The following is a 60,948-nucleotide window of genomic DNA, read 5'->3' on the forward strand; positions in this document are numbered from 1 at the left end:
CCTCCCCCCTCCAAGACACACACATAACCCCAAAGACCCACTTAAGAAAATCCCTCTCAACTCCTGAACTTCCGACATGACTTGGGTCAGCGCTCCTGCCCTGAACTCATTAGGAAACACACCACAGCTATGTTATCAGAGTCGGGGAGACAAAGCACACAGTTACAGTAAAGTGAGTGCACACAGGCACACACACTTACACACACACACACTCACGCACACACACAGGCAGACATACATTATGTTCCAGCCCTCCTCCCTCCAAGGGGTGGTTGCTCAGGCTGTATCTGTCACTATCCTTGTGTCAAAGGTGTGGTTTCTAAATGACTGTAGAGAACCTGCTGTATTTAAACAAAAACACTGTCTGGCTTATTAGCTCAGTCACTCTTCAAATTTCCTTTTAATAGAGACGCTTTATGTGATGCTGTTGGGAAGTGACCTCATATCTGGATGAAGTAACTGGCATGAGCTGCGCCTTGTTAAACTGGGCAGAGCAAGGCTGAGGTCAGGTCTGGGCAAAGCCCCTACCTCAAGTAGCCTGACGACTCACACTAAATTCTTCTGCTGCTCTGTCATTCACTACATACTTTTGTCTGATGAGACTGCCATCATTTAAGTAGTTTATGGTGACGAGGGGTCATTGCTAGAAGGGATTCAGTTTTTGTCAGAATTGACTTCTCGAAACAGGCTTAGGAGAATGTATCAAATCAAATCAAATCCAATTGTATTTGTCACATGCGCTGAATACAACAGAATACAACCTTAGAGTGAAATTCTTACAGTGAAATGCTTACATACAAGCCCTTAACCAACAATGCAGTTTTAAGAAAAATAAGTGTTAAGTAAAAAATATAAGTAAAACATGTAAAATAAAAGTAACAAATAATTAAAGAGCAGCAATAAAATAACAATAGCGAGGCTTTATACAGGGGGTACCGGTACAGAGTCAATGTCCGGGGGCACTGGTTAGTCAAGGTAATTGAGGTAATATGTACATGTAGGTAGAGTTAAAGTGATTTACGCAGCAGGTTTAAACTTATGCAGCAGGTCAGGAGAATAAACGTGGCAGATTTATATAATTAGGTTAGGAAAAGGGTTAGGGTTAGCTAAAATGCACAAAAACAAAACAAAAAAAAATCTACTTTTGACGTAAATTTGACATCAGCTAGATCACATCTAGACATGACCGTGACCACCGTGTCGAGGGGCTGTTGTACAAAAGTACAAAGTCATCAGTGATTGGATCTTCTCTAACCAATCAAAGGCTTTGACGAATTTTCAAACTGTCACTTTACCCACGTATGTTCTGACAACTGCAAAATTATCAGTTTCTCTGATTTTACTATTTATAGGTACGTGTTTGGGTAAAATTCAAATTGTTGTTTTATTCTATAAACTACTGACAACATTTCTCCCAAATTCCAAATAAAAATATTGTCATTTGGAGCATTTATTTGCAGAAATTGACTGGTCAAAATAACAAAAAAGATCTAGTGTTGTCAGACCTCGAATAAACAACACAATACTTTTAACTTAGGAAGAGTTCAGGAATCAATATTTTATAGAATAACCCTGATTTTCAATCACAGCTTTCATGCGTCTTGGCATGCTCTCCACCAGTCTTTCACATTGATGTTGTGTGACTTTCAAGCAGCTCGGCTTTGTTTGATGGCTTGTGACCGTCCATCTTCCTCTTGATCACATTCCAGAGGTTTTCAATGGGGTTCAGGTCTGGAGATTGGGCTGGCCATGACAGGGTCTTGATCTGGTGGTCCTCCATCCACACAAGACGAGAAGTAGGCCAATGTCATAGGCCTATCTTTAACCAATCATATTTCTCAAATCATTTCGGCTAAATTTCCAATAGTGTGCAAATGCAGCCCGCAATTCGGGGATGCTTCTGATGAAGAGCTACAAAAGTAAGTATATAGCCTCATTAAACTGAAATAAATAAGGTAATTTCATCAAACTTGTAAGGCTCTCCATGCCCATCAGTTGCTCATTCAACAGTTTCTGCTACTTCACCCAATCCCATTAAGTGTTTTACATTCCCTGAGACCAATCAGAAATGCTTCCTTGGCCAAATATTCCCAGATTTTCCTGGAACAGTCACACATGTGATCTTTAATTTCTGCATCACCAAATTTTGAGTCAGGCAAAAGAGTAGGCTAGGTGCTTCAATTGCTCATTCGGTGCAGCTGAATGCAGGGGATGTAGTGCTGCCAGAACACACCTCAGCGTCGCTCCGCCACTTCTCACAATGGTGCTCGTTTAGGGACAGATCCAAATTTACTCAACATTAAAAATATTTTCACATGACCTTCCCCTTGTACTGTAAAAGAAATTGAACACCCTCCCCCTTCATAGAATTAACTCTAAATAATTGTACACCCACAAATAACTGTAGTGACCCTGTGTTTATGAATGGGGATATCAACTTTGCCACTTCAGCATGCTTTTGTGGCACAGTTGATGCCAAGCAGGGCTATGGGCCAGAAGGTTGAGGGTTCACCAACCACCTCGAGCTCACTCTCCCTGCCTGTTTCATTCTTCATGAGCTGAGCTGGTTGCAGACAATGATCAGTTAGGGTGAATCAGATTTTTCCATATGCACAAAAAGCTTATAACACTAAAATGTTGTGCACAAATTTGTTTACATCCCTGTTAGTAAGCATATCTCCTTTGCCAAGATAATCCATCCACCTGACAGGTGTGGCATATCAAGAAGCTGACGAAACCTCATGATCATTACATAGGGACAATAAAAGGCTATGTCATGCAGTTTTGTCACAACACAATGCCACAGAGGTCTCAAGTTTTGAGGCAGTGTGCAATTACATGCTAACTGCAGGAATGTCCACCAGAGCTGTTGCCAGAGAATTAAATGTTAATTTCTCTAACATAAGCCGCCTCCAATATCATTTTACAGAATTCTGCAGTACGTCCAACCGGCCTCACAACCGCATGGCGTTGTGTCGGCGAATGGTTTGCTGATGTCAACGTTGTGAACGGAGTGACCCATGGTGGAGGTCGGGTTATGATATGGCCAGGCATAAGCTACAGACAACGAACACAATTACACTTTAGCGATGGCAATTTGAATGCACTGAGATACCGTGATGAGATCCTGAGGCCCATGTTTCATCCTCATAATGCATGGCCCCATGTCGCAAGGATCTGTACACAATTCCTGGAAGCTAAAAATGTACCAGTTCTTCCATGGCCTGCATACTCACCAGACATGTCAACAATTGAGCATGTTTGGGATGCTCTGGATCGATGTGTACAACAGCGTGTTCCAGTTACCGCCAATATCCAGCAACATCGCACAGCCATTGAAAAGGAGTGGGACAACATTCCACAGACCACAACATACAGCCTGATTAACTCTATGTGAACGAGATATGTCACGCTGCATGAGGCAAATGGTGGTCACACCAGATACTGACTGGTTTTCTGATCCACGATCCTACCTTTTTTTAAGGTATCTGTGTCCAACAGAGCCATAGATTAGGGCCTAATTTATTTATTTCAATTGACTGATTTCCTTATATGAACTGTAACTCGGTAAAATCTTTGAAATTGTTGCGTTTATATTTTTGCTCAGTATACATAACATATATTTTCCAACTGTCCTGTTATCTGGTTTTAATCTCCATTCTAGATTTCCCTTCCAGCCAATCAGAAACGAGTATTCAACAATGCTGTGGTATGAAGTTTGTTAACACCATCTGTTCTAATTTGCTCACAAAATAGTAATTCAAGAAGATCTAAATGTATACTCCCAAGAAACTGATTGAGATCAAATGATTGGCATGTAAACACTGTTTGGACATTTCACTAGTCAAACGTGAAGAATTATCATTCAGGATTGACAGTGATGATGCCATAGCCTATTCTGAAATTAGGTGTGCCTAACTGGTTGTTTGAGGGTATAAAAATGTATGTGTGGGCATAGGCAGACGTTTCAATTGGAAGATGCATGTTATGTGTATTCTATAATGATATTCAGTAGGCTACATCTGCCGATACAAACTTTGAGTGGGTGGAGGGTGCGGCAAAATGTTTTTATGTAGGCTGCACTTTCCCGTAAAATCCTCCTGTTTTCACGCATTTGGGTATTTTAAATGTGGTCACCCTAAACCCATTGGTTTCTGGACCAATCAGACGGCCCTGAATGTGTTCACATTTGGTGAAGGTTTGGGAGGTACTCAGATCCAGACTCTTGTGGAGAAGAAACTAACGTCTGTGGGCGTGGAGTAGCGTTTGGCCGGAGCAAGGAGGCTGGATAGCCAGGCAATACGTCAAGCACCACAAAGTGTTTATTTTTTATCTCTCTGTATATGTTTCTCTCTCCCTTCATCTTTCCCTCTCAGGGGCCATTCAAAATGGGATTAAATGCACACATGTTAGGTGGAAGTGGGCCCATTTATTTCAACAGGTTTTTGTCATCACTATCCCATATCAATATGAAAACATTGAATGTATTTGACAGCAGTTCTCTATCCTGCCACTTATCTTTTAATCAAATGTACTTCGGTCTGATTTTATCTTACATTATCTATGAATTATTCTCATGTCATGATGGTATGTCTATAGCCCATACAGTGTGTTGAATCCATGTGAAACGTGTGACTGATGTATTGTATGTACTGTTTGAGGAGGTTGACTGCTAGTGTAACAGGCTCAGACGGTCTTGAAGAGTCCAGACATGATGTAATCTGTGTGGTTTCCATCGATGAGGCCGTTGCCGTTGCTATGGATGAACCAGCAGGGGACGTTCTCTCCATTCTTCACATCCCAGCGGAAGTCCCTTTGCCAGCCCCTGCAGAAAAAAGCAGGGAAGAGAGACATTGATGAGATAAGTGTGTGTGTGTGTGTGTGTGTGTGTGTGTGTATATATATGTGTGTGTGAGAAGATATCACAGTACCTTGTCACTGTAAGCTCCTGCCCCTTCACTAGCATGGTGGCATCTGGTTTCTCTGGCTCCTCCCCTGGGCGCATGTCTCTCACCTCAAACTGCACCCCATGGTAAAACTGACCTGTATGGGGATAATACAATAATACATTTTTCCAAATATACTGCAGTAAAACTCCAGCCAGCAACGCAGATTTCATCTGGCCCTGCCAATGACAGGTTATCCTTTGGAGCCCCCTGGTGATACCTAGCAGGCCGTGGACGCTGGGGAAGAGGAGGTGGCTTTCCTACCTAGCAGGCAGTGGACGCTGGGGAAGAGGAGGTGGCTTTCCTACCTAGCAGGCCTTGGAGGATGGGGGAGAGGAGGTGGCTTTCCTACCTAGCAGGCCTTGGAAGCTGGGGGAGAGGAGGTGGCTTTCCTACCTAGCAGGCCTTGGAGGCTGGGGGAGAGGAGGTGGCTTTCCTACCTAGCAGGCCGTGGACGCTGGGGGAGAGGAGGTGGCTTTCCTACCTAGTAGGCCGTGGACGCTGGGGAAGAGGAGGTGGCTTTCCTACCTAGCAGGCCTTGGAGGCTGGGGGAGAGGAGGTGGCTTTCCTACCTAGCAGGCCATGGACGCTGGGGAAGAGGAGGTGGCTTTCCTACCTAGCAGGCAGTGGACGCTGGGGAAGAGGAGGTGGCTTTCCTACCTAGCAGGCCTTGGAGGCTGGGGGAGAGGAGGTGGCTTTCCTACCTAGCAGGCCGTGGACGCTGGGGGAGAGGAGGTGGCTTTCCTACCTAGCAGGCCGTGGACGCTGGGGAAGAGGAGGTGGCTTTCCTACCTAGCAGGCCTTGGAGGCTGGGGGAGAGGAGGTGGCTTTCCTACCTAGCAGGCCATGGACGCTGGGGAAGAGGAGGTGGCTTTCCTACCTAGCAGGCAGTGGATGCTGGGGAAGAGGAGGTGGCTTTCCTACCTAGCAGGCCTTGGAGGCTGGGGGAGAGGAGGTGGCTTTCCTACCTAGCAGGCCGTGGACGCTGGGGGAGAGGAGGTGGCTTTCCTACCTAGCAGGCCGTGGACGCTGGGGAAGAGGAGGTGGCTTTCCTACCTAGCAGGCCATGGACGCTGGGGGAGAGGAGGTGGCTTTCCTACCTAGCAGGCCATGGACGCTGGGGGAGAGGAGGTGGCTTTCCTACCTAGCAGGCCATGGACGCTGGGGGAGAGGAGGTGGCTTTCCTACCTAGCAGGCCGTGGACGCTGGGGGAGAGGAGGTGGCTTTCCTACCTAGCAGGCCATGGACGCTGGGGGAGAGGAGGTGGCTTTCCTACCTAGCAGGCCATGGACGCTGGGGGAGAGGAGGTGGCTTTCCTACCTAGCAGGCCATGGACGCTGGGGGAGAGGAGGTGGCTTTCCTACCTAGCAGGCCATGGACGCTGGGGGAAAGGAGGTGGCTTTCCTACCTAGCAGGCCGTGGACGCTGGGGGAGAGGAGGTGGCTGTCCAGGGTATAGAAGCCCAGATAGTCCTGGTGGTAGGGGTGCTGTTTCCACACTTTGTGTAGGATGACCACAAACCGGACCGAGTCCCTGAGGGTGACAGTCAAGCTGCGGTCTTTGGTCACCTGCAGGTCTAAACTGTAGGAGGGGAGAGAGATGGAGGTAGTTTAACCAGGAGGACAGGGAGATGGGATGAAACATCAGATTCCCTTACAACCTTCTGTGGTAGTAGGAGTAGCAAGGGAGGTTGCATTAAATCCAGAAACTCTGGTCTCTCTATATACAGTGTATAAATAGGAGTTATATAGAAGCCAGAACAGTAAAATGGGAATAGGTGGGTCGTTCCAAAAATTTGCACATGTTCAACTTCATAAAACAACACTTTTTCCCATGTCAAGAGGGAATAAAAAATGACTATACTACCAAATAAAGTAACAGGGTTGACAAATTCTTAAATCAGCCATAAATCAACTTGTGAAGGGGGAATGGAAGCTTGTTGCATGCAACGGGGAGTGGCAATTGAATGCAAGCTTCACAATTTATTTTATTGTTAAAACATTTGTAGCCTGTCTATCTATGGGTAGCAGGGTTGATGGGTTATGCTCGACCTGCTCAGTTTTCCACCACAAAATGGCCAAAAAGAGTACAACCAGATCACCTGACTTTGCACTATGATTTGACTGTTAGATGTTAAATATTTATTTGGAAAAAAATATTTATAAAGGAATAGTTTCACCATATTAAACTGAGAGTTCAGTTCACATAACAGGGTTGACCTTAAAATGAGGGACAGATGTAAATGAATCACTAAACACATGAAATAAATGATCATATTCAGAAATGACTTTGTCAATGCAACAAAATAACTAGGCCTTTGCAATGATGAAATGTTGGGGTTACGTGGGTTAAAATCTTCCCTAGAAGTAGTGGGGGCACGGAGGGACATGTCATAATGCAGAATTTTACCACTTTAGCAAGTCTTTCTTCATATTAAAAACAGATTTATTGAATTCTCTATGTCGTCTATATTCAAGGCCAATTAATTTAATATAACAGGCTTTTCAAATTCAATATTGGTGCAGAATTTATACTTTCTACTCAAATGGACGCAAAAGGCACTCTTCTTGGAACGACCCAGGTAAGTGTGGACTTACTTGGCTCCCTTGAGAGAGGCGGTGTCGGACCAGAGGAGTTTGGCCTGCTTGCCATCCTGGGACACAGTGATGTCATGAGTGGTCACCTCTAGTCTCACCCCCAGCCCCTGGTGAACAATGCCAAAGCGACCAAAGTAGGCGTTCACTTTGCCATCAGGGGCCACCTTCTTGTCCCCAATGGTCTGGCCGTTGACCAAAATACCTGCAAGACAAATTGAGGCAAGCTGTTGGTGTTATGTTTGAATGGTTCATAGTGTAGTTTTGATATTTGTTATCTATTTTATGAAACAAGTGTCATGGTTTGGTTTCATGCCTTGTAACATTCAAAGACACATTACTGTCAAAGGTTGGTCAATTTCAAATAATGAATCATTTCTACAGCTATAACTACTTTAATAAAGTGTAATTTCTGTAGTCATTGAGTGGTTAATATTTACCTGCCAGCTGGTCTCTCACTAGGTTGAAGATGGTACCAGGCCTATCGTCTATGTTGAAGCACAGTGCATCCTCCTGCTCTGGCAACTCAATCATGAAATGAGGGTCTCCATCCACTGCAGAGTCAACAACAGATTGTTCCAGTTGTAAAATTCGATTTGGTTGAGGCGAAGCCCATTCAAACTTTTGGATCCCTCTCTGTAGTCCTAATGTGGCATGACAGCATGGTGGACATTGCAAATACTAAATACGGATCAGTTAGTCTTGAAGACACTGTTGTTTTTTTCCTTTATTTTGGCAGTTAACTATATATCCATTTGTTTTAAATAGTATGTTTACTGTTTTGTTTTTTGGTTAAAAGAAGCACAGAAAAGAATACTAAATATAAATATGCAAGTACTGCAGCCTGTGAAAGCAACTTATTTTTGAGACAGTGGCACCAGATAGAAAATCCCGAAGTAACCCAGGTCTGACACAAGGTCACTCTGAATGAAGGGGGACTCACCAAAGTATGTGGGACTGCTCGGCATCCTATAGGAGTTGCTCACCATCTGGGGTACAAAAGGACCTGAAAATCACACCAAACATGTCAGATGGCAAGTAAAGTTCACATACAAAGTGGTCAAATGTATTTTGTAGATTTCCTCTGAACATAACAAGGTGTATATTACCATCCAATACTGTTAGTTTCTAACCACAAATAATTTGGTATCAGCTTGCCATGTCATAAATTCAGGTGATCCAGTATAATGACTTAGAAATCCATTCAGATGAAAAATCCAGTCCTGTCCATTCATGGCATATTCTTACCCAATCTCTGGGCTTTCTGCCTTTCATCTGTCAAACAGCAGGAGGAAAAAACTGTCAGAAACACACCTTTGACAATCCATACATGGATTTCTATAACCACTAAGATAAACATGTCAGATAAGACACGCTAGATGTACTGGTTGTCTCCCCCTCTCCCCTCCCATCCCACTTGGTCTCATACCCTCGGTCAGCTTGTCGGCAATGAGGGGTTCCTCTTGCTCCTCTTCAGTCTTAGGTTTGGTGACCACCATGGAGGTAAGAGGGGTGACGAAGCTGTACTGCAGGGACATCTCCAGAGCCTGGGCAGTGGCATTCCCCTTCTCCTCCGCAGTTCCAGTCTCTCTGACAGAAAACCATAGGATGAATGTTGTTCTTGCATTAGGTTTGGGTTAGAGGTTAGGTTTGGTTTAACTTGGGTTAGGTTTGGTTTAACTTACACTGTTGGGCAGAAAATAATGGAATATTTACAAATGTAGTTACTTTAATATAACCATCTCCATTCATTAGATCCCAACTCTAAGATCTCAACCACCAATGTGTCTTAGGCATTTGGATTATTCTAAGCCACCATTTTGTTCAGGAGTTTTCACCAGACATCAGTAATAGCAGTTAACTGATCACACTGACTTCAGGCTCAACAGTTGTTGGATGGTGAGGTAGGCCCAAAGACGCTCAGTGAAGTCCCCAAAGATGTACTCCTGCTCAGGGTACAGTATGTCCCACTCCTGGGCACTAGCCTGGCCTTTGACAATAAAGTCCTCCTCAGGCTAAAAAGAGTGTGAGGGAGTGAGAAAGAGAAAGATGGTATTAGATACATAGAGGATTGAGAGACAAGCATTAGTTGGGTTAAGCATTGTACTGTACTGAACATCATAATGAGTGCACAATGCCCTTCAGGTGCAAAGACTGATGAAGATCTGTCTTTCTAAGCTCAGTATCAGGGTGGCATGTTGTGTTGTGCCTGTCTGTTCCTCACCCCCTTTGCAAACACCTCCACCAGGAAGTTATCCAAGCTATTATCAGTGAGCCGGCCAGCTACCACGATCTCTGAGCCGTTAAACAGCTGCTTGTAGTGGCTGTTGGTCAGAGAGTTCACCAGGTTGTCAGGGTAATGCAGGTCCACCTCGGAGAGGAGGGGGCTGGCTACTTCCTTATAGAAACCCTAGGACACAAAGACACACATTACCTAATCATTTATCTTAAATTATTTTCTACAGTGCATTATCACTAATGCCAATATGCAGTATCTATGTATGACCTACCAATGACCTGTATAGTTTCACCCATCCTGTGATGCTCCCTATCAGTGATATAGTCAAACCAGAAAACCACTGAAAAGTGACTATTGTGAGATTTGGGACACAGCCCTGGTCCAAACCTGAAGCTGGACAGTGGCGTCAGAGCCCTCGTAGATCCTCCGGGCCAGTCCCTGGTTCTGTCTAGACATCACATCCAGAAAGGAGTAGTCCACATCATTCCCAAAGCCCAGACAGAACAGAGACATGTTCCCACCCATAGCATCATGGACATTCTTCTGAATCTGTGGTGTAGAAGACACTCCTGTACACAAACACACATGGCTGGACCAGTAAACAAATGTCCTTACTGGCTTGATCTAATATAAAATAATACATCAGATGGCTACTTCAATGTTAAAATGGCAACCCAACCAAATAAGGGAGATCAGAAAGGAAGGAAACCTGATAGCACCTGAGTTTGGCATTCCATCTGTCAGTAAGATAATCATAGACACACTCCTCTCGGTGGACTTCTTGGCTTGTTTGTCTTTCATCATTATGTCCACAGCTTTCATCAGAGCACCATTTATATCAGTGTCTAAAGGAGAACAGGACAGAAAATCCATCCAGGTGTTTAAAAAATAAACATTAGATATAATAATTTTGTAAGTTCCCTCATAAATGCACCTCACTCAGTTTTAGCATACAGCTTGCCCAAGTGTTGTACTGCCATAGTTTCACTACTATACTCAGGGCGTCAAAGACGTGGATTTCGATAAAGGCAGCCCCCCGCACCTCTCTGATTCAGAGGGGTTGGGTTAAATGCGGAAGACACATTTCAGTTGAATGCATTCAGTTGTACAACTGACTGGCTGAAAAAAATGAATGATGACACAAACCTCATAAATGATTTCTCCCATTATGTGTCACTACATTCCCATTAGATACATATGACTCACATCCACTCTGCTGTATTGTTTGGACAAATCCTTTGGCTTCAGACACATTTTCCGTGGTGGCCTTGGTCAAAGATCCCTTCCATGTTGAGATAACGTGGTCAAATGTGACAATTCCAAAGTAGTCGTCCTCATGCAGGTCATTCAGGATAGTCAGCATAGCTTCCCTTGTCTATGAGAGATCACAGGCTCTCAGGTCAATCTGAACATCAACTACTATTACAGCTCTCTCTCTCTCAACCTCTTGCTCAACCTCTCGCTCTCATATTTTCTCTCTCCCCAGCTCTTTCTTTCAGACACACTATTACCCTCCGTTCTTACCTGATGCATTTTGTTTCCAGCCATTGACCCACTCCTGTCAATGACGAACACTACATTCTTTGGAACTCTGGGTAAGTCCGGAGGAGCAAAGAAGTGCACAAAGTACCCATTCACTATCTGAAAAAGACATGCTGAACATCATTAAGACATGAACACCGTGAATTGATGGAATTGACCCCAATACTGATCCTGTATCATATTCAACACAGCTGACCTGGATGTCACCAAGGGTCTCAGCTCGGTTCACGTCATATTTGATCAAGAAATCCCCGTCAATCAGGGTGCCGTCACAACCTGGGCACTTTCTCTGCTGGTCCATTGTTGGGCAGAATGAGATGTGTGCCTGAGGGAGGGAAACACAATTTAATACAATTAAACACAAAACAACACATTTCAACACAGCATAATTGTATTTATCTCTTTGGGAGATATGCTCCATATGCATTTGTTCCATAGAACAGAACTGCATTATACCTTTTTGTCAGTGACTGTTTTCTCCACCAGAGGGAGAAGCTCGTTGGAGATGAAGGTTCCATAGGCATCCAGGAAGGCAATGCCCTGGGGTTCATAGATATCTGCCACAATCTGTCAGAGACATGGACTGGATTGATGAGACACAGGACTGAGGAGTCAAGATGATGACAAAAGTGCTGTTTTGGGGTATAGGGTGTAAACATCTATAGACCTCAAAGTGCTGGACCAGCTGCTTGGGTTTGACCCGGGTCATGATCTCATACTGGCCCAGTTTACGCTGAAGCAACTCCTCGTATGTCAGAATGAAGGTGACGTTACTATTGGCTGCGATGTTCACAGACACTGAAAACTTCTCCATCTTCCTCCCTGATGCCCTAGAGTACACAGAGAAACACAGGTACAGTATGAGGACAATCACATTTTAAACAAACACAGGCTGTGGTAAAAGAGTATAGAAGTGCTTGGTGTAATGGAAACATCATGTTTGTTCCCTCCTCATTGCCCTGGTCCACTCACTTGACCAGTCCTGCAGTCTGCCCTGTGGAAACAGCTTTCTCATACTGCTTCTTGGCTTTCTCCTTCTCCTTCACCTCACCCGTATACGTCTGACCCTGTATCTCCCTGAGATACAAAAACAGTTATTCAAACAAACACACATATGCATTCACACACACACACACACTTATACATATGCCATGATTGCTGACTGACATGCTGAAGTTGGTGATGAAAGCGGTCTTGGGCAGATCCACCTCAAAGAACACTTCCTGAGAGGAGTTGGCCTTGTTCAGAGCACTGGAGGTTATGACCGTGTGAGCGAAACGAGACGCCACCTTACAGGCCACCTTTACACTGTACACCTCCACCTGAGAGAGGGAGAGATGGAGGAAAAGAGAGAGGCAGAGAGGAAGGAAGAGAAAGCGGGATAGAGATACATGTACATACATAGGAAAAAAGAGAGAGAAACAGCAACAGAAGTGTTTTGAAATGTGTGTTTGTGTGAGTAATGATTGTCCAATATACCTGCAAAAAGCTCACACATTTTCTCAAAACATATTTTCCGGATACAGCTCAATAGTGTGGAGTAGGCTGCATTGACTACAGGATTACTTCAAAAACAAATGATTACAGCTGTACTCTTGTGAAAGAGTACATCTGGTTCAGTGGTTCCATTTAAAAAGTCCATGAAGGCATGGATTCCTAATGATGGAGATGGCGATAGCTTGTCATTATCCTCACAAAGATAATATAAATATAGTGTATTTCCTTACCTCCATATTATCTGTACTTCTTTTCTGTAAAAAATGTATAGATTCAAACACAGTATTATTAATTACATTTTTTACAGAGTACGGTATTTAGTACTTGAACATGTTTTACTTTTCAAGTGGCGGAAATCAATACTGTTATCTATACTCAAAAGGTTAGAGTGTTTTTTCTCTGGGGAAAATGCAAATTCACCACAGGGAGGGTGTTCAAGAGAAGAAGTCTGACGGATTCTGTGACAGACTCCTGTTTTCATTTGTGTCTGACAGTACAGTTTGTATCAATGCTGAACTACCACAGTACCTTTAGTAGCCTTGTAGCACCATCAGAGCCCTGCGATACAAATCACAGGAGACGTTTAATTTTAGTATCGGAATGTCATCCAAACTAATTTAAAATTCACAGTCAAATTCATTGTAATCCATATACATAGATATTAGCATGACTATAAATCAATTAATGTACACACACACACACACACACACACACACACACACACACACACAGAGCAAAAGTAGAACAGAGACGATTCAAAGTAGATACGGTGGATATATATAGAAAATCTAGAGTAACACTAGATTATAGCAGGAGTGGCCAGATGTGGTCACAGGAGAGTAGATACTATAGTAACCATGGAGAGTCACCTGTGGTGTGGAGTCTTCTCGTGAGATGACCAGAGCTCCATGCGACAGAGCCGGGACAAAGACAACGCCCCAGAGCAGCAGCACAGTCCACACTCCAGACATGACCAAGATGCAGCTAAACACTGACTTCACTGCTTAGAAAACGACAACCCTTTCCTACCCTACTGCTCAACTCACAGGAGTGACAGACTACGCGTCTGCTTTATACTGGATTAACAACCAGCAGACCCAACCCATTTTTTACTTTTCAAGTGGCGGAAATCGATATTGTTGTCAATACTCAAACACAGAGTTGGGTAACAGTGGCCGAACAAATTTCTCAAATATTTACTCAATCATGTCCTCAAAGGTTAGACAGCTATTCTGGGAAAAAAGTTAATTTCAAAATATTAATCAGATATCAAATCAGATTCACCACAGGGAGGGTGTTCAAGAGAAGAAGTCTGACAGATTCTGTCACAGATTCCTGTTATGATTTGTGTCTGACAACACAGTTTGGGTCAATGCTGAACTTCCACAGAACCTTTAGTAGCCTTGGAGCACCATCAGAGCACTGCGATACGAAGCACAGGAGATAAGTTACATTTTAGGATCAGAATGTCATCTAAACTAATTTAAAATTCCCAGTCAAATTCATTGTAATGCATATACAGTTGAAGTCAGAAGTTTATATACACCTTAGCCAAATACATTTAAACTCAGTTTTTCACAATTCCTGACATTTAATCTGAGTAAATATTTCCTGTTTTAGGTCAGTTAGGATCACCACTTTATTTTAAGAATGTGAAATATCAGAATAATAGTAGAGAGAATTATTTATTTCAGCATTTATTTCTTTCATCACATTCCCAGTGGGTCAGAAGTTTACATACACTCAATTAGTATTTCGTAGCATTGCCTTTAAATTGTTTAACTTGGCTCAAACGTTTCAGGTAGCCTTCCACAAGCTTCCCACAATAAGTTAGGTGAATTTGGGCCCATTCCTCCTGACAGAGCAGGTGTAACTGAGTCAGGTTTGTAGGCCTCCTTGCTCGCACATGCTTTTTCAGTTCTGCCCACAAATGCTCTATAGGATTGAAGTCAGGGCTTTGTGATGGCCACTCCAATGCCTTGACTTTGTTGTCCTTAAGCCATTTTGCCACAACTTTGAAAGTATGCTTGGGGTCATTGTCCACTTGGAAGACCCATTTGCAACCAAGCTTTAACTACCTGACTGATGTCTTGAGATGTTGCTTCAATTTATCCACATAATTGTTCTTCCTCATGATGCCATCTATTTTGTGAAGTGCACCAGTCCCTCCTGCAGCAAAGCACCCCCAAAAATGATGCTGCCACCCCTGTGCTTCACAGTTCGGATGGTGTTCTTCGGCTTGCAAGCCTCCCCCTTTTTCCTCCAAACATAACGATGGTCATTACGGCCAAACAGTTCTATTTTTGTTTCATCAGACCAGAGGACATTTCTCCAAAAAGTACAATCTTTGTCCCCATGTGCAGTTGCAAACTGTAGTCTGGCTTTTTTCTGGCTGTTTTGGAGAAATGGCATCTTCCTTGCTGAGCGGTCTTTCAGGTTATGTCGATATAGGACTCGTTTTACTGTGGATATAGATAATTGTGTACCTGTTTCCTCCAGCATCTTCACAAGGTCCTTTGCTGTTGTTCTGGGATTGATTTGCACTTTTCGCACCAAATTACGTTCATCTCTAAGAGACAGAACACGTCTCCGACCTGAGTGGTATGACGGCTACGTGGTCCCATGGTGTTTATACTTGCGTACTATTGTTTATACCGATGAATGTGGTACCTTCATGCGTTTGGAAATTGCTCCCAAGGATGAACCAGACCTGTGGAGGTCTACAATTGTTTTTCTGAGGTCTTGGCTGATTTCTTTTGATTTTCCCATGATGTCAAGCAAAGAGGCACTGAGTTTGAAGGTAAGCCTTGAAATACATCCACAGGTACACCTCCAATTGACTCAAATGATGTCAATTAACCCATCAGAAGCTTCTAAAGCCATGACATCATTTTCTGGAATTTTCCAAGCTGTTTAAAAGCACAGTCAACTTAGTGTAAACTTCTGACCCACTGGAATTCTGATACAGTGAGTTACAAGTGAAATAATCTGTCTAAACAATTGTTGGAAAAAATGGCATGTCATGCACAAAGTAGATGTCCTAATTGACTTGCCAAAACTATAGTTTGTTAACAAGAAATTTGTGGAGGGGTTGAAAAACTAGTTTTAATGACTCCAACCTAAGTGTATGTAAACTTCCAACTTCAACTGTAAGTAAATATCAGAGTTAGATATATTACCTCAAATAACTGGTGCCCCCGCACCAGTACCCCCCTGTATATAGTCTCGCTATTGTTATTTTACTGCTGCTCTTAAATTACATACATACATACATACATACATACATACATCTTTTTTGAAATATACATTAGAGTGTCTGGTTTGAGTAACAGACGCCTCACAAGTCCTCAACTGGCAGCTTCATTAAAATGTCCCTGCAAAACACCAGTCTCAACGTCAACAGTGAAGAGGCAACTCCGGGATGCTGGCCTTCTAGGCAGAGTTCCTCTGTCCAGTGTCTGTGTTCTTTTGCCAATCTTAATCTTTTTCTTTTTTTGGCCAGTCTGAGATATAGCTTTTCTTTGCAACTCTGCCTAGAAGGCCAGCATCCCGGAGTCGCTTCTTCACTGTTGACGTTGAGACTGGTGTTTTGCGGGGACTATATAATCTATTTCTCAAACTAGACACTCTAATGTACTTGTCCACTTGCTCAGTTGTGCACAGTTGTCCCACTCCTCTGTCCCACTCCGCTGTTCTGTGAAGGGAGTAGAACACAGTGTTGTATGAGATCTTCAGTTTCTTGGCAATTTCTCGCATGGAATAGCCTTCATTTCTCAGATCAAGAATAGACTGACGAGTTTCAGAAGAAAGTTATTTATTTCTGGCCATTTTGAGCCTGTAATCGAACCCGCAAATGCTGATGCTCCAGATACTCAACTAGTCCAAAGGCCAGTTTTGTTGCTTCTTTAATCAGAACAACAGTTTTCAACTGTGCTAACAATTTCAAAAGAGTTTTCTAATGATCAATTAGCCTTTGAAAATTATAAACTTGGATTAGCTAACAAAACATGCCATTGGAACACAGGAGTGATGGTTGCTGATAATGGGCCTCTGTACGCTTATGTAGATATTCCATTAACAAAATCTGCAGTTTCCAGCTACAATAGTCATTGATGGACAAAAATGTGCATTTCTTTAAAAAGCAAGGACATTTCAAAGTGACCCCAAACTTTTGAACGGTAGTGTACATGTAGGTAGAATTATTAAAGTGACTATGCATAGATAATACGCAGCAGCAGCGTAAGGGGGGGGGGGGGGGGGCAATGCAAATAGTCTGGGTAGCCATTTGATTAGATGTTCAGGAGTCTTATGGCTTAGGGGTAGAAGCTGTTTAGAAGCCTCTTGAACCTAGACTTCATCTGCCTCACCTAAAGCCCATTCTTGTGGGAAGCTGCTATAGACCACCAAGTGCTAACAGTAGGTATCTGGATAATATGTGTGAAATGCTTGATAATGTATGTGATATCAACAGAGAAGTATATTTTCTGGGTGATTTAAATATTGACTGGATCTCATCAAGCTGCCCACTCAAGAAAAATCATCAAACTGTAACCAGTGCCTGCAACCTGGTTCAGGTTGTCAGTCAACCTACCAGGGTAGTTACAAACAGCACAGGAATGAAATCATCAACATGTATTGATCACATCTTTACAAATGCTGCAGAAATTTGCTTTAAAGCAGTATCCAAATCCATAGGACGTAGTGATCACAATATAATAGCCATATCTAGGAAAACCAAAGTTCCAAAGGCTGGGCTTAATGTAGTGTATAAGAGGTCATACAAGAAGTTTTGTTGTGATTCATATGTTGATGATATAAATAATATTTGCTGGTCTGTGGTGTGTAATGAGGAGCAACCAGACACTGTACTTAACACATTTATGAAATTGATTGTTCCAGTTACAAATAAGCATGCACCCATTAAGTATTCGTAGATCGTCAATGAAAATAAGAATGTGTTCTTAGTAAAATAAAATAAAAATGGCAGGGTTTGCCGGTCCTAGACCGTGCAAACAAAACACCGGCTTCTCGAGCAGTATCACTTAAATATAGCCCAGTAATAGAATAAGGGGCTTGTGAGAATCTCTAGTAATTTAACAAATTTTTTAAGTTATTTTTGCGCATTTGATATTACCTATATTCGGACAGAAAGCGAGCAGGTACAGTATGAAAAGCTGCTGGTGCATGCAGGAGCGGGAGGAAGAAATCTGTCCGGCGTACCATGCTCAGAATCCTAATGATGTCTCAGATTTAATTCTTTTTTAACAGGTACAGTTTCGTTGCAAACAAGACACACTGATTTGGCATTGGAGAAATATGACAAGATAAACACATATCTCTACATTCTTAGCCTGTAATTTCGTAATTTGTGTGGTATTAAAAAAATATTCCGCTAATACGTAAAATTACGTAGAATTGCATGACATTTTTATTAAAGGCTATATTTTTGTTGGACCTGCAAATACAATGATAGACTCATGCAATGCTTTTAGTATAAAGATGATCTTTCCACCACAACCTTCTGGCCCAGAGCCATGTGCGCTATCAAAATTGCCAAATAGTGCTCATAAGACAAAGAACAGTTTCTGCACTGAACAAAAACTATAAACACTGAAATAAAAGATCCCAGAAATGTTCCATATGCACAAAAGAATTCTCACAATTTTTGTACACATGTTTAAATTCCTGTTAGTGAGCATTTCTCCTTTGCCAAGATAATCCATCCACCTGACAGCTGATTAAATAGCATGATCATTACACAGATGCACCTTGTGCTGGGGCCAATAAAAGGCCGCTCTAAAATGTGCGGTTTTGTCACACAACACAATGCCATATGTCTCAAGTTGAGGGAGTGTGCAATTGGCATGCTGACTGCAGGAATGTCCACCAAAGCTGTTGCCAGATAATTGAATGTTAATTTCTCTACCATTAGCCACCTCAAACGTCATTGGAGCTGATGTCAACATTGTGAACAGAGTGCCCCGTGGGGTATGGGCAGGCAAAAGCTATGGACAGCTAACACAATTGCATTTTATCGATAGCAATTTAAATGCACAGAGACACTGACAGATCCTGAGGCCCATTGTCGTACCATTCATCCGCCACCATCACCTCATGTTTCAGCATGATAATGCACATCCCCATGTCGCAAGGATCTGTACACAATTACTGGAAGCTGAAAATGTCCCAGTTCTTCATTGGCCTGCATACTCACCAGACATGTCACCCATTGAGTATGTTTGGGATGCTCTGGATCGACGTGTACGACAGTGTTCTGATAGCTGTACTTCTGTACAAAGTATCATATTGGCCTGTTGTCATCTAGTGTCCGATGAAGCTAAGCTGATTGCGCCAACTTTCGCTCATTCACTTAACATTGTGTGTTAGCATGCTAGCTATCGTTTCGTGACGGAATTTAGCTTCTTTGGTTTCTGGATGTATTTAGTTATTTTAAGTGTTCAGATATCTCTTGTGAGAGAGCTAAAGCATAGTTAAGCTATATGGACACAGATTGTGTGAATGTATATACCGTAATTTCCGGACTATTGAGCGCACCTGAATATAAGCCGCACCCACTAAATTTTTTAAAAATGATTATTTTTAACATAAGCTGCACATGTCTATAAGCCGCAGGTGCCTACCGGTACATTGAAACAAATGAACTTTACACAGGCTTTAACGAAACACGGCTTGTAACAAAAAATAAAAAATTAGCAGTAAGCTTTAGTTGTCTTTTTGCACTGAGTCAATTCCTCACGCTGCTGTTTCCAACGTCTTATCATTGACTCATTAAGACCAAGCTCCCGTGCAGCAGCTCTATTTCCTTTTCCAACAGCCAGATCAATCGCCTTCAACTTGAAAGCTGCATCATATGCATTTCTCCGTGTCTTTGCCATGATGAGGGTGACAAAATGACTACCGTAATCAGAATGATGGGAAGTTTGAGAGCGCTCGATTTAATCTAAACAGTAAACAAAAAAGTTGTTTGACCTTAACCCGTTCGGCAATTTCATTGGTCTAATGAAAGCTTCATGCATTGGTCTAATGAAAGCGGGAAAAATCCATATATTAGCCGCGTCATTGTTTAAGCCGCGAGGGAAAGCGTGGGAAAAAAGTTGCGGTTTATAGTCCAGAAATTACGGTAGTGACTTTTTCTCATGCATTTTCTCCTTTCTGTATCTGTTACAGTTTTACAAACAAAATATATTCTACTAAAGACTCTTAATGGTACCAATGCCTCCTGATTCTTTATTTGAAGAGTGAAAACTGTCTTGAGGGCAGAACAGACAGCAAGTCCCAGTTCCCGCAATTTTGCACATTCATTGAAGAGGAGTGGGACAACATTCCACAGGACACAATCAACAGCCGGAACAACTCTATGCTAAGGAGAGGTGTCCTGCTGCATGAGGCAAATGGTGGTCACACCAGTAACTGACTGGTTTTCTGATCCACGTCCCTACCTTCTTTTAAGGTATCTGTGACCAGCAGATGCATATCTGTATTCCAAGTCATGTGAAATCCATAGATTTGGGCCAAATTGATTTATTTTAATTGACTGATGTCCTTATATGAACTGTAACTCAGTAAACTCTTTGAAATTGTTTCATGTTGCGTTTATATTTTTGTTCAGTATAAAACGGCATATCTAAGGCTTTGGTTTGTTCAAGAAGTGAGGGTAAACAGTCAACATGTTATCTGCTATCCACTTTTAATTATTATTTTGGATATAGGGGAGAGTCCCTTTTTTTCAAGCGTTCAGGGAGGGTCAAATATATTTTGCTGAAGGGAGGGCAATTTCATTTCAGAGGTCATTTCATAACCCTTATTATAAATAACATTCACTCCCTTATTTTAACTTATAGACTGACAGATATGTGATATCTGCATATGTTTTGCAGCCCAGCTTACCTTCTTTACAATCTATCCATGTATATACCTCCTGTTTTTTCCTCCACATAATGTTTGTCCATACATCAGCACAAGGTAGCAGGCCTATTGGTGCCATAGTGGTGGTACCAGCTGCGGGGAGAGGTGCTGTCCTGTCATCTGAGGGAACCGAGGTAGCTGAGAACATGTTGGGATCGTTAGCTGGGGTGTTGGCATCGATAGCTGAGGTGGTGTGATCGGTAGTTGGCAGTGTTGCAGAGATCGGCCCTGGACCCGGGGACTGGGAGGGACCCGTCAAGGTCGTGGTGGGGGCTTTCAGGCCAGGCAGCCAGGCAGGCAGGCCAGGCAGCAGGCTGTTAGCCATCCTGCCAGCTTAGTGGAGTCTGCCATTAGCACAGTCAGCGTAGTCAGCTCAGCTTTTCCCATTGAGACCGTGTCTGTGCCTCGATCTAGGTTGGGCAAAATTAAAAATGGCGGTGTTCGCTTTAGTAATCTCACTAGTATAAAGACCTCCTCCATTCCTGCCATTATTGAAAGAGATTGTGATACTTCACATCTCAAAATTGGGTTACTTAATGTTAGATCCCTCACTTCCAAGGCAGTTATAGTCAATGAACTAATCACTGATCATAATCTTGATGTGATTGGCCTGACTGAAACATGGCTTAAGCCTGATGAATTTACTGTGTTAAATGAGGCCTCACCCCCTAGTTACACTAGTGACCATACCCCCCGTGCATCCGGCAAAGGCGGAGGTGTTGCTAACATCTACGATAGCAAATTTCAATTTACAAAAAAAAAAACAATGACGTTTTCGTCTTTTGAGCTTCTAGTCATGAAATCTATGCAGCCTACTCACTCACTTTTTATAGCTACTGTTTACAGGCCTCCTGGGCCATATGCAGTGTTCCTCACTGAGTTCCTATCGGATCTTGTAGTCATAGCAGATAATATTCAAATTTTTGGTGACTTTAACATTCACATGGAAAAGTCCACAGACCCACTCCCAAAGGCTTTCGGAGCCATCATCGACTCAGTGGGTTTTGTCCAACATGTCTCTGGACCTACTCACTGCCACAGTCATACTCTGGACCTAGTTTTGTCCCATGGAATAAATGTTGTGGACCTAAATGTTTTTCCTCATAATCCTGGATTATCGGACCACCATTTTATCGCGTTTACAATTGCAACAAATAATCTGCTCAGACCCCAACCAAGGAGCATTAAAAGTCGTGCTATAAATTCTCAGACAACCCAAAGATTCCTTGATGCCCTTCCAGACTCCCTCTGCCTACCCAAGGACGTCAGAGGACAAAAATCAGTTAACCACCTAACCGAGGAACTCAATTTAACCTTGCGCAATACCCTAGATGCAGTTGCACCCCTAAAAATTAAAAACATCTGTCATAAGAAACTAGCTCCCTGGTATACAGAAAATACACGAGCTCTGAAGCAAGCTTCCAGAAAATTGGAACGGAAATATCGCCACACCAAACTGGAAGTTTTCCGACTAGCTTGGAAAGACAGTACCGTGCAGTATCGAAGAGCCCTCACTGCTGCTCGATCATCCTATTTTTCCAACTTAATTGAGGAAAATAAGAACAATCCGAAATTTCTTTTTGATACTGTCGCAAAGCTAACTAAAAAGCAGCATTCGCAAATGGAGGACGGCTTTCACTTCAGCAGTAATTCATTTATGAACTTCTTTGAGGAAAAGATCATGATCATTAGAAAGCAAATTACGGACTCCTCTTTAAATCTGGGTATTCCTCCAAAGCTCCATTGTCCTGAGTCCGCACAACTCTGCCAGGACCCTGGCTCAAGGGAGATACTAAAGTGTTTTAGTACTATATCTCTTGACACAATGATGAAAATAATCATGGCCTCCAAACCCTCAAGCTGCATACTGGACCCTATTCCAACTAAACTACTGAAAGAGCTGCTTCCTGTGCTTGGCCCTCCTATGTTGAACATAATAAACGGCTCTCTATCCACCGGATGTGTACCAAGCTCACTAAAAGTGGCAGTAATAAAGCATCTCTTGAAAAAGCCGAATCTTGACCCAGAAATTATAAAAAAACTAATCGGCCTATATCGAATCTTCCATTCCTCTCAAAATTTTTTGAAAAAGCTGTTGCACAGCAACTCACTGCCTTCCTGAAGACAAACAATGTATACGAAACGCTTCAGTCTGGTTTTAGACCCCATCATAGCACTGAGACTGCACTTGTGAAGGTGGTAAATGACCTTTTAATGACGTCAGACCGAGGCTCTGCATCTGTCCTCGTGCTCCTAGATCTTAGTGCCGCTTTTGATACCATCGATCACCACATTCTTTTGGAGAGATTGGAAACCCAAATTGGTCTACATGGACAAGTTCTGGCCTGGTTTAGATCTTATCTGTCGGAAAGATATCAGTTTGTCTCTGTGAATGGTTTGTCCTCTGACAAATCAATTGTAAATTTCAGTGTTCCTCAAGGTTCCGTTTTAGGACCACTATTGTTTTCACTATATATTTTACCTCTTGGGGATGTCATTCGAAAACATAATGTTAAATTTCACTGCTATGCGGACGACACACAGCTGTACATTTCAATGAAACATGGTGAAGCTCCAAAATTGCCCTCGCTAGAAGCCTGTGTTTCAGACATAAGGAAGTGGATGGCTGCAAACTTTCTACTTTTAAACTCGGACAAAACAGAGATGCTTGTTCTAGGTCCCAAGAAACAAAGAGATCTTCTGTTCAATCTGACAATTAATCTGGATGGTTGTACAGTCGTCTCAAATAAAACTGTGAAGGACCTCGGTGTTACTCTGGACCCTGATCTCTCTTTTGAAGAACATATCAAGACTGTTTCAAGGACAGCTTTTTTCCATCTACGTAACATTGCAAAAATCAGAAACTTTCTGTCCAAAAATGACGCAGAAAAATTAATCCATGCTTTTGTTACTTCTAGGCTGGACTACTGCAATGCTCTACTTTCCGGCTACCCGGATAAAGCACTAAACAAACTTCAGTTAGTGCTAAATACGGCTGCTAGAATCCTGACTAGAACCAAAAAATTTGATCATATTACTCCAGTGCTAGCCTCCCTACACTGGCTTCCTGTTAAGGCAAGGGCTGATTTCAAGGTTTTACTGCTAACCTACAAAGCATTACATGGGCTTGCTCCTACCTATCTTTCCCATTTGGTCCTGCCGTACATACCTATACGTACGCTACGGTCACAAGACGCAGGCCTCCTAATTGTCCCTAGAATTTCTAAGCAAACGGCTGGAGGTAGGGCTTTCTCCTATAGAGCTCCATTTTTATGGAATAGTCTGCCTACCCATGTGAGAGACGCAGACTCAGTCTCAACCTTTAAGTCTTTACTGAAGACTTATCTCTTCAGTAGGTCCTATGATTAAGTGTAGTCTGGCCCAGGAGTGTGAAGGTGAACGGAAAGGCTGGAGCAACGAACCGCCCTTGCTGTCTCTGCCTTGCCGGTTCCCCTCTTTCCACTGGGATTCTCTGCCTCTAACCCTATTACAGGGGCTGAGTCACTGACTTACTGGTGTTCTTCCATGCCGTCCATGGGAGGGGTGCGTCACTTGAGTGGGTTGAGTCACTGACGTGGTCTTCCTGTCTGGGTTGGCGCCCCCCCTTGGGTTATGCCATGGCGGAGATTTTTGTGGGCTATACTCGGCCTTGTCTTCGGACGGTAAGTTGGTGGTTGTAGACATCCCTCTAGTGGTGTGGGGGCTGTGCTTTGGCAAAGTGGGTGGGGTTATATCCTTCCTGTTTGGCCCTGTCCGGGGGTATCATCGGATGGGGCCACAGTGTCTTCTGATCCCTCCTGTCTCAGCCTCCAGTATTTATGCTGCAGTAGTTTATGTGCCGGGGGGCTAGGGTCAGTCTGTTTCATCTGGAGTATTCTCTTGTCTTATCCGGTGTCCTATGTGAATTTAAATATGCTCTCTCTAATTCTCTCTTTCTTTCTTTCTCTCGGAGGACCTGAGCCCTAGGACCATGCCTCGGGACTACCTGGCATGATGACTCCTTGCTGTCCCCAGTCCACCTGGCCATGCTGCTGCTCCAGTTTCAACTGTTCTGCCTGCGGCTACGGAACCCTGACCTGTTCACCGGACGTGCTTGTTGCACCCTCGACAACTACAATGATTATTATTATTTGACCATGCTGGTCATTTATGAACATTTTAACATCTTGACCATGTTCTGTTATAATATCCACCCGGCACAGCCAGAAGAGGACTGGCCACCCCTCATAGCCTGGTTCCTCTCTAGGTTTCTTCCTAGGTTTTTGGCCTTTCTAGGGAGTTTTTCCTAGGGAGTTTTTCCTAGCCACCGTGCCTCTTTCACATGCATTGCTTGCTGTTTGGGGTATTAGGCTGGGTTTCTGTACAGCACTTTGAGATTTCAGCTGATATACGAAGGGCTATATAAATAAATTTGATTTGATTTGATTTAGAAGCCAGAAAGAGACCAGAGAGAGAAAGAGACCAGAGTTCCCGAATGGAATTCCGCGTTGGATGACCGTTCAAATAGAGTTCCCAGTTGTTTTGAACACGGCATATGTCAACAATGGACTAATGAAACAAATACCAAAATATAGTTTTTGGGTGGTTTTCCTTTAAGTTCATACCACGATGTACCAGACAAATAAATGTCCTTCTATAAAGATGAGGCGGCGATGATGATTGTAGAAGCTGTAGATGGCGAAGTAGTTTGTAGAAGATGGCAGGTGGCACTGGTGCCGTCGAATCAAATGGGGTTTTACAATACCAGTCTGCACAGAACGTACATAATAATCAATTATATAGTCTTACTTTTATCAAAAGTTTCAGTAACTGTTCTGTAATAACTATTTTTTACATATGTGGTCTCAAAAGGATTTGCAGATTTTTCAAAGCCCACGTTCTTCTCCAATGCGACATAAAACTACAGGCAGGCGCCATTACTGTTCAATCACTCTCATACAAAAAAATGCACATGTAACTATAGCAAATGCAAAATGTTCTAAAATCTAAATGATCTTCACTCTTGAAAGCATATACGCTTACGTCAATATCCTGACTGGTTTCAGATATCCTGTACACGTTAGTTATTCATCAGTTGGTGGCAGCCAGTGGGGAGGTGTGCTGCCACTGACCAAAGAGCTAGGATAGGTTTATAGTACAGACAGTGGCTTCATGAGGTCAGCTGGAATTAGTCAGCTGGAATTATCAGGTGCTCCTTGTAAAAAGTTAATTTGTGATATTTCTTTCCTTCTTAATGTGTTTGAGCCAATGAGTTGTGTTTTGACAAGGTAGGGGTGGTGTACAGATGATAGCCCTATTTGGTAAAAGACCCAAGTCCATATTATGGCAAGAACAGCTCAAACAAGCAGAGAAACAACAGTCCATCATTACTTTAAGATATTAAGTTCAGTCAATCCGGAACATTTCAAGAGCTTTGAAAGTTTCTTCAAGTGCAGTCACAAAAACCATCACGCGCTATGATGAAAATGGCTCTCATGAGGACCGCCACAGGAAAGGAAGACCCAGAGTTACCTCTGCTGCAGAGAATAAGTTCATTAGAGTTTCCAGCCCAAATAAATGCTTCAGAGTTCAAGTAACAGACACATCTCAACATCCACTGTTCAGAGGAGACTGTGTGAATCAGGCCTTCCTGATCGAATTTCTGCAAAGAAACCACTACTAAAGGACACCAATAATAAGAAGAGACTTGCTTGGTCCAAGAAACACGAGCAATGGACATTAGACTGGTGGAAATCTGTCCTTTGGTCTGATGAGTCCAAATGTGAGATTTTTGGTTCCAACCGCTGTGTCTTTGTGAGACGTAGCGTAGGTGAACGGATGATCTCCGCATGTGTGGTTCCCACCGTGAAGCATGGTGACACTATCTGTGATTTATTTAGAATTCAAGGCACACTTAACCAGCATGGCTACCACAGCATTCTACAGCGATATGACATCCCATCTGGTTTGAGCTTAGTGGGAGTATCATTTGTTTTTCAACAGAACAATGACCCAGCACACCTCCATGCTGTGTAGGGGCTATTTGACCAAGAAGGAGAGTGATGGAGTGCTGCATCAGATGACCTGGCCTTCACAATCACCTGACCTCAACCCAATTGAGATGGTTTGTGATGAGTTGGACTGCAGAGTGAAGGAAAAGAAGCCAACAAGTGCTCAGCATATGTGGGAACTCCTTCAAGACTGTTGGAAAAGCATTCCAGGTGAAGCTGGTTGAGAGAATGCCAAGAGTGTGGCAATCAAGGCAAAGGGTGGCTACTTTGAAAAATCTCAAATCTCAAATATATTTTGATTTGTTTAACCCTTTTTTGGTTACTACATGATTCCATATGGGGCTCCCGAGTGGTGCAGCGGTCAAAGGCATTGCATCTCAGTGCTAGAGGCATCCCTACAGACCCTGGTTCAATTCCAAGCTGTATCCCAGGGAGTCCCATAGGGCCACGTGCAATTGGTTCAGCGTCGTCCGGGTTAGGCCGGTGTAGACCGTCATTGTAAATTTGAATTTGTTCTTAACTGACTTACCTAGTTAAATTAAGGTTAAAAAAAATCATAGTTTTGATGTCTTCACTATTGTTCTACAATGTAGAAAATAGTAAAAATGAAGAACCCTTGAATGAGTAGGTGTCCAAACTTTTGACAGGTACTGTATATAATGTATTTATTAAAAAAATTGCCTGTTATTTTGGCATTTATGTGTCATGAATCAGTTTGCAAACAATAAAGCTGCATACAAACTTGGTCTCTTTTTTGCTTTAAGTAAAGCAGCTCCAAAATGCAGGTGTTTCAGCCTATCTCAGTGCTTTCTGTGATGGTGGGGTAGCCAGAGGAAAATACAGAGCGTAGGGGTTGATAATGTTCTCAAGTTGCGCTGTGATTGGCTCAGTGTTCTTTCACTCATGGGGACACTACGTCACCACAAAATCTACGGATCATGTCAACATACTTTAAAAATCTTAGCTAGCAGTCGTCATCATGAATGAAGTTGACAATCTACTGGCAAATCCATTTCATATGAAGAGAAATAATGAAGAGAAATTATAGATAAAACGTATCGGTGCTCATCGGAAATTGGATATAAACATTACACAAGTTGGAAATCCCAAATTCAACAATGAGGGGTTTGGAAGAAATCAGTGGCATTGCAAAGCAATCACTAGCCTGCTATTCAGTGGAGTGGGTGTGTTGTCCAAGTCTGGGTTCAAGGGTCTTTTTTCCAAGCTTAAAAGGATAAACATTTAACATTGGCCATGCTGTCAATGCAGCATAACTTCTGCCGCATTCAAAACAACTAGAAACTCGGAAATCTCAGACTTCAGTGAGTTCAAGACAACTGGAAACTCGGAACTGTGAAATCTCAGACTTCAGTGAGTTCAAGACATGGAATTTAAAGAAAAAAAACGAGCTCCAACTGGGAAAATAAGTTTTGAACGGTCATCCAACTCAGATTTGCAAGTCGGGAACTCGGGCCTCTTTGTAGAGCTGCGACCTGAAGATCACTGACGCCATCATGATTCAACCTTGTTTTTTTCCCCCGAGTTCCCAGTTGTCTTGAAAGCACCATAAATCTAGAGAATGCCAGACTTGAATGAGAAAGTTTGATGACAAAATTTGGCCACGAAGGACCACTGCGCCACCTTCCTGTTCGAGTGAGCACAGCACAACAAAATGAGTCCAAAAATGTCTTGTATGCTGCTGCATAAATGATGTAATATGCCAGGGAGATATGAATACTGTAGCTAAGAAAGTAACACTAAGTGTATGTTGTGTAGTAAGCTGTTAGTAGCCCATGTGCCTCACCCTAATAATTTGGTCCCTTTTCCCCTTATGCCATAGTTTGTACATCTCAATTGTCAGTAGAAACCACATTTGTTTAAGCAAGTCAGCCATATCTGCTATGTTTTTTTAATTTGTAGTAAATGAGGCTGAATTTACTGTTTTGCTGCCAGACAAGGCTCCGCTGATAGCCAGGTGTAGCAGTGGTAAGGTGTTGGGACTGCTGTTGGGACTCTGCTGTTAGGACAGATTTATGTAGACCCTCACAGTTTGTGGACATCATGTGTCACTGTTATAGTGCAATTAATTTATTGTTTAGTGTTATGGCTTTGCTGGCATGCATCAAATCCCACCAAGATTTACATGCTAAAATTGCCACTGAGTACAGAGGCAGGGTAAATTCAAAACTAAATAGCTTTTATTGCCTATAAGGTTCCAACCTAAATGATCTCTTCAAGAACAAAACTTAAATGTTCAGCAAATAAAACTTGAAACCAGACCTAATGGCTCTCTCAGTCCTCTCCTCCCGTGAAGGGAAACCAGCAGCTGATAAGTGTGGTGCCTGAGTGAGTAGCCAGCAACACCCTTAACAAGCCTATTTAAGTCAGCCGTGCCTGTTCATCTTCAAGCATTGGGCGCTTTCCCAGCTGACTACATGGCTTGCGAGGGTGTACACATTAAGTGGCCGCCCCTCACGGCGCCACACTCCATTCTCACGAGGGAAGCCATCAGGTGACCAACGGTGGCCCACCCATCCCAAGGCTTCAAGCTGATTGCCGCGTTCCATGCTGACCCCCTCGCTTGTAGTGCTGGTCGTGGTAGGAGGACTGGCCCCTGACATCCCAACACAGGCATAAAATTTAGTTAGCATTATGCTAACTCAACAGGGTCCAGTTTTAAATCAAAATGAAATAAATCTTATGTCACAAGCGCCAAATACAACAGGTGTAGACATTACAGTGAAATGCTTACAAGCCCTTAACCAACAATGAAGTTAAGAAAAATTCAACAACAAAAAAGGTATGAAATAAAAGTAACAAATAATTAAAGAGCAGCAGTAAAATAACAATAGTAGCGTGGCTATATACAGGGGGTACTGGTACAGAGTAGATGTGCGGGGGCACCGGTTAGTCAAGGTAATATTTACATGTAGGTAGAGTTATTAAAGTGACTATGCATAGATAATAGATAGCAGCGTAAAGGGGGGGGGGCAATGCAAATAGTCTGGGTAGCCATTTGATTAGATGTTCAGGAGTCTTATGGCTTGGGGGTAGAAGCTGTTTAGAAGCCTCTTGGACCTAGACTTGGCGCTCCGGTACCGCTTGCCATGCGGTAGCAGAGAGAACAGTCTATGACTAGGGTGGCTAGAGTCTTGGACAATTTTTAGGGCCTTCCTCTGACACTGCCTGGTATAGAGGTCCTAGATGGCAGGAAGCTTGGCCCCGGTGATGTACTGGGCCGTACGCACGACCCTCTGTAGTGCCTTGCGGTCGGAGGCCGAGCAGTTGCCATACCAGGCAGTGATGCAACCCGTCAGGATGCTCTCGATGGTGCAGCTGTAGAACCTTTTGAGAATCTGAGGACCCATGCCAAATCTTTTCAGTCTCCTTAGTGGGAATAGGTTTTGTTGTGCCCTCTTCACGACTGTCTTGGTGTGCTTGGACCATGTTAGTTTGTTGGTGATGTGGTCACCAAGGAACTTGAAGCTCTCAACCTGCTCCATTGCAGCCCCATCGATGAGAATGGGGGCGTGCTCGGTCCGCATTTTCCTGTAGTCCACAATCATCTCCTTTGTCTTAATCACGTTGAGGGAGAGGTTGTTGTCCTGGCACCAGATGGTCAGGTGTCGGTGATTAGGCCTACCATTGTTGTGTCATCGGCAAACTTAATGATGGTGTTGGAGTCGTGCCTGGCCGTGAGGTCATGAGTGAACAGGGAGTACAGGAGGGGACTGTGCACGCACCACAGAGGGGCCCCCGTGTTGAGGATCAGCATGGCGGATGTGTTGTTACCTACCCTTACCACCTGGGGCCGGCCAGTCAGGACATCCAGGATCCAGTTGCAGAGGGAGGTGTTTAGTCCCAGGGTCCTTAGCTTAGTGATGTGTTGAGGGCACTATGGTGTTGAACGCTGAGCTATAGTCTATGAATAGCATTCTCACATAGGTGTTCCTTTTGTCCAGGTGTGAAAGGGTAGAGTGGATTGCATCATCTGTGGATCTGTTGGGGCGGTATGCCCGGTTTCCTAAAGGCATCTTAAGGTTAAATTCATGGTTAGAACCATAGGACCCTATGGCTCCAACGATGAACTTAGCCTTAAGATGCTTTTGGGAAACAGGGCCCAGGATTCTCTCTTCATAAACATCAAAGGAAAAAACATCTCAGTTCACATCTGGTTCAGCTCACTGATTATCTAAACACTTGATTCTTCTGCAGTAGTAAAAATATACTCCACAACTTTGTTTCCAATAAGTTATCAACGTTCAATGTTTCTATGATTCTTCTAGGTTTCTTTCTGTGTCACAGTTCACAGTTCGTGGAAGCTTTCTCCAAAGGCAAGAGGGTAAGAAAGCGAGAGCCGAGCCACAGCAAAAGATGTTCAGACTCTAGTGGTCGCCAACAAACTCCCAACCCATAGAATTAGTGTAAAGAAGTTAAGGGCTGTCTTGTTTTGCGAAAATGTTAGGGAATTTCTAAAATAGCATGGGCTACATACGCATTATACTTCAGTGTGCTGCTGTCCCAATTTCAAAATGTCCTATTTCCATGCTAAAATAAAAACTAAGAAAATGCCATGTTTTGTATAAGGGTAAATTGAGGCACACACACACATTCACACAGCAGATATCAGACCATTCAATAACAGTAAGGTTTGGCTTCTTTGGTGCCATTTGTCCAGGCATCCATCTGTCCTGTCATGGCTCCAGTGCAGCGATGATAGCCACTACTCCTCCACCCTGGCTGGCTCTACTTGCCAAAGATGCTGGCTCCTGGGGCTTTAGGCTTCTCCAGTACAGTCTCTCCTCAAGACTTCACCCCACTGAACACAGAGGGAGCCACCTTCCCCATACGCTTCGATGATGGACAGAGACAAGGCCATGAGCGAAGATAGTGGGGCGTGCCAAGCACTACTACACACAAACACAAAGATGAGCAATATTCACACTGTAGACAAACTGATGAGTCTATAATCTTTAGAAGAAGTGCTGCAGTTGTGTCGTCTTTTTCCTTCTTCCTAGTTCTCTAATCGAACATTCTTCATCTACCCTGGGGACAGGGACAGAAACACTAGGCTAGTTTCTGACAACTTAGCCTCCTGCTCTTGACTAACTATACACCCTCTGTCTTAAACACTGACTGCACAAGATTCAGTCTCTGTAGGAGTGGAAACTATTTGTAACTCACTCAGTATGCGCTCTCCCGAGCTGGGCTTGGGCCGAATACACACCAGAGTTCAGCGATAACATTGTAGAAAGTGAACCGAGCTCACGTCACTTGACTGTGTGACTTTACTCTCCCTGATATGCTCCCTGCACTAATGCCTACAACTGACTAATATCAAAAGGGTATATGCGGTCAACAATTAATATGGCAGTGATAATTACTTGTATGACACACTCCCACAAAAAAAATGTTAGGCAAGTGATATTAGGCTACTATAGATTCTGAGTCTGAATGCTGCTACTCACCACACTCTATCGTGACCTCATAGGTCTTACTCTTGGGCTCGCCCTTCAGCCCCAGTTTACTGCGGGCTCCTTTCAGGTCCTCCTCCATCACAGGACACTTCTTTACCTCACCGGGCTATGGAGGGCTGGAGAAAGAATGGGGGTAAAATCTCACATCTTTCTGGATTTCCCTCATCATAACTCTCCCTCTGATTTGTCTCTCAATCTTCCTATTTTAAAGTAAATATAGCGCAATCCTTTACATAGGAAGTAATATAGGTAGATTTTGCTGTCACATCAAGAACTGGACAACAAATAGTTGATAATAGGTCAGGACAGTCGGATACAAGGACGTTTGCTTACCTGAGACATGTATTTGGGTTTTCGTGTCTTAACCCCAGAGTTCTGGTCAGTGGAGCTGTGTCTGGATTGGTCAGTGGAGCTGTGTCTGGATTGGTCAGTGGAGCTGTGTCTGGATTGCTCCACTCGGTCCAGTCCATTATATTTATACCCTCAGATCCTCAGGGAGATAATCTCTGTTATAGACCCTGGGATTGAGTCAGTGGACACCCACCCTCTCTCTCTGTCCATTTTCAGTGTGTATTATTAGACTGACATGAGGGATTGTGCAGCTGGAACAGGTCTTCCCTCATTTAGGATGTGGTTGCAACAAACTGCTGAGTGAGAGACAACTCAGAGCCCTTACAACATCCCACAAGCAGTGATTTCAAAGTACACTGGAAGCTACACCGCTCCCTGGCAGTCTAGTGGTTAAGATTCAGTGCTTTCACCCCAGCAGCCCGGGTTTGATTCCTGGTCAGGGAATGTCCTTTTAGGCCTCTGAATGCATGTCAACTTGCAGAACACGTCAGCTGATGAACACCTTCCCCATGTTACTACTAACCCCAAAATAGCTCTACTCCCTACTGCCCAATCAAGAGTTCACCTCTCCCATCAAATTAAACCTGAGGTCAAATTATTTTCCTGAATGGATTACCTAAAGGTTTAGGGATTTTGCAAACATAACACTTGCAGTCATATAACTTTGACATAATGGTTCAGAATAAGATTTGACTCAGAGGGGCCAGACCGTACAAACTGTATCACAGGGAGACTAGTGAATCAGCCTTTCTGTTTGAGAGGCCATCGCTTGCCTGCCAGCATGTCTGTGTGTGTAGTTAATAAGTGAGTAAGGAGTCAAAAGGTGTTTGAGAGCCAGGCTTATCCATCAATAACAATTGTCCTCGAGTCAGTGTGTATGCGTCAAAAGATAGTCTTGTGTGTATAATTAGGGGATCTATTTGCAGCAGTGGAGGCTGGTGGGAGGAGTTATAGGAGCACTGGCTGGAATGGAGGTAACATGGTTTCCATGTGTGATACCGTTCCATTTATTCCAGCAATTACAATGAGCCTGTCCTCCTATAGCTCTTCCTAACAGCCTCCTCTGATTTACAGGTACTGCGCCATTATTCTCAGAGTCAGTGAACTCTATGGGGAGAAATGGGTCCTCACTTCCCTACAAGCCTCACTGCACCTGTTAATGAACTGTTTACTGACAGCCCACTCTATCAATGTGGAAATGGCACCCTGGTGGCAGTCTAGAGTATAACAGAGACCTGTGATCTCAAACTCTCCCCCTACATTCCAGGAGCCTTCTTAACACTAGCATTTTTACCCTGACAGCTCCCTGGGGGTCTAGTGGTTAAGATTTGGTGCGCTCTGGGTTTGATTCCTGGCCAGGGAATTCACTTTTTAAACCCTCCTACAATGCAGTACAACCCTAGTAAATGGACAATACAGAAAGCTCTGTCTATTCAGACATGGTCTTTAAAAAAAAAAATAGCTATTTCAGTGTTTTACTAACTTTATTGCAAAAGAAAAAATAATGGTAATGTAAGTCCTTAATTTGTCAGTCATTTTAATGATCTAGTTATTTTTGCAAAGTACTAAAAGCCCTCTCTTTTGAGCAGAGGGCAACCAGAAGTGTTTTATGATGCTGTACCACCCATTTACCAAACCCTACTGTCATTTACTCCTAAGTATCAGCCAACAACACAATCATCAACCGTTCAACATCTTCAGCACTATGGTCATCACATTTACTTTATCCCCACTCCTTACTTTGAACAGGAGCATTAAGACAAACACACTCATACAAACATACCTGCACTGTACTGCAGGCTGACCTAGAGTCACTCAAACATACCTTCACTGTACTGCAGGCTGACTCCAACTAGGTCTGTGCTTCTGTCAAACCAACTGAATGCTACTGCAAGTCTTAAGCTCTGGGGCACAAAATGAACACTCACAAACACGGTAAGTTCACATAGGCACATTGTCGAAAACAAAGAATGAACACAAAGAACATCCATAGACCAGTGATAACTGGGAATTGTGCAAGAGCGGAGAGTTTTTTCCCGTTGGTTGTGAGGACACACCCTCAGGTCCCATATCTACTCCGTCTCTGAATGAAAAACACTTAGTAGGCTGGGGATCATCATGGTTCTGGCCCAAAATAACTTACTGTAAAAAACAAACAGGACACACCAAAGACAATAAATAAGTAATGAAAGAGATCCCAGTTAACTGTCATACGCAGAGACAGGGAGAGAAAGCTCCGAGCCAGGCCTATAGACCTAAACGGTCACTGGGTGGGCTTGAAATGAGGGTTTCAGTCCCTTGGGTCCGGGTTGGGTGGTGCATGGTGGAGACACACATGCCCAAGCTGCACCGTCCTGACCCGTCCTCCCTCTGCAGTCATGTAGAAGTGGAAACAGTTAGAAACGTGCCTGCTGTGGTTATTATAAAACAACACTGCATCTTCAGAGCAAAGCCTTCATTGGAGCATCAAGCCACACCTCCCACATTCCCTTAGCCATGCATGAATGGAAAAGTCCACACAGACAGACACACACTCCTCCACCAACTCCTATAACAGGCCATAGCAGTCAGCCTAGCTGAGGAGACAGACAGACATTTCTTATATGGAATCTAGATGAGGAATACAATCACTTTTTGATTCGGAAGAGTATCAGATGTATTAAAATATTAAAATGACAAAGGTTTACATAAAGGCGGGGGGGGGGGGGGGACGCTGAGTTCAATACCAGGTGCCTGTTCTCTCTGTACATCCAACCGAGGTCACCGGCTAAACCACAGAAAAAGTAACACCCATTCACAGTTTAACCTGATGCAGTAATATCATTCTGGACTTCTGAAGAGTCAGTGTGGAACAGAATTAGGAATTAGAAAAGACATTTAATAGGATCTTTAGGGTGCTAGCAATTACACTGCATCACCAACTCAAACACACCCAAACCCTCCTATTACAGACTAGTGTTAAACGTTTTCCCAACACCCATATCAAGATTGATTTCCCCAACGAGTGTCACTGAAACACCAGTGACAGAGCTATGGTGAAATCTCCTTTAGACATGGTATGTAGTTAGCTGCAGTAAAATCCTTTCCATGGGTTTCTATCCCAGTGCAGAGGCTGCAGGAGTCCCATGTGGATGTGTAGTAATGGCAGTCCAATAGGCTCCATGGTCTGCAGTCTTCCATGATCCCACCTCCCTACATAGGCCCCCTACTCACTCCACAAAGAGACCAATGCCAGCCTGCTGTTAGAGGAATCAAGTACAGGTTGCCAGCAGCCTCTAGTCAGGGCAGCAGGCCCTGGAGGAGGAGAGAGTGGGGATGTGAGTAGACACAGGAGTGGGTCAGACCAGGTCAGACTGGGTAGACCTAGGTCAAACAGGGATCCCCATACGGTGCTTCTTCTTCTTCTTGACTGTCTTGAGGCCAGTGAGTCTGCGCACATCCTCCTCCTCCGAGTCATCCATCTCATCGTCAGCCGAGAACAGGATCTGAGAAAGAGAAAGAAGTTTGGAAATGAGACCAAAGGAAGCCACACACCTGGATGGATGACACTCAAAGCAACCCTGAGTTATGGATTAAATTAGTTGAATCCCAGAGCTTAAATGCTCACGGACACCAGCAAATTTCCTGTGTCAGCAGAAACATATAATTCGCCCTCCATCTGCCTCTGTGGGGTGGAAGGATGGCGATGGGTCTGGTTGCTTAAGATAAGAAAGTGCTCACCCTGGTGGCAGTCTGTTATACTACATCTCTCAGAAAGGCTCCTCTCTTTTTTCACACCTTCCATGTAATTGGGTCATCTTTTGATCAGTGACTGTACAGTCTAGTGTGTATAAAAAGTGTGTTCCCTGACCGGGAATCGAACCTGGGACGGGGTGGTGAGAGCAGCGAATCCTAACCACTAGACCACCAGGGAGATGTGGTGGCAGGAATACATATGCCCCGGACTATTTGATAGGGGGAGGAGTCTGAGTATTTGGGTGTAGTATTGAAGCTTGCCATCAAGGTTTTTCTTTTACATTGTAAGCCTCTTTTACTGAAGCAAAAACTAGCTCCAACTCATCAAAATAAAACAAGCCTGTGATAACATAACTATATGCCCCCTTTTATAATGAGAGAGCGATAAGATCACTGCTCTGAATATTTATTTCAGCTTGAGGCAGATTACTAAAGCCATACATGCTCCATGTTAACCTGTACAGCAGTGTTTCTTTAGTAGTGGGTTTGGAGATAGTTCCTGTGACTGGAGGAAGTGCTCACAGTCTGGTACACTACACCCAGATGTCTATGAGAAACTACTCCCTTGTCACATGCCACAAATTACATATACTGGTAATTCCATAGGACATGCATTCCTGATATTAGACATGATGGTCTAGTGGTTAGGATTTGGTGCTCTCACCGCCATGCCTGGGTTTGATTCCCGGTCAGGGAACACACTTTCAATAACTCCTAGAATCCACTGTCACAAAACATGGTGCTTTGGGTGATCCATGAGTAACTGTGGAAACCAATTACCTAGCTATCACAATCAGCTCAACATTTGATTCTAAAGCAACTCACTACTTCCATTTATGATGAGAAATGTGGTGCTTTGGAATCAGAAGGAAAAAAAACTCCTTATAAATGATGTTTGTTTTTAGAGTTTCTGGTGAATAAGAAATCCCCCTGCTCAAGGCAGACTTAAATGACTTCATGCATGAATGTTTGAGTGTGGTGGTTGTCTCTGGAGCAGATCACAGGGCCAGGTCCATCTGGTTTACAGGCCTGTAAAGTGACTGGCCTTGGGCACAGGGTGGAGTGATTCACAGCCCAGAGACAGGCTTCTGTTGGTGCTGGGCAAGTTTGTCTACACAGCCAGGGGAGGATGTAAGTTAGCCTAGTGGCTACGTCAGCCTGAGGCAATGGGAGGAGAGAGAGGCCACACAGGGCTTGGACGAGGAGGACGACGCTCAGAATCAAATCGTAGGACTTAGTGTATATTCCTCCTAAGGATTTTTCAGAGCTTTCCCAAAAACCAGCTTTTCCAGTGATTTAGGTGTGTAATGTACACTGAGTGTACAAAACATTAAGAACACCTGCTTTTTCCATGAGACACTGACCACGTGAAAGCTATGATCTCTTATTGATCCACTTCAATCACTGTAGGTGAAGTGGAGGAGACAGGTTAATGAAGGATTTTTAATAAACCAATTAGGCACATTTGGGCAGACTTGATACAACATTTTTTACAGAAATGCAACGGTTCATTGGATCAGTCTAACACTACGTAAATACACTACTGTCATCTAGTGGCTAAAATCTAAACTGGAATAATACATTGTGGCCTTTCTCTTGCATTTTAAAGATTAAGAAAAAAACATGCGTTTTTTATTTCTGAATTATCTTTTACCAGAGCTAGTGTGTTATATTCTTTTACATTAATTTCACATTTCCACAAAGTTCAAAGTGTTTCCTTTCAAATGGTATCAAGAATATGCATATCCTTGTTTCAAGTCCTGAGCTACAGGCAGTTAGATTTGGGTATGTCATTTTAGGCGAAAATTGAAAAAAAAGGGTCTGATCCTTAGCCTTGAGAGAACTGAGACATGGATTGTGTATGTGTGCCATTCAGAGGGTGAATGGGCAATACAAAATATTTAAGCGTCTTTGAACCCGGTATGATAGTAGGTGACAGATGCACCGGTTTGTATCAAGAATGATCCACCACCCAAAGGACATCCAGCAAACTTGACAACTGCAACTCAATATTAGGAAGGTGTTCCTAATGTTTGGTATACTCAGTGTATGTGAATAGGTATATGATTGGTTGTGTGATTGGTTGTATGGTGTGATTGTGTGGTCAGGCCTTGGTCTTTTATTAAGCATTCTGTGTCTATGACTTTATAAATGGTCGTGTCCATGTCTTACCTCAGACTCTGAGTCGTCGTGGGAGAGTGCCCGCCTGTAGCGCACCTTACTGTTGCCCCTCACGTCCTCCCCCACCTCCCGCTCCTCCAGCTTGGCTTTTGTCCGCCCCTTCTTCATCAGGAAGTTATCTACCACCCAAAACATCAGGGCCTGAGGAAAACATACAGTACACAGCTCAGTGAGCAAGTACAACAGACACACATGACAGTTTGAAGATCACACACAAGCCTAAATGGCTGAAATCCGCAGACAAACATCACATCAAATGCACTTAGTTGAAGCAATTACATTTCAAAGGGGATGCAAATATCGGTCAATTTTGCTGCCGATTAACTGACCGTCATTAACCGGTCAACAAACGGTAAAAAAATGTCCAAACAGTAAAATTATGTGACCAACAGAAAATACTATTAGAGATCTATATATAATGACGAGATGCTTATGTTTCTGTCCTAACAATGGGAGTTGAACCAAGGCGGGAAAGCAGGCGACAAGCTTAGGCCCAAAATAAGACCATGGAAACCTATTGGGTTTATTTTGGACAGATTTTGGCGAGAGCGAAACCTCTCGCTTTGCCATATCCTCTCTGGTACCTTGCATTCATACAAGGACCAGACATTTTTAATTAAGAGCTGAATGGAAACATGCAACAATAGCAAGCCTATCATATTATAGTTCAAAAGGCTATAGACTACTTTGAACATACAAGTCCTGTATTGAAGCATCTAATCAAACGTCCTTTTCAAACATTTGCCAAAATGCAATATGCGGAAAACACCATTCTAAACCTAATTTGAGCAGTTGTGAAAAATTAAAGTCTCAGAAATTTAGAAAGAGGGGGAATGTAATAGCAACAACTATGATGGGTTGCTAATATGGATTGTGCCTATGGCTTCTGAACAACGAAAGAAAGTTGATATGAATTAGAACAGGAGAGAAATGCTGGTTAATGGCATGAGGGAAAAAAATTGCCTCCATGTTTCTACAGATCAATTTTCGTAAGGCTACTTTGAAGCAAGGTAAGACATGCCTCATTATTTGAAGTAAAAGTATCAGGTTTCAAACAATTATACTGCCTCGAGCTCACATTGCAAAGTGGTGGGTGACAAACTATCAGTCAACGGTAGGCAGGCTATAGTATAAAGTACACACCTGAACGGCGTACGGGAGGAGCGCTTTAATTACAAGTTGATGTTGAGAAATAAAAATAGCTCCTTTTAAATCGTGGCCACCAAAATGTTGAACACTCGATTGCACTTGTTGCAATTGTTAAATTGTTGCGCAATGACTGGGCTTCTAAAAGCAGGCTTCACTCCAGTAGCCTACAGACTTTTTAAGGGGCTACTCTCGCGCTGTCTGACAGGTGGAAGGCTATTCCACTCCTCAAACTAGGCTCTGTATGCTGTACGTGTATGATAAATAATATACATGACGAAAATACAAACGTGCCAATTTAATTCCAAAATTAAGAAAATGACCTTAAAGACTGATAAGCATGACCAGGCAAATGTATTTTCAGCAGCTAACCGATTAACGGTTAAGATCACTAAATGTATTTTCAATTGAGCCCTGCCTCACGGAGGTACTGCACACTTAACTTACGTTAACGAAGAACGGGACGATGAGCATGACGATGGCCAGCTCCAACTGAGGGTTGTTTATGGGGTTCAGGAGAGCCAGCTGTGATACACACACGGTAAGTAAACAGTACACAAACATAAACACACCGGAGTTAAAACGATAGAAACAGTTTACAGTACTGTTAGTACTCATACACTTTCCACAGTCATAATATAACTGAACTGACACAATGGTCACATGGTCAGGAACCTACCCATTATGCCCCCTACTCACCTTCTTCCACTGGGGGATGAGTAGGACCAGGATGATGAGGACCTTCTCAAACATCATGATGAGGATGTAGAGAGCACACTGGCCTGCCCATGCAGTACACTGCACTGGTTCTCCTGTGCACGCACACACACACACACACACACACACACACACACACACACACACACACACACACACAAAGCAAAGATGAACTCGTGACCTATGGACTAGACACACAATCCAATAGACAGAAACAAACGAGCAAAACAGACAAATACCAACCCACAGAAATACCCAGACAGACGGCAGTTAACTGGAACTCTATATTCCACGTTAAGTTGCAATCTGCAGTTGCTACATCCATTTTTTGGACTTCTAAATGATAAATCCATTGAATCTTGAAAAACAAATTCTAAATGCCTCATAAGCTTGGTTTAATGGTCATCATACCCCCATCAGAACCCAATATATAAGCTTGTTTTACTCCAATGTCTGTAAACAATATAAGTGTGAACAAACATACATGCCTCGAAACATGGTTAAAACCATAATGTTTGCTATGGTCAGTCCTTGCATCCAAAGCTATGTCTATGAATTTGAGAGAGGTTACATTTCTCCAGGTCCACTGCGTATTACCCCTTTAAATCAAAGCACCGGGGAAATGTTTCCATAAACTCTGCCTTTGGGTAAACAATTTAACAGTGATCGACTATGTTTGATGTGGATGACATTGCAGTAGTGCCCTAGGCAGCCACTCCCCTCTTCTGGACACCATGCGTACTACAGGGTGAAATGATCTCTCATCCACACTGACAAACACACACACTCTCACCATATTCTCCGAAGCGTAGAGCGTCCCACTGCCTCCACTCTACGATAGCACTGATGGCCCTCACCCCGGCATAGATCAGCAGCATTCCAAGAGACGCATCCAGGAGGAAGTTAATGAGGTAACTGAGGAAGAGAGGAGACATCATGCACTTCAAGGTTGAAGTGGACAATGTTATAGAGAATATACTGAACAGAAATATAAACGCAACATGCAACTATTTCAACAATTTTACTGAGTTAAATTTCATAGAAGGAAATCAGTCAATTCAATAGGCCCTAATCTATGGATTTCACATGACTGGGCAGGGGCGCAGACATGGATGGGCCTATGCCCACCCAACCAATCAGAATTAGTTTTAAAGGGCTTTATTACAGACATAAATACTCCTCTGCCCCCCCCCCCCTCAGAAGATCCCGCACGCAGGTGAAGAAGCCAGATGTGGAGGTCCTGGGCTGGTGTGGTTACATGTGGTCTGCGATTGTGAGGCCGGTTGGATGTACTGCCAAATTCTCTAAAACAATGTTGGAGGTGGCTTATGGTAGAGAAATTAACATTAAATTCTCTGGAACAGCTATACAGCTCTGTTGGACATTCCTGCAGTCAGCATGCCAATTGCATGCTCCCTTAAAATCTGTGGCATTGTGTTGTGTGACAAAACTCATGCTGTTAAATCAGCTTGTTGATATGCCACTACTATCAGGTGGGTGGATTATCTTGGCAAAGGAGAAATGCTCACTAACAGGGATGTAACCAAATTTGCGCACGCAATTTGTGCGTATGGAACATTTTTGGGATGTTTTATTTCAGCTCATGAAACATGGGACCAACACTTTACATATTGCATTTATATTTACTACATACACAAAAATACAGAGGCACAAAGACAGACAGACAGACATAATGTCTGACAGACACACTCATACAGAGACACACTCACAGTGAGCAGGGGTCCTCCTCTGTGAGGTCAGACAGGTAGACGTTGGCAAAGTGAATGAATAGCATACCAATGGCCTGTTTGGAGGTGTCCAGGAACCTGGTAGAGTTGCCGGGCACAGGAGGGCCTTTTAAGAACTCTTGAGAATTCAAGTTCTTTCAATAGCTCAACATAACATTAGAAAAATTCACAATTTGTCTTGTGTTTATCTTAGTTGCGTTTCTTGGCTAATAGCAATATTGAAGAGGATAAGCTTGACTACTGTGGTTGGAAGTGGGAGTGAGACGGCTGCCATCTTACCAGATCCTCCAGGGCCTTCTCTCATGCTTGGGCTCCCTGAAGCGCTTCACTGTGGACAGGACACAGAGAGTCACATATAGGACTGCCGCTCTCACACACCCACAACAGCAGTGGGATGAATTAGTATCGCTCTCTGGGGCAAATCCAATCATTCTATTAATGTAAATTAATTAAGGACAGCTCCAGTCTGAACTGAAATCGGCTTTACACTTCCATCATCAAGTTTAGTATGTAGGGCAACATCTCAGAACGAAGTGTAATGGGGCTATTTCTATGAATATGGCCAGTGTGATGGAAATGCAGTTCAGTTTCCCCTTTAGCACCATAGCCTAACCCCTAACTAATGGACTTTAGCAAACAATGTTTATTAGGTTATATTCCCTTAACAAGTCAGCTATTGAGATGCCATGTTTACACAAGGTGAGACCATAGAGGAAGGGTGGATGGTAAGAGGAAGTGGCAGATTTTAGTATGTACATTACATACTAAAATGTCACTGCTTGTTACTAATGTGCCGATCATGATATTAACCACCAAATCTCCCTTGTTCTGTGAACAGAAGAAATACTTTGGTTGTATCTTATGAGCTGAAAACAAGTGGTGCATTTGGCACTGTAATCAACCCATTGATAGAGCAGAGGACCTGCTAACAGTACGCGACACCAGGCAGGCATTGTCATATTACATGTCACACTGTCTTGGTCACATTTCAACATTATCACCGAGAGTACCAACCTGGGGATGACAATGATAATAAGGTAGGTGCTTATAGTTGTCCTATTCCACAGTATATTAAGAGTGCATTGATTGGAAATGTGATTTTTGCAAATCTGAACTCTCCCTGAGACATCCTCGGAGAGTGGGGTCACGGCCTGGGTCTGCTAACAGCTACCCTTGAGCAATAAGGGTTCAATGCCTTACTCAAGGGCATAGACAGATTTTTCACATTCTTGGCGCTGTGATTCGAACCAGCAACCTTTCGGTTACTGGCCCAATGCTCTAACCACTAAGCTACCTGACCCCCTGCACTGTAGATTGGTGTGTGTTCAAACACAATAGCCTACATGAAAGACAAACTGCCCGTTTCAGTGACTCCTACTCTGGGGGTTAGGCCCCTGCGGACAAGGCGCAAGCCCTTTCTACTAAAGTCTAGGTCTACACTATTGTTATTCCTCACTGTGAGTGATGCAAGAGTGTGTATTCTCTGAACACAATGTAATGGCTGACAAATAATGTTTTGGCTGTTCCAGACAATAGTCAGCTTGTTTCCATGCCTTCCCTCTTCTAACCTCCATGACACATGATTGATTGTTGGGAGAGAAAAAAAGTGGTTTAATGATTTATGACTCCACTAATCTACTGGACATACCCTAATCCTCAATTTGGGTTTAAGATAAGACACCTCTAGGCAACAATACCCTAATGTGTGTTAAATACTTTGTGTGCGTGGATGCATGTGCGTGTGTCGGTATCAAGTATATGTATCTATGTCACCTGTCAAAAGGGTAGCTAGTTTTCCTAGTGTATTGCCCAAACAAATGTTTACAGGGGAATTCGCATATGGATATGCTGTGACTTCAGACTTCCTCAGACTGTTGTGTTGTGTTGAGTGTGTAACTACTGACACACCCTGCATGTAGGCTGTGGGCTGGGCTGTGTGAATGTGATGATTCAGGCCCAGTCAATTCCCACTGAGAAAGCTGCCTCAGGCATCATCACTGCTCTGAGAGCTGAAAATGCCTCACCTCTTGCTGTTGTTGCTGTGAGACTCCTCTCTACCAGGGCAACACTGCTGACTCAGTGGTCAGAGATATACTCAATGAGGTCAAATTACATGGCCAAAAATGAACACTATGGGGATGGGACAACACATTTCACACTGTATAATCCAGTATTTTCAGACAGTGTATAAACACTACACAGTGAAATTCAATTTTACAGTAGGCCTAACTGCACAGAACAAACGACCATAAATTAGCACATTTTCCACAGTCAGAGTGGGCATCTGGTTGGCTGTACTCACACATCAGCGTACTGAAGGCCACCATCGCTAGAAGGCCTTGCAGGAAGATGCCGAAAGAGTCCATCAAGTCACCATTCTCGCAGCCACGGGTGTCCGCATTTGGTGTGGAGCGGGCAGACGCTGGCGTGTTGGAAGAAGGCATAGCTGACAGAACCACTCCCGGGACAGCCACGTCCCCGGGTTGGGAAAGAAGACTCACCCCACTAACCGCCATAGTAGACCAGTTTAAAGGTTTATTGGCGGATGGCATATACCGTAAATAAGCAATAAAGCCAATGTAAATGTCTCCTCCCCGCAGAACGGGCTTCTTCGTCATCCAGTTGTTGTTAGCCGGCAATCGATTAGTTATGCAGGAGTTATTGGCAAAAAAAAAGAGGTTATCTTCCTTTTAACTGCGGAGCCATATCTTCACGTTTCATGTGGCCAGCTTTAGCAAACATATCCCAGTTTTTGATAATCCATTGTATCACCAAATAGCCACAAAAGAACGACATACCATGCATGTCATACTCATTTAACTAACATATTCTTGGCTTACTAACAAATTAAAATCCAAGCTGTAGCTAGCTTAAATCAGCTATCGATAGCTAACGAACATAACTAGCTACACAGCAGGCAATCATGGACAACGCATATAACAATTAAATGCATGTGACGACGCAATGTTTACAAACGGAAACATTAGCAACAAAGTTGCAAAATGAGTCATCCCAAGGCATGTTCTGACTTCATGTCATTTTAACAGAGTTCCTAAACCTTTTAGCGGTGCGCGAGAGGGTTAGCAAATGAAGCTAGTTTCACCTAGTTATGTACCACTTAAATATATATATATTTTTTAAGTGTAAGCAAGCTACTTGAGTAAACACCACTGTTTTACCCTGTGACGAATTAAATTATATAAAAACATCGCGTCAGGGACAAACCACCAGCCAACCAGAACAAGTGATGCTAACGGTACCGGTAGCTTAGCTAGCTAATCTGGTTCAAGTACTTGCAATGGATCCCTTGTGCATGTATGAAAGGCATGATATTGCTATTCTCACGATTTCGGATTTGCTACTTTTTCATTTGAAAAATCTGTTTTGCACAAAACATGGGAACGACCAATAATGTTCTCAACGATCAGAGTACATAGCTACCACTGGAATTTCCAGCTGCATCCTTTCTGTGCAAAACGTTTCCTAAACGAAAGAAAATAGAACAAAACGGGGCGGGACTTACCTTAATTTGTCCAATAGAAACTCTCGTTTTCGTTGCAAAACGCAACTGTTTGGACTAATGAATACGCACAGACTGCCCACTCATGTTGACATTACGTAAAGGTTAATGTGGTCGACGTGACACAACGGTATCATGGGAAGTGTAGCTTGGAAAGATTTTGAACCGTGTTGAACTCATAGAGCTCGCCAGCTTCAAGTCCGAAAGCCCGGAAATGATTTACCTCTGCCATTCGCATGGGGGAAATGAAATGAATGGGGAAAGAATAGGGTTTTGGGATAAACACCGATACTTTTGTCTGAGGTTTAACACAGACTTAGGAAATCTTAGATGTTTTGTTCTATATGAGATAATATCAGTCAGTTAACATGACCTTTATGAATTATGAAGTCTTTGTGTTTAATTATTACACACATGCCTCAAAATACACAGAAAGTGACGTTAGCTGATTATCTCGTAGAACAAAACCTATAAGACCTAAGTCTGTGTTTTCCACACACCTTATTTTCGACATTTATCTAAAAACCCTACAAAAACGTCATTTTCCCATAGGTTTTGTCCAATGAACCATGGCAGAGTTAGTGCCTACAAAAAGAGGCCATTACTATTGCTCTCTATTGGGATGAGATTCAGGCTTTAATTCCACATTCTCTTAAAATAGCAATCATATTCAACAAACATATAGACAAAATCAAATGAATAAATTCCACAGTTTTATCTCCTGGAAGAGTAATAGATCTCAATGGCAGAGACAGGTAAATTAGGGGAAATAAAACACAAACACAGCAAAGACAGCTAGAATGGCTCCCGGAAATAAAGCACACAGTAGTCCACCAATGGTTGTAGTTAAAAGGGAAAACTATACAAATATATAAAGGGTCACAAAGGGTCCCAATATTTGGTTTATACTTATTTGAATTTTGCTCCAAAAACACCTACACCTTAATGCTTTACTACAGGCCCTAGATAATGTCTTCAATATGATTAGATGTTAAAATCCCTCTCTGAGAAGACGAAAAGGCTGTCAAACAGTGGTTTTTGCTCTTTCTGTGGGGTTTCCAATCTCAAATGTATGTCTACATTTTGAAATAAGACCTTTGCACAGATACTTTCAAAGTAAATACGTTTAGTAGAAAATCAGGCTATAACCATTAATCACCCTATTGCACTAGAAGAACTTTTAAATATGTACACTATATACAAATTCACCCTGCTATGTACACTTTACATACCGTGATAAAGTACATGGTTTATTTGTCTTTGTGCTTAAATCCTTGCATTGTCAACGCTTGTCAAGTTGATTAAATGAAACCAGGAGTAATTTTGATATGGTGGGTGAGATAAACCTGAACATGAATATCCATGTTAAGGTGTCTTTACCTAGAATACAATGAGGCAGAACCCTTTCTGACCATTACACAATAAAAAACAGGAAAAAATGAAAGTCTTGATCCATCTGATGTCCATGCATGACTGCTGCTGTTGTACTGGTGGGTGCAGGGTCCAAAGGATGTCCAGCTGGAAATCAGTTATGGAGTCATTTAATGTTACTGACTGTATGTAATGTTTATTTCATTCAGAACCCTCAGCTATGTAGCAAATTTCTGGTAGAATTCCAGTTTGACCCTTTCGATATGGTGACACAGCTTTATGGCTGGTCCCAGTTTCAGGTCCATACACTCCTGCAGTGTGGGCAGGTTGAGCAGAAGCAGAGCCTGTCCATCAATCTCCTGAAAACACAAGCACGGCCATGGGGTTAGACAACAATAGTCATGGATTTAGGCCACACTGTACACCAGTGCTTGACTTGGGATGGAAGAAGTGCAGGAGCTGTCTTTTTCCAAGTCGGTCTATTAGACTACGTTCACCGAAATTCACAAATTACATTATACTATAGAGACCTCTGATTATTCACCATTAATGGTTTATACACATTTTCCATGACTTCTCCATGACTTTTAACCACATATGTATTACTATTATTAAAGCCTACATGAAAAAGTTAAGCATTATTGACACTGGAAAGCTGCTGTGTCTGATCCCATGTAGACCTACCACCTCCTGTCGTTGTGCCCTTGATCAAGGCACTTAGACCCCACATAGAACTGCAATGTTAGTCACATGTGGTCAACCCTCCATCTGGAGAGCTCCTGGGTGTGCGGGCTTGGCTTTTTCAACATTACAACCAAATACTTTTGTCTTTATAAAATGATTCCCTCATTCAATAAATCAGGGATCAAATGGATAAGGTAGGCTACTTCAAAACAAGGTATCTAACTAGACAAGTTTATATATAAGGCTCAAATATTCATGTTTTGGAGGAGATCTATGCACAGCAAGTTATTTGTCAATTAGGCTTTTATTAAAATATTTTTTAAGTTGTCGCAATTACATGGCTACTATTTAATAGAGGAGAATCACAGCTTTCCAACTGCGCAGATTTATTTAGGCTCTACAGTGCCGGTGGAAAGGAAACAACAAAATGAATGCTTAGTTAGCTATAGTTAAATAGCGAGATAACTGCTACAAGTTATGTTTTGAATTCTAATTAGTCTGTCTGTCATTATTTTCTACCTGCTGCTGAAATGTCACGCTCTCTCCTCGGGCAACGGCCCACTCGCACTGGCACACACAAAGCACCACAGACCTGCACTGAAGGGTCATTCCGATAATGGCTGATGTGTCGTTTTTTAATTGATTGATCATATTTTAAAAAGTGTGCTTTCATGAATTACATAAACAACAATTATGAAACTAATTTCCATGACTTTACAAACCTTAATTTTCAATCTGCGTAATCTTGAACAGCCTACTGTCACTCACAGATTCACAGACTAGCGACAAATAAACTTGAACAAAGAGTAATCAGGAAATGAATGCTCTCTCTCCATTGCTATTCAATGAAGATTAAGCCTTCATTCCACTTTGATCAACCTTTTTGCCTTGGTGTGTGAATCTGGGCCAGCGATAGGCTACTTTGTTTTTCTAACGGTGCCGGTACGCAATTCCCCCAAAATTAGAAGTGCCGGTACGGCATTCCAGACAGATCCGGCCCAAGACAAGCACTGCTTGTTAAACAGTCAAGATAATGATTCTGTGTGTGTGCGTATATGTGTGTGTGTGTGATTATTACCTGATCCAGGAAGATGCGAGCCAGGGGAGCACAGTCGGTGGTCCTGATGAAACACACCACATCAGTCACACTCCACTCCAGGGGACTGGTGTCCAAACACAGTTTCTGGGGAGCCTCACCTCTCGAGCTCTGCAGAACACAGAGATGCAGTTCATTAATTCATCATACTATATATAGAGACGGGTTGGCTGACAAAGTCACATAAAGCAATGCGCACACTTCAATGGGGCAGAAGGTTGTGTGATGTGATTCTGGGTGGCCATTTAGCTAGCAACAATGACAAGAAGCTGCCATGTGCGGAATCGTAGGTGGCTCGTTTCAGCTAGTTTGATCTTGTTTTTGATACCATGCCTTGTTTTGAGGTGTTTTGACTGATGTCTATGCTAATATGGCTAAAACTTGCTAGCTAGCTAACCAACAACTGTAACAATGTATTTGAGGGACAACAAGTGCTCTCATTGTGCAAATGTATTTATGTTTTCAATAAACATTGGAAACAAAATATAGTTAGCATGTTATCAACAATCTAAGCCAAACTGTCAGTTTTGCCCCATAGTTGCGCACGCATCGGTTTTGTTGCTAAACACCTAACCGTCTATTCACAGTGAACAAACAAAAAGTCAAGGCACAGTAGTCTACCTTTGGTGAAGGTGGGTGGTTCTCATCATCAGAGTAAGATGGGGAGCGAGGTTTCCTGCGTTTTCGGGTTGGTCTGGGCGTTGCAGGAGGAGAGGGGGATGGGGTGGGTGGTTGAGACTTCCCAATGGAATATTCTGAATCGTCCTGATCATCCTGGAGCTCAGAGCCAGTATCGTCACTCAGAGAGTTCTCATCATCCAGATCCTCCTCCTCTCCACTGCCCTGTGTTAGAGAAAGGGATGGTTCAGTTTAAAGATATCTGGATGTGAGTGTGTGTGTGCGAGTGTGTCTGTTACCTGTGGTGAACCGGCAGGTGTGTTGTCTAGTGAGGCTGAGGAGCGTCTCTTCTTATGGACAAATAGTTGCTTTCTCCTCTTCCTCCTTCTACCTCTTCTCTTCACCCCTCCTTCTAGGTTAGAATGCCCCCCTGGTGGGCGGCCCACTCGTTTACATTTCTTCTTACCATAGTAATAAGCTGCAGAGAACACATCAATACTCCAATCTCAGTCCTCCTGAGCATTATGCATCCAATGCTTTATCATTGACATACACAGGGCATTTGGAAAGTATTCAGACCCATTGACTTTTTACACATTTTGTTGCGTTACTGCCTTATTCTAAAACATAATAAATTGTTTTTTCCCCCCCACATAAATCTACACACAATACCCTATAATGACAAAGCAAAAACTGTTTAGACATTTTTGCAAATTTATATATATAAAAAAGAAACGGAAATATCACATTTATATAAATATTCAGAACCTCTACTCAGTGCTTTGTTGAAGCACCTTTTGCAGCGATTACATCCTCGATTCTTCTTGGGTATGACGCGACAAGCTTGGCACACCTGTATTTGGGGAGTTTTTCCCATTCTTCTCTGCAGATCCTCTCAAGCTCCATCAGGTTGGATGGGGAGCGTCGCTGCACAGCTATTTTCAGGTCTCTCCAGAATTGTTCAAGTCAAAGCTCTGGCTGGGCCACTCAAGGACATTTAGAGACTTGTCCCGAAGCCATTCCGGTGTGGTCTTGGCTGTGTGCTTAGGGCTGTTGTCCTGTTGGAAGGTGAACCTTCACCCAAGTCTGAAGTCCTGAGTGCTCTGGCAGAGTTTTTCATCAAGGATCTCTCTGTACTTTGCTCTGTTCATATTTCTCTCGATTCTGACTAGTCTCCCAGTCCTTGCCGCTGAAAAACATCCCCACAGCATAATGCTGCCACCACCATGCTTCACCGTAGGGATGGTGCCAGGTTTCCTCCAGACGTGGCGCTTGGCATTCAGGCCAAAGAGTTCAATCTTGGTTTCATCAGACCAGAGAATCTTGTTTCTCATAGTCTGAGTGTCCTTTAGTTGCCTCTTGGCAAACTACAAGTGGGCTGTCATGGGTCTTTTACTGAGGAGTGTCTTCCGTCTGGCCACTAAAGGCCTGATTGGTGGAGTGCTGCAGAGATGGTTGTCCTTCTGGAAGATTCTCCTATCTCCACAGAGGAACGCTGGCACTCTGTCAGAGTGACCATCGGGTTCTTGGTTACCTCCCTGACCATGGCCCTTCTCCTCTGATTGTTCAGTTGGCCGGGTGGCCTGCTCTAGGAAGAGTCTTGGTGGTTCCAAACTTCTTCCATTTAAGAATGATGGAGGCCACTGTCTTGTTGGGGATGTTCAATGCTGCAGCAGGTTTTTGGTACCCTTCCCCATATCTGTGCCTCGACACAATCCTGTCTCAGAGCTCTACGGACAATTCCTTCGACCTCATGGCTTGGTTTTTTCTCTGACATGCACTGTCAACTGTGGGACTAAATATAGACAGGTGTGTGCCTTTCCAAATCATGTCCAATCAATTGAATTTACAACAGGTGGACTCCAATCAAGTTGTAGAAACATCACAAGGATGATCAATGGAAACAGGATGCACCAGAGCTCAATTTAGAATCTCATAGCAAAGGGTCAGAATATTTATGTAAATAAGGTATGTCTGTTTTTTATTTGTAATACTTTTTTTTTACAGTTAAAAACCTGTTTTCGCTTTGTCATTACGGAGTATTGTGTGTAGACTGATACATTTTAATCAATTTTAGAATAAGGCTGCAACGTAACAAAATGTGGAAAAAGTCAAGGGGTCTGAATACTTTCCAAATGCACTGTAGGTGCATAACGAAATACACATAAAACAGACACTGCGTCCCCTATTTGTTGATCCCCCCCCACTTACATATCAGCATTGAGTGCCTCTTTATCTCCATAACACCTGATTTCTGAACACCAGGTTTTACTCATATGTATTTGATTTAGAGCAATTGAGTAGGTCACACATACTGTATTTGGTCTTGGTGAGCACAGAGCAGTTCTCTGAGCAGCGCTCCAGAACCATGCGAGGTCCAAACAGGTTTGGGCAACACTCCAGCTTGATGCAGGTCTTCCTACAGAATTCCGCCACACAATCTGCTGTACGCACTATCTCCACCGTAGCCCGGTAACTCTTTCCCTTGTACCTGCCGGTCAAGAACAGATCCTCAGGTTAGCAATGCTAGAACAGCTTAGCCAATCCCAATACACACTTCAATCATCAACTCAACCACAAACATGAGCAGAAAAGTTTAGATTGAATCTATGTAGAAAGTGCATTTGGTGATTGTAATGACGTTATGATAGAGCATGCGTTCCTCACTTGGCTTTGAGCGTCTCTCCATGGCCGTGCCAGCGGTCCTCCTGGTCCAGCTGCAGCTCCCTGAGCACCCGGCTGGGCTTGTAGGCTGAGTTGATCAACAGAGTCAACACCTGGACAGGACACAGGGAGATGGAGAGAGACATAAAGGGCTTAGCATGGATACTGTTCCCAGTCTATGTGGGAAGTCAGGAGTGATCTCTGGGATAGCAACATTTGCCCTATTACCAACTGGAGATTTGAGTAGTTTAGTTGACTTTTTAGTACAGTGTAATACAGTTATTACATCATAGTGACCGTATTACCACCACACGGGGTGACGAGTCATGACCACAGTCAAATTACCTGTGACCGTTGGTCGCTTATGGGTAGCCTACGGCCCTCACTAATGGCCTGGTACTCAGCGCTCTATAGTCCCTCTAATTAGTTTCTAAACACTTTATAATTGAATTTGAATAATCTGAATGATGACGACAAATGGTGATGGGAGTTAGAGGTCCTGTTCTGAAATGGACACGGGAAAGCCCTGGACCCAATATGCATCATTACATTTTTAAAACACATTCCGAACTGACCTAAAGACAACGATCAGAAAAGCCATTTATTTTGCTACTTTATTAACCGGCGCTAGGGAGAAAGGGAGAGAGAGAGGCACAGAGCAAGCAGCTCTAACTACTATGGAGCAAGGGAGGGGCTGTGCGGTGTGTGAGTAAGACGCAGCAGGCTCGGACCACCGGAGGCTCGGACCACCGGAGGCTCGGACCACCGGAGGCTCGGACCACCGGAGGCTTGGAGCCCCGGGAGCTGGTACAGAGGGAGAAAGAGACAGCAACCACTCGTGCTAGCAGACTAACTTTTTGCTAGTTATTTATCACCCATCCGATTGCATAGTAGCCTATCTGCCTTGACTGCATCAAACTGAGAGAAGCAAGCTAACGAGGCTAATTGAGGCTAGCCATAACGCTACTGCGCTTCTCACCGTCCTACAGTTAGCCTACAAATAACAACAACTCCATTCAGATTAGAAATAGCAGCCTACTTGTTGGCTTTTGGTCGTTGTAGCCTTTCCTTCTCATTTCACTTTTAATTCTGTCATTTTAATTCCATCTTCCACTGATTAGATATCTCCCAACTTGCTTGATACACAAGCAGAGCAGCAATGCAATTCTCTCTCTCTCTCTCTCTCTCTCTCTCTCTCTCTCTCTCTCTCTGCGGGAAGCGCAGGGATTAGAGCGCATGCCTTTTTTGCCAACTTTTTCCAAATCATCAATATAGAGTCGTTTCATGCCCATATGTTTTTATATGTATGGTTTGTATACCTATCACAACTAAAGTTACCAATTAACTCTAAATTAAGTGTAGCCTATAGGACCTGTTTCAAATGATCACTTTTACGCTCAACACAACAGCCACTCCTTTTGACTTTTTAAAATGTAGGCCTAGATGTTCCAAATGCCCGCATCAGCAGCTTGTAAGTGTGGAATCCGGGAGATGCTTAAGGTGTTTATGTTAATTAACGGTCAATTAACGTAAGAACAACAGGCATTTGCATGACAGTTACTGGCGGACAAAATGTCATGACTACCACAGCCCTAACATAATGTAGTATGTTTGTTCCAATCCCACCCAGGTGCTCCTCACCTCTTTGAGAACCAGGACACAGTTGCCAGGGCCAACACACTGGGGCAGCTCAGCGATGCGGCCCTTGTTCAGGTAGGGGCCAGAGAAGCAGCGGTGGTTGAAGAAAATCTTGGGACAGCAGTACTTTCCGTTCCCCTGTCCTGTACACAAACACATCACACACAACGTAAGAGCTGTGCCTCATGTCAGAAACCCTAATAATGTATTTCTCCGGAATGTCTACATGAGAAACACTCACCAGTCTCTGATTGGCTGGCCATCTGCAGCCTGAGTGTGTCAGGTGTTGTGGATTTGGGTGGTGCTCGGCTATAGGGACAAAGATACAGGTTAGGGGTCAAAGTGCATGGGACTGGAGTGTTAACCAATCAAAAGTGGACAAACAACCCATTACCAGCCAATGATAGATTCCTTCCTTTCCCATAGGCCTACTTACTGTTTCTCAGGCTGCACCACAGCAATCCTCCTCTGCTTTTCAACTGTAAGACAATGTATACTCACCATTAATAAAACTCTACTGAAACTATACAGAGTACTGTCAAATACGGAGACTACGATGGTTAAAACTTCCATGTTTATTGTGGCATGCTAGTGGCTCCCCTTCAAATTAGAGAGAGGGACATAAAGTTATCTTATTTTGGGACAACCACCTTTGGGTTTGATGGGGTACAGCAGGGGGTAACCGTTGGTCTCACACCAGCTGACAGGGAAGATATCCAACGAGTCCACATGAGCTATCAGCTCTGGTATAGCCTGTTTCAGCCCTAGACACAAAGAGACTTATTTAGGCCCACAGAACTAATTCATTATCTAATATTAATACCATCAGTGTGCACAAGCCCACACTCAAATGGTCCCAGGCTAAGATTGAAAAACGCAGGGCCCAGATAGGATTATTTCACCTTTATTTAACTAGGCAAGTCAGTTAAGAACAAATTCTTATTTACAATGACGGCCTAACCCGGACAACGCTGGGCCAAGATGTGTAGCTACAGGTTCTCACCTTCCAGGCCAAGCCAAATATGTTGCCCTTTGACCTTGGTTACCGTTGCCACGTGAATGTGCTCAGGTGAGAGTGGGTTGACCGCCTCCAACTTCATGGCCTCTTTAAAGCTGTGATCAGACTGTTCCTGAGAGGTAGACAGGGATACATCAGGAGAGAGGGATTATTCATGTTCCCTGTTCACCCATGTTATACACTCATGTTATATAACATGCATTGCTCTATGTAAGACAGAGCTTGACTCACTGTGGGGAAGCAGTGTTGTGGTGCTGCCTCGGCCTCACACTGTTTCAGGTAGTCTGCCCAGTCAAAGTCCTGCCCCTGGTACCCTACACAACCGGAGAGAGACGACAATACAATTAGATAAATCCTAAAAAATAATAACTGAGCACATTTTTAAAAGTAGCTCTGTAAATGTTACTAGTGTTTCATCACCTGGAGGGGGGCTGAGCGGGAGACCGTTCTTAAGGCTCCACTGGGCAGGAAAGATCCCAGGACTGTCCCTGTGACACAGGAAGGACCCAACGCCCTCTGCCCCCGAATCATCACCACGGAGACTGTCCATCTTTACTAGGAAGCACTCGTCACTGAACACCTGAAGAGGAGAGGTAAGGTATCACATCACACTCCCCTCTGGCACAGACATCAAATCAACTTCTATTCCACGTTAGTTTAACCAGTGTGTGCCCAGTGGGTCATGTCTGCTCTATGCAGTATTTACCCTACCCTTGTTCCATAAGCATATCACACCCAAAGCTAGCCTCACATACACTACCATACTGTATCTTAATGACTTCAATTTCTACTTGGTGGGTAGGCTCCCAGAGTTTACATGGGTACTATGTCAGGATTTATCTTGGCAAATCTCTACTCTCCTAGCCCTGAGGTGACCACTGATCTGAGTGGACTGAATATGCAACAACAATATAGCTGAAACTGTTGGGTGAGCTGGAGTGCCTTCCCTACTGTACTGCCATCATCCAACCCAGTCATATTAATCATGTCTGGTCCGAGAAGAACGTATACCGACAATTCTAGGAGCCGGAGGTGAGACTGGGCCAGTAAAGAGGTTGTCACCTTGATAACGGTGGCAGGACTGATGCAGAAAGGGGATGCAGGGTCAACGGCCTCCAGTTTCATCCCCTCAGTGAAGCAGTGGGCAGCAATGGCAGGCCGGTCCTGAAGCACACACACACACACACACACACACACACACACACACACACACACACACACACACACACACACACACACACACACACAGTGATGGCTCATTCGATCAATATTGCACTGGTATTCCACAGACCCTTGTAGTGCTAGTACATACTGCTTGGTAGTGCCTTTACCTTATAGAACTCTTCAGAGAGGGCCTCATCATGAGGCTGATTACTGATCCTCTGTCTGACCTCCTCCCACTCCTCCTCCGGGTGCAGGTGGACCAGGGCTGAAACAAGCAACCACACACACAAATTATCATATTAAACAGTAAAAAAAACACAACCTCAGATTTATTCATGAATCATATTTAGCTTTTTGCATCTTGAAACTGAATTCACCCAGGATCTTTCTGAAAAGAGCAGTTTACCTGAAGGAGGCCTGAGGGTGCAGCCGTGCTCTTTGGCCCAGCCAGGTGGGTGGAGGTGGGGGTGCAGGTAGTAGAGCCAGAGGGCGGACTGTGTATCAGGGAGTCTCTCTGTGCCTGCTAGGCGTAGTCTCAGCCTGCCACCCATGTTCTCCTCCACCTCAGCGCTCCACGCCACCCCAGGGTCAACACTGTCCTGCAGCTCCACACTGCAGCCTGGAGACAGCAGGTCCACCGGGTCCTTACCACGCTGGGGCTATAGACACACACACATGAGCACATACGCGTAAGCGCATGGGCACACACACACAAGTAAGGACATGCTGGATTACACTCAGCAATACCCTTACTGATACAAAGTGAGTTCAAAAACCTTGCTTATCTGGCATACATTCCCAGTTGTTCCAGTTTATAACTGAGCCCCTCTCACCCCTTCCAGCAGGTTGGCAGGTGCACTGCACTTCTCAGCTAGGGCTTTCTCCAGGACGCCCTCCCAGTCTGGTTGCTTCTCTCTCACACCTGAGGGGGGCGATGGAGAGACATGGTTACGGAATATAAAAACAAGCTTGGGAAATGTCTTTGAAAAACTCAGGTCTAGATTTCATTGTAATAACCCCGTAATAACCCTCATACAACTAGTTGGGCGTGGAAGAGGTCATTCACAACAGCCATCCCAGTGAGTTCCCTCCCCAGTCCTAGCTCCCTCACCCTCGGGGGGTCTCATGGGTTTGCCCTGCTCCAGGCTCCAGCCCAGGGGGTGGAGGTCAGCCGTCATGATGTCACACCAGAAGTCAGCACGGCGGTCGTCGTGGTAACCTTCGTATCGCAGGAGGAGCAGCTGGCCACAGGTGGTGATGATGGTGGCCACCCAGTAGGGTTGGTCAGTCTCTGAACGGACACACACCTCCAGCTTCATACCTGGAGTCAGACCCGTCTGCAAGCCCTGGTCCACCTGGAGAGAATGATATATGAAAAGCTCTTATAAGGTGAACTATTGGTCAACATTGTATGAGTATTGTGTGTGGTTATTAGGAGTGTAAATAGTCTCAGTACTTACGTGTTTGAAGGCATGGTGGGGCACAGACACTGCCCCGTTCTCCTCCAAATAGTCATCCCAGTTAAAGTCAGACACATCCTGACTAGAGTCTCCATCTGCAACACACACACACAAATACGCACACGCATACACACACACCGGTTAATTCTGTTATTTGTGTCAAAAAGCCCTCTCCACCAGTAACAAAGCTGCAGGTCCATGTTGTTACTCACCGGACTCCAGCAACTCATGACTCATGTTGGCTCCTACTACCGACCAAGTCTAGAAGCTCTGGGGAAGAAAGGAGAGACAGATTATTATCTAGAAAAGATGGACATCATTCTTTAAATCTGTTTGACAGCCAAAACCAGGAGAGCAAGAAAGCATAGTAGGCTGTTGGTAAAAGTGGCATAGGTGGTCTTAGGGACGTCATTTGAATGTGTCCGGTGCTTACATTTTGTATTTGGGATGGGGAGGGCGGCTTAGCAAATGGAAGCATAAACAAAGTTTAGTTAGTCTGCGTGAGAGAAGAGTGAAACAGAGAATATTTAGGTACGTGTTTTGAAAATACAAAATGACCTTGCAAATACAAAATGACCTTGCTAATACAAAATGACCTTGCTAAGTTGCTAAAAGTATGAGAGAGGATTTAATCATTTTTTAAATGCTAAATGAGATATCTCAAACAGACCACAACTTTGAAACAAAGTTGAGCTGTAGGCCGATAGCCACTCTGTGAGAACAAAGCGGATGAACTAACTAAACACAACAAGAGAAATAGCATTTATATACTGGGCATGAGAGAGCATTAGAGATGACAATAGCTGAGAGGTTTGTGTAAAGGATGCGAAGGATAGCTGCTCTGACAGTGCTGCTCCATTCAGCAGGGCTGTCAGGCCTGTCTTTGTCATGTCTGATGTCTCTATTAAAGAGGAGACAGCCATCAGACAGGGTCTCCCTGACCACGGCCCGGACACCACGACCCACATAACCCAGGATGAGCCCTTCACCCACGACCCTGCTGCCCACACACACACACACACACACACACACAAACACACACACACACACACACACACACACACACACACACACACACACACACACACACACACACACACACACACACACACACACACACACACACACACACACACACACACACACACAGCTATCCAGCTGAGGGCCTCATTGTGCTTGAGGTCACACACGTCTCAAACACTAGAGAGGATGAAAAGAGCAGCAGAGCCATTTAGCTATTGACAAAGAGCCAGCCCTCAGTGTTCGGCTGCCTTATAATAACTGATTATCTCCCAAAAAATATTCTCAAAGTTGTTGATTGAAAGAAAAAGAATGCTTGAAAATGTCAGCAAGTTTTTTTCTCATTATTTCAATATGACATATACACAAGTCTGAATGAAGCTGAGAAGAAGAGAGGAGAGGAGGATGAGAAATCATTTCTTGATGCTGAAATTTCAGGGAATTCACAGGTCATTCTGTTAAACAAACTGTTACTTAATCACCAAAGTGAACAGGAAAACTAACAACTTCCCCATCGTTTAATAGAGGCCTACCCAGTACTCACACACACCACCAGCAGACTGACTGCCTGACTCTCTCTACCAGAATGTACACTGACTCACCCTGAAAGAGAAACTAGAATGCATACACTAACACACGCTGATCTTTACAACCGCCTCCTAGCAGTTATTGGATCATATGATCAGTGCTTAACATGCCATTGACTGAATTAAGTCCTCTGAGTCACACTGAGTGGTCGCTGGGCAGGAAATGCAAGTTAGAGAAATGCATTGATTGGACACACAAGGGTTTGAGAAATGTACTGTGAACGAAAGTGAAGTCTGTTGATGACATGGGTTTATGTCAAGAATAACCTTAGACTAATGGGAGTATTTTCATCAAGTATAACAAGTTTACAACAATATTAGCCTACACGATGTGTTTATGAATCCTTATTGTCAGCAATTAGCTTACACATAGGCTCCTTGTTATTTGAGAGATTGTATTTCAGTGTTGTATGTTGCCATTGTCAAATAGTGGCCTAATGTAACTGGGGTGCCCGAGTGCCCCTCGCACGTCAGAAGACAGTTGTTGCCCCCATTTTGAACTGGATTTTTCGTGTTAATGCCCATAGAAGAGCTTGGCCGGCAGAAGTGGAAATCACATTTTTATGCAAAAAAACCCCTTCATATTGATATTTCATCGGCAAGTCAAATAAAACAATGTTGCATTTTAGGCTATATGGCACATCAATTGAAACAATGTTGCAGTTTATAGCAAAGGTCAATTGAAACAATGTTGCTGCGATCACTCAAGTTGCATAACTGGAAAGTTGGAGTTATAGTTGTGAGAAATAGGCAGTTTAGTGCTTAGATTAGCCTACGTGTAAATGGCAATGTTTATAGCATAATTTATCTGTTAGGCATACAACAACAATGAAATAAAATTAAAATGAAATCTAAAGGATTCCTAGGCCTATTTGATTTAAAGTCAAATACACCAGAGTCGTCTATTATAAATCTTGCAACCTTTATTATATAAGAGCGATAAATGGATTAAGTTCAGTAACAACATTCTCGGGGAATTCTCAATAGACGCCTTCAATAATTTTCAAGCTATTAACGCAATAGCTTTGCACAGGCACGAGCGCCGATGATCCAACTTTCACACTGGAACGTGCAATAAAGAGAAGGACACAGAATGCAAGAAAGAACATACATTTCATAGCCTCTGTGTTTATTCCATATAGGTCAGTTCTGATGCCAAATGCACCAAGTCGAATGCGGCTGATTCGGCACATGCTAAAAACGTCTGTGACCAAGTCAAGTTACTGGAACGTCATGGCTTGAGCAATAGGCTAGCTACACTGTAGCGAGCAATAAGGGCGCTTGCACTCGACCGAGCCCGAGTCATCTTTTTTAGAGACGGGAAAAAAGACGCAGACAGCATCAAAATGCATTATATCATATTAAGCTCGTAATAAACAAAATATAGTATGTGAGTATTTGGTTACATAATCTGATTCTTACCAGTAAATAGTTTTTCAAGTCGGTTTTAGATGCCGTCTCTTTCCGCCTAGTCGTTCACGACCTCATTCCAATATGGCACAAACTGCCACTGCGCATGTTCTGCCGCCTATATCCACATTCTAAACCCGGGTACATAATATTGTCGGCTTTGACAATGAAAAAATGACTAACATCTTCAAACAATACAAATTGACATCTCCCAAACCAGTATTAACAGACGCCAAGAAAAAGAAAAACATGTTTCATTTTTTATTCAGAAATAGCCTATTTCAGAGGAGGCAAATAATATTAATATTCTTTAACGTTGATTGAGACAGAAGCTTTAGCCTACGTTTGGCTAATTTCCCTATGGATTCAACACTTTGTTTAATCGTTGAACTAGAATATGGATCGCATGTATAACCGACTCACTTTTGTTGAATGGCATTTTTTTAATAGAAAAAAAACTGTGAAGGTGATATTGACTTTTGCCTGGAAAAAGAAACGCATCGAGTTGCTTACATTTGCATCATTGTTCCGCACATAAATACATATACAGATGAGGAAACTGAAGGATATAATAATGGAAGAACATAGCAGCCTTTTTTTTCTCCAAAA

The 60,948-nt window shown here is 43.3% G+C and overlaps 3 protein-coding genes and 1 pseudogene across 5 annotated transcripts; all 4 read right to left on the minus strand.

Moving 5' to 3' along the window:
* Positions 1 to 4,409: 4,409 nt before the first annotated feature.
* Positions 4,410 to 14,232, minus strand: LOC115207639 (inter-alpha-trypsin inhibitor heavy chain H3-like). Of its 3 annotated transcripts, none has more exons than XM_029774932.1 (22): positions 13,688 to 13,870; positions 13,347 to 13,376; positions 13,049 to 13,072; positions 12,489 to 12,643; positions 12,294 to 12,398; positions 11,989 to 12,151; positions 11,778 to 11,888; positions 11,518 to 11,646; positions 11,304 to 11,420; positions 10,986 to 11,154; positions 10,499 to 10,624; positions 10,167 to 10,348; positions 9,765 to 9,950; positions 9,416 to 9,555; positions 8,970 to 9,130; positions 8,789 to 8,815; positions 8,484 to 8,546; positions 7,981 to 8,094; positions 7,544 to 7,745; positions 6,355 to 6,527; positions 4,932 to 5,043; positions 4,410 to 4,825 (listed from the first exon to the last, which is right to left on the minus strand). In XM_029774932.1, exons 1-22 carry the CDS (start codon positions 13,787 to 13,789, stop codon positions 4,687 to 4,689), a joined length of 2,730 nt encoding a protein of 909 aa, XP_029630792.1. In that variant the 5' UTR covers positions 13,790 to 13,870; the 3' UTR covers positions 4,410 to 4,686. The 3 variants fall into 3 exon arrangements, with proteins under 3 accessions (XP_029630792.1, XP_029630791.1, XP_029630793.1); XM_029774931.1 differs by having other exon boundaries at positions 7,981 to 8,184; XM_029774933.1 differs by lacking the exons at positions 13,347 to 13,376; positions 13,688 to 13,870 and adding an exon at positions 14,211 to 14,232 and having other exon boundaries at positions 7,981 to 8,184.
* A 16,600-nt stretch (positions 14,233 to 30,832) lies between these two features.
* Positions 30,833 to 32,553, minus strand: LOC115207641 (musculoskeletal embryonic nuclear protein 1-like; annotated as a pseudogene).
* Positions 32,554 to 34,027: 1,474 nt separating this feature from the next.
* Positions 34,028 to 45,584, minus strand: LOC115207640 (store-operated calcium entry regulator STIMATE). The gene is made up of 8 exons (XM_029774934.1): positions 44,392 to 45,584; positions 42,369 to 42,417; positions 42,072 to 42,167; positions 41,135 to 41,256; positions 40,324 to 40,436; positions 40,072 to 40,149; positions 38,470 to 38,619; positions 34,028 to 36,047 (listed from the first exon to the last, which is right to left on the minus strand). The coding sequence occupies exons 1-8, from the start codon at positions 44,705 to 44,707 to the stop codon at positions 35,931 to 35,933; spliced, it is 1,041 nt and encodes a 346-aa protein (XP_029630794.1). The 5' UTR covers positions 44,708 to 45,584; the 3' UTR covers positions 34,028 to 35,930.
* A 638-nt stretch (positions 45,585 to 46,222) lies between these two features.
* LOC115207642 (scm-like with four MBT domains protein 1) lies at positions 46,223 to 60,454 on the minus strand. Its single transcript, XM_029774935.1, has 21 exons — positions 60,352 to 60,454; positions 57,535 to 57,592; positions 57,323 to 57,417; positions 56,974 to 57,217; positions 56,696 to 56,784; positions 56,269 to 56,521; positions 56,030 to 56,127; positions 55,761 to 55,862; positions 55,119 to 55,278; positions 54,930 to 55,012; positions 54,684 to 54,810; positions 54,331 to 54,444; positions 54,117 to 54,159; positions 53,922 to 53,989; positions 53,684 to 53,823; positions 52,046 to 52,155; positions 51,694 to 51,869; positions 49,678 to 49,856; positions 49,382 to 49,603; positions 48,743 to 48,871; positions 46,223 to 47,339 (listed from the first exon to the last, which is right to left on the minus strand). Exons 2-21 carry the CDS (start codon positions 57,557 to 57,559, stop codon positions 47,199 to 47,201), a joined length of 2,598 nt encoding a protein of 865 aa, XP_029630795.1. The 5' UTR covers positions 57,560 to 57,592; positions 60,352 to 60,454; the 3' UTR covers positions 46,223 to 47,198.
* Between the last annotated feature and the right edge of the window lie 494 nt (positions 60,455 to 60,948).

This window comes from Salmo trutta, chromosome 14, assembly GCF_901001165.1.
Source record: "Salmo trutta chromosome 14, fSalTru1.1, whole genome shotgun sequence".
Taxonomy (NCBI): Eukaryota; Metazoa; Chordata; class Actinopteri; order Salmoniformes; family Salmonidae; genus Salmo; species Salmo trutta.

Coding starts and splice junctions, on each gene's coding strand:
- LOC115207640 (XM_029774934.1), bottom strand. CDS start 44,707: ATGACGAAGAAGCCCGTTCTGCGGGGAGGAGACATTTACATTGGCTTT. Junction 42,168..42,368: donor AGAAGGCCCTGGAGGATCTG/GTAAGATGGCAG, acceptor CAACTCTACCAG/GTTCCTGGACACCTCCAAAC. Junction 41,257..42,071: donor GAGGAGGACCCCTGCTCACT/GTGAGTGTGTCT, acceptor TCTCTTCCTCAG/TTACCTCATTAACTTCCTCC.
- LOC115207642 (XM_029774935.1), bottom strand. CDS start 57,559: ATGAGTCATGAGTTGCTGGAGTCCG. Junction 56,128..56,268: donor CACCCTCAGGCCTCCTTCAG/GTAAACTGCTCT, acceptor TGCTTGTTTCAG/CCCTGGTCCACCTGCACCCG. Junction 49,604..49,677: donor CACCTGCCGGTTCACCACAG/GTAACAGACACA, acceptor TCTCTAACACAG/GGCAGTGGAGAGGAGGAGGA.
- LOC115207639 (XM_029774931.1), bottom strand. CDS start 13,789: ATGTCTGGAGTGTGGACTGTGCTGCTGCTCTGGGGCGTTGTCTTTGTC. Junction 11,647..11,777: donor AAACAGTCACTGACAAAAAG/GTATAATGCAGT, acceptor TCCCTCCCTCAG/GCACACATCTCATTCTGCCC. Junction 6,528..7,543: donor GCCTCTCTCAAGGGAGCCAA/GTAAGTCCACAC, acceptor CCCCTCCTACAG/TTTAGACCTGCAGGTGACCA.